Source organism: Littorina saxatilis, linkage group LG11 (assembly GCF_037325665.1).
Source record: "Littorina saxatilis isolate snail1 linkage group LG11, US_GU_Lsax_2.0, whole genome shotgun sequence".
In the NCBI taxonomy this organism is placed as follows: domain Eukaryota; kingdom Metazoa; phylum Mollusca; class Gastropoda; order Littorinimorpha; family Littorinidae; genus Littorina; species Littorina saxatilis.
In genome coordinates, this window is record NC_090255.1 from 34143043 (window position 1) to 34215131 (window position 72089).

Consider the following 72089-nt stretch of genomic DNA (forward strand, 5'->3'; position numbering starts at 1 on the left):
TCACACGGGTATAGGTAGACAATTATTAACTGTGCCTAAGCAATTTTTGCCAGGAAAGACCGGCTTTTGTCAATCGTGGGATCTTTAACGTGCACACCCAATGTAGTGTACACGGGGGGGAGTTCGGACACCGAAGAGAGTCTGCACACAAATTTGACTCTGAAATAAATTTCCGCTGTGTGATGTTTATGTTGTCACTTTCATCCTTATATTTGCAATAAAATGATGATTTTCAAAGTGAGTGAATGCTAAAAATCTGGATACTTGGTGAAAAATGGATGTTTTCAAGGCAGAGCAGCAGCACTTTTTCTTTAAATTTGTCGGATTTATATTATGCAAACGAACTCAGCGGGAATTCCCGTTTTTCGATGATGTCCTAATCACAAAAATAGAGTCCGTTTTTCTGCCCAACGGCCAAAACACAGACCCAAGCAAAGGCTACTGTCACATGTGAATGTTCCATATTTGGAAGAGTGACCTTGAACTTTTGAAAATGTATTCTCTGATTGGTCATTGCCAACTTCTTTATGCCGGAAAACAGGCTAAAGTCGTTATGCGCATGCGTACACACGTGATCCGGTTGTAAACGAGAAAACACGGTCTCGACCGACTCAACGCCTTTTGCACCGATGTTTCCTCAACTCTACCTTTAATAATAAGTTCTGCGGGAATCCATGACGCAAGGGGCAGAGGAAGAAACGACTTGCGGCAGATCGAACAGCGAAGAAGAATAAGCGAGCAGATACCGTTGTGCGGTCTGCGATACTCCGACAGTTGTTTGGGAAAGATGTGGGTAGGTAGGACGTCGGACGGCCTGTGTTGATCCCACATAAACTCCATACTGACTATCCCACCTCCCCTCTGTCTAACTTTAGACCCCGTTTCCCCCTCATTGAGTCTAATTCGTGATGAAAATATTATTTTGACTTAGACATTAGCGAGGGCCCCAAAGGGTTTAAAATCGTGATCGTGATTGGCGTTTTTTGACCTTTCTGTGACCGTGATTGCCGAAATTTCCATTTCTGTGATCGTGATGGGACTTTGCCCGTGATCCGTGATGACAAAAAAATCAAGTCTCGTGATCGTGATCGTCATTTGTTTTCGTGATCGTGATGGGCATTATTGCAAAGCATTTTATTTTTAACGTACATTTTTCACAGCTGTATCACTCTATGATCCTCTATTCATCAAGGTGTTTGTGATCGTGAAAACAAAAATCAAGGTAACTGTGATCGTGAAAGCTAAAATTTCCCTTCCCGTGATCGTGATGATACCCCCCCTTTGGGGCCCTCATTTGCGTCAACGCAAATCTTTAATTTCACATTCAAGGGACGTAACCACATGGTGCGTTTCGAATAAATCCAATTTAGGGGTAAAATCTATGGACTTTCATCACAGATCTGCTTCGTTTGGAACATCTTGACATGCTGGCTTTCCCTCCGAATAATTGTTCCTCTTGAAAATGGCAGGGAACTTAGTATTCAGTCTGGAGTTTTGGCTGACGTCCTGCCTGTAGTCGCATGTGTTTTGAAAGTTGGTGCCGCTTAACTTACTCCAAAGCGAACTCGGATGGAATCTCAGCCAGTTCTGTGTGTTGGGAACACAAATTGGTCAGTAACCATCGATGTGTCTGCATCTGTGATGAATCTGAGAACATTGAGAGTTGCCAGTAAAAATTAATGTTAAACGCCTTATTGTCAGCTGATCGGAATAACTGTACTTGATGTTTCATCGAGTGATCAATGTACTTCATGTTTCATCGAGTGTATCATCAGTCTGATCACTGTACTTCATGTTTCATCGAGTGTAGCATCAGTCTGATCACTGTACTTCATGTTTCATCGAGTGTAGCATCAGTCTGATCAATGTACTTCATGTTTCATCGAGTGTAGCATCAGTCTGATCACTGTACTTCATGTTTCATCGAGTGTAGCATCAGTCTGATCACTGTACTTCATGTTTCATCGAGTGTAGCATCAGTCTGATCACTGTACTTCATGTTTCATCGAGTGTAGCATCAGTCTGGTGTCAATCTGTGCAACGCTGGACTGATTGGGGATAGTGGAGAGTAATTGAAGTATTCGAAAATGTCAGAGAAAAGTACCAGTACACACACAAACTCTTGGTTAGGCAATCTGTTTTCATTTTGCATATAGAGAAACACTTCACAAACTTTCAACTGCAATTTTCTCAGACTTTGTTTTTTCAAATACAGTAACAGCGCGGGAATGGACTTTTCTTCAGATCTGCATGTGGTAGAGTTATCATTTAACTTTTACAGGAGTAAGTTTTGATTTTTCCTGATTCCTTCAACACCGTTTTTTTAAACCCATCAATTGTTTATTTTTATTTTTATAGAATATAATGCAAGCCTGATTGGGTTTTTTGTGTGTACAAAAATGTATATATATATATCTCTCATTTCATGCTTCTGAATTGGAACTGGTGTAATGTGGTGAAAATGGCGTTTTATAAGTCTACAATACTTGTCATAAAAAAGTACACACATAGCTGTATATCTTTGTGATGCGGCGGGTTATATTAAAACCATATTGCCAGAAAGGTAATTCATTCCCCTACCGTATGAAATAAAGAGTTTTATTTTTCATGAATTCGTGTTTATATACAGTGTACCGAAGATATAGGACACCCACCAAAATCAAATTTAAAATCAAGTGTCTGTCTGTTTAAAGTATAGCATCTGTGATGTGTCTGTTTGTTTAGAGTTTAACAGCTTTGAGGTGTCTGTCTGTTTAGAGTATAATATCTTTGAGGTGTCTGTTTATCTGGAGTTCAACACCTTTGATGTGTCTGCCTGTCTAAGAGTTCAACGTTTTTGAGGTGACTGTCTGCTTGGCTGTCTGTCAATGTGCCTCTGCCGTTGTCTGTCCTGTCTAGGTCTTTAGTTCTATTACTGGCGTACTACTGTGCGAAGCAGTGAAGCTGTAACCAAGTGACCATGTGTGATGTTATTGTTTACTGTTCATGTTGTTTTATGTGTGTCATTCACTCACGCTCACTGCAGACTCAGGAGAAGTAGTTCAGTTTCAACATTGTATTGAGGTATCCATCTTGCAGGAAGTACAGCCATCAGGAAAGGGAATATATACTCTTAGTAAGCACAATATAACAGTATCCGCTATAGCTCAGAGGTACTGGATTCCTGGTGTTTCACAGGTACCATGGATATCATTACACCATGTCTACACGAAAAACTCAATTTCCATTCCAAGATCCCCCTCGCAACGTGAACAGGGATCGAGTTCCTCAGTTTCACATATCGAACACAACCTATGTTGAACTTGGGCGGGGATGTAGCTCAGTCGGTAGCGCGCTGGATTTGTATCCAGTTGGCCGCTGTCCGAGCGTGAGTTCGTCCCCACGTTCGGCGAGAGATTTATTTCTCAGATAGAGTCAACTTTGTGTGCAGACTCTCCTCGGTGTCCGAACACCCCCGTGTGTACACGCAAGCACAAGACCAAGTGCGCACGAAAAAGATCCTGTAATCCATGTCAGAGTTCGGTGGGTTATAGAAACACGAAAATACCCAGCATGCTTCCTCCGAAAACGGCGTATGGCTGCCTAAATGGCGGGGTTAAAAAACGGTCATACACGTAAAATTCCACTCGTGCAAAAAACACGAGTGTACGTGGGACTTTCAGCCCACGAACGCAGAAGAAGAAGAAGAAGAACTTGTTTTCATCGTTTTCGTTCATCTTTGATATGTTTCAGTTTTCTCTTCCATTTCAGCGACAACGCAGAGACAGCCACAGCGTTAGAAGTTTCTGTACGCGACAGCATGGCACGTCTGAATGGATTCTGCGTTCTCCTGGCGGCATGTTGTTATCTCCTTGTCCCATTCCTCTGTAAACCCTCTGCCGCTGTTACAAGAAAGTTCTTTTCCTGCGAGATACCCGGCTCCAAGGGAGGTAAGCCTTACGACTGTTACCATGGAAAGTGCTGGTGCACCAAGACCAGGGCAAACTGCTCGCACAACAATGGCCGACTGTTGTTTGTCCCCAAGTTGCCACGTGGCATTCAGTTCTTGGATCTCTCCTACAACAACCTTTCAAACATCCCGGAGGATTTTTTCGCCAATGTCACCAACATCACATCGCTTTCGCTCAGCACCAATAGCATCGCAAACATTAGTGATGGAGCGTTTAGACAGCTAAAATGGTTGGAAGTTGTGGTTTTTGATAACAATTTCTACCTACACAATATGATCAAGCCTGTCTTCGAAGCAAAAACGTTGAAGTGCGTTGATTTTAGACACGGTGAACTGTACACTCTTCCACAAAATATCTACGATTCTGTAAACTTGGAAGAAATGTATTTTCATGGCAACTACCTCGGTGATCTGAACCTATCACGCTTTGAAAACCTGCCAAAACTTCGGGTATTGGACTGGGCAGGCAACTACGCACACACTTTGTTTGTTGGACATATGGAGAACTTACAAAACCTGGACCTTTCCTACAATCAGCTTACATTTTTCCCGGACGCTTGCAGAGCCTCGGGTTCGGAATCACTTCTTCCTCGCCTTAAATGGCTCAACCTCAAGAACAATGCAATTAACACCATTCTCGAAGGCGCACCAGCTTGCATGCCGTGGCTTCAGCACTTGGAGCTAAGTGGTAACTCTTTTGCAAAGCTACGGTCAAACATGTTTCACACCGATCGCTTTCCCTTCTTGACAAACTTGTACCTGGAGAATATGCAACAACGTTTGGCTCACGTCAACAATTTCACTTTCAACAACACTCATTTGCAGACGATCTCTCTCATGGGCGGTCGTCTCAAGTTTGCTGATGAGGACACCATTCAACCGGACAGTTTCGCCGGGTGCCCCGGTCTCCTTTCTCTCCAGCTCAGTGACAATGTGTTCAGCGGGTTGTCCGACGATAGATTTCTTCGTCTCTTTGGAAACTTGACGAACACCGACACCATTTACATGGGTAGCACTTCCTTTGAAAGAATCACACCCAAAACCTTTGCCAACTTCCCTCGTTTAAAAAAGCTGTATCTCTACATGAACAAAATCAACCAGATTCCCGATGCAGCTTTTGCCAACAATCCCATTCTTCAAGAGTTAAACATGAACGATAATCAACTCACGACTGTTAAGGAAACAGCATTCACCAAAGCAAACCACGAAAAACTGAGATTTGTGGACCTGAGTGGGAACCCGTTTTTCTGTGACTGTGACCTGCGATGGTTCAGTGACTGGCTGAGGAGCAACAAAACACTCTTCAAACACTCCCGCTCATCCTACACGTGTTCCAACCTTCACCAGGAGGTGGCTTCCTTCAGCATGCCTGACCAGGCCTGTCTGCTGTCTCCGGCCACGAGCGAGTTTATTGTGGTCAGCTTTTCTATCTTGCTGGTGACGATGACTGCAGTATCTGCCGTTTTTCGCTATCGCTGGCACCTCCGTTTGGTACTGTACGAAGTCTTCCGAGGAAGAAATGACAACAGGAGACGTCGCCTGGAGGAAGGCAACTTTGACTACGACGTGTTCGTGTCCTACGCCTCTGAAGATCTGCCCTGGGTCCGTGAGCACCTCATGCCGGAGCTGGAGGACCGCCTGGGGCTGAGGCTGTGTGTCCACGAGAGAGACTTCATCCCCGGCAAGAACATCGTGGAGAACATCGCGGACTGTGTGGAAAGCAGCAAGAAGATCCTGATGGTCTTTTCCAACGACTTCGTTCGCAGCCAGTGGTGTCAGTTCGAGCTGGCCTTCTGTCTACGTCACGCTATGGACACTGACGATGTTCTGGTCGTAGTGTGTGTGGATGACGTGGCCTCACGTGACCTGACGTCATCCATGATGGCGGTGATGAAGACCACGACCTACATCCAGTGGGTGGAGGATCGCGATGCCATGGCTTCCTTCTGGGGAAGGATGAGGATGGCTTTTGAGGAAATTGTGCTGGACGGACATCAGCAAAGAGATCTTGCTTGAGCAACGACTACTCGTATATATGTCTGTACCTAAGCAAAAAGCGCGCTGGCGTTGTAACCAGTTCGTCGCTATTGGCGTTTTCTCGAGCCCAGGTACGGCCGGCATATTTCTGCATTTCCTTGAGTCGACGTTCAGTGAGGCAGAAGGAATCGTACTACCCTCGTGTAGTGATGCAGTGTGTGTGTGTGTGTGTGTGTGTGTGTGTGTGTGTGTGTGTGTGTGTGTGTGTGTGTGTGTGTGTGTGTGTGTGTGTGTGTGTGTGTGTGTTTCTGTAACAGTATACATTAGTGTATTTATGTCATTTTTGTGTGTATATTATTTTGTGCTTTTAACTGTAAAAGAAAAATATATTGTGTATATTCTAATTATATTATTCTGTTTATAAGTCATATTTTTCAAAGTTTACTTTTCGTATCAGATTTAGAACTGTAGAAGGTGAGCATGAAAAAAATGATGGATGGACCTTGACGTGGTGGACTGGAGGAGCTCTTGTAATAGACAACTTTCGAAAATAACTCTTTCATGATTTTTAGCGGTTTGAAAGAGTAAGAGCCCCTTTACCTCAGCCAAGCTTTTCACAACATCTGGAGCATGTTCCACGCTTCCGGTCGGCTATATCCTGCGATCGGGACGAACAACTAAGTCTGTTGTGCGAGCGTGCGCACAATACGCTACCCTTTTCTTTCAAAAATCAGCGTTCACGAGTTCATCGGAGTTTGCAATTTGTTGCGGAAATGCATGATCGCTGGCACGTAGTGATCGCTCACAATTTGTTTTGATCGAGGTCTGTCACGATCGGGTGACAGAGACCAAGAAAGCGTCACTCAGTGGAGTGCCTGTTCTGGGTCAATGTATGATAGAAAGCGCCTGTGCGTGATATTGGACACAGCAGAGTTTTTGCTGACAGTGCTCCCGAGCACGGATGTTTTGAAACGCACGAGCTTCACAGTGCAGGTTTCTGCTGTCATAGGGCTGACGGTTTTTCTTGCTGACAGCGCGCACGGGATTTTCAGGGATTGAGTTTCTCGTGTCTTTTTCCTGTTTGGGGAGGCAAAACTGTGTATAGCTGGACTGGTTTGGTGACAAGGTCAGTCACGTGTATTTGGCTAGGTGGTCTGTCAGAGACTCAAGGACGACACACTTGACACCCAGCGGCAGAAGGGGAAGGACCTAACACACAGTTACTAGAGTATGATGGTTTTTCACCGAGTATCATATTCGGCACTCTAGGGGAACTTCCACAAGTTATTCCTTTCCTCTGCCACGTATTTTGCTGAGGACAAGTCGTCACATTTCCTTCGTCGGCGATGGCTTTCGCATAAGGATTCGACAAGGGGTTCTGGACGTTTTGGGTCACTGTTGACGAACAGAGACTGTTCCAGGGAGGAGGCGGACTTTGCTTCCATTGAGAGTTACAATCATAGGCTTTTGAGGTAATAAATCATTATTTAACGCTGTTGATGAGTCTGTGTTGTGGAATGAAATACTCTCTGTTGTTCTTTCCAGGTTAGCGCATAATTTACTCTCTGTGACGCTAAAATACTAATCTGTATATGGTTTTTGCAGATAGGGAGAGAAGGACGGAAAATGGCTGTTTTGTTGTTGTAAAAAGTCAGTTTGTGCAGGCCCACGTGCTCGATGAGATATTTAAAGATGACATGTTTTAAGGTGGTGGGTGAGGGGTAGCTGATATGTTTAGTGCACCGATGCTTTCTGTTTGCAGCCTTCCTTCGTTTCGTTCGTTCGTTTCGTTCGTTCGTTACGTACCTGTAACATCTGCACGGCTGACTCTGGCGGGAACTGTTGAGGCTACGCTAACCAGGAGACCGGCTAACCAGCGGACCGGCTAACCAGCGAACCGGCTAACCAGCGGACCGGCTAACCAGCGGACCGGCTAACCAGCGGACCGGCTAACCAGCGAACCGACTAACCAGCATACCGGCTAAGCAGCAGCAGCAGAGATAAAGCTAAGTGCACCATGTCGTACGCACCCCGTTGACCACCGTTGTCTTTTCGTATCTATGATTTCATTGGAGTAGGGACAACGTGGGGTGTGTGACACCTGCACGAACTAGAGCTTTTCGAACAGAACATTCTCATTTGACTGTATTTACACGGGTTCAGCGTGTTACTATAATTTTCTACATACTACTGGCATTTTGTCAGTGAACACTGGTTTTTTACGTGTTGAGAACGTAAAAGGAACATATTTTGAGTGAAGGCTCGAGGGAGGTGGAGAGTTTATATATAAACAGGCGTCTGAAACTTATACTTTTGTTGACTCTATTTAATTGTATGCCTGCGAGAGTGGATCGTGGTGTGGTTAGTTAATTAGTAGTAATTAACCGGTTCATAATCACCTTGAGTGATATATTGAAACGTGACACGTGGGGGCCAAGCCGGGATTTACTCAGTTAATTTCCAACTGATAAAGACCCACCAATTAAGGAGAACTAAGAGCAGATAATCTCGTCAGTGCTCGACTTATTTTCTGCTTGGTGCTACCCTTTTTTGTATAGTTTTGATCATATACCACACCTTAAGCGATTCACATCTTGCAGGAAATGTAAATTGTAATTTGTGAGTTATTGTATGCGCTAACTGTGATTACTTCCCTTTCCTTTGTTTGTGAATCTTTGTTGTTGTACGTTCAGAGTTTTCCGTTGCAGAGAGCTGAGCGGGGTTAGCGGATTTGTTATTCGTTTTACTCAGTTTTCTCTACATTGTTGTTTCGCATTCCGTAACAGGTTACATTTTCTACCGTCTTGTTTTACTTGGATTTTTCTCCATATTTTGACTTTGTTGGAATTTTGGGGGGGAAGGGTCCGAGGACTTCTGTCCTAACCAAGGCTGTGGGAGACACTCTGTTTCACCGCAAAAAGCAGCCGATAAAGTAGGCCACGGCTGTGGGAAACACTTTGTTTCACCGCAGAAAGCAGCCATAAAGTAGGCTACGCGATTTGTTCTACACCGTTTGGATTTTTCTTCTGCATTTTCCGGTTGCTGGATTTTTGTATCCACCGCTTTCGTCACCGCGTATTCTAGCTATAGCTGCGTTAGACTTACTTTTGTGATAAAGCTTTGCTAAAACTAACCATGGCTACAGGGGGATCTCCGACGAGGAGAATAACTTTCGAGACTCCTGGCAGTGAGCAACCGACTGAGCGAGACGCACGCGTTAGAGCCCGAAGCGTTCTAAAACGCTTAGAAGTGGAACGGAAGGAAGAATTTGAGCGACTGACAAGAAAAGAAGAACGTGACAGACAGGACAAGAAGGACGAACTTGACAGACAAGAAAGAGAACGACAGGCCGAACGACAGGCAGAACGAGACAGACAGGAAAGGAAAGACGAACGTGACAGACAGGACAAGAAAGAGAAAGACGAACTTGACAGACAAGAAAGAGAACGACAGGCCGAACGTGACAGACAAGAAAAGAAAGACGAACGTGACAGACTAGACCGGAAGGAACAGGCGGATCGCGATCTCCAGCTAGAACTAGCTAGGCTACAGGCCGAGAAGGGTACGCTTACTCAGGCTAGCGCGCCGACGTTTGTTGCCGACCGTACGAGACTGCCGACGTTCGACGATGACAAGGACGAGCTCGACGACTTTTTACGCCGGTTTGAGCGCATTGCATCCGACCAGAAGTGGGAAGAGGCCACGTGGGCTAGCCGCCTTAGCACCTGCTTAAAAGGACGCGCATTGCAGCTCTACAACGCTTTGGACGACGACGAGGCGAGAGACTATCAGGCACTAAAGAAGGCGTTACTCCAGCGCTTCAACCTGACTGCGGAAGCCTACAGACGACGTCTGCGTAACAGCAAGAGACTGAGCGGCGAGCTGAGTCATCAGTTTGTGGCACGCCTTAACCTCTACCTGCGGCGCTGGGTGGAGATGGCCGAAAAGGACTGGACCGTCAACGACCTTGCCGACCTCATAGTCATGGAACAACTGATGTCCAGCCTGCGACCTGAGGTGGTGACCTTCGTGCAGGAGCACCAGCCCAAGACTACTCAGGAGGCAGCCGACTGGATCAGAGTGCACGAGGACGCCCAGGCGATCTCCGGCAAATCTTCAGGCTCACGGCCAGGAAAAACGGGAAATTCGGGTTCTTCAGGACCCAAGGACGGGAAGGACGATCAGGGACACAAGGGATCGAGTTCCAGAACTGACATCCAGTGTTACTACTGCAACAAGCGGGGCCACGTGAAGAAGGACTGCCACAAGAGACAGGCTGACCAGAAGGGCGTACACTTCGTTGGCAGTGAGGAGTTCAGGGACGTCACGAGCTCATGCACCATCCCACAACTCTGCGTTCCGTGCTCCAGGAAACATTTCCAGCCCCACTGCAACGTCTACGTTAACGGAGTGAAGGGCGAAGGTCTGCGGGACACAGGGGCAGACATGATAGTGGTTCGGGCGAGTCTAGTTCCAGCCATGGCCTACACAGGAGACAGCATCAGGGTGAGAATGGCCGAGGCATCTCACGCTTACGACTTGAACACGGCAGTGATCAAGGTCGTAACCCCGTTGTTCACGGGGACCATTGTGGCCGTCGTCATGGACGATCCTCCATGCGACCTGCTCATTGGAAACCGGGTTCAGTTTGTGGACGGCGTCACCAGGGAGGTTCCCGTTTATCGGTCTCCCGACGTCATTTCAGTGCTCACGCGGGCACAGGCGGAGCGAGAGGACAAACCTCTCAAACCCCTACCTGCTGCACGAGCTGCCCTGGGGAACGTGACCCCCGCGCTTCTCGCGAAGGCTCAGGATTCTGACCCGACCTTAGCTACTCCTCGGGAGCACGCGAAGTCGGGGAAGGTGAAGCTGAGCGGGAAGCATGGGAGGTCAAAGTTCCTCAGGGACAAGAAGTTGCTCTACCGTGAGTTCAGCAACCAAGAAGGTACATTCAAACAGGTTGTCGTGCCTCGCGAGTTTCGCGAGGGTGTCATGGCAACGGCACACGACTCGATTCTGGGAGGTCATCTTGGTACCAAGAAGACCACGGATCGTGTCTGGCGCCACTTTTACTGGCCAGGCATCTGCACGGATGTCCGACGTTTCTGTGCGTCCTGCGATAAGTGCCAGAAGGTGGTTGCCAAAGGAAGGGTGAGGAAGGTCCCCTTAGAGAAGATGCCGCTCATCGACGAACCCTTTCGTCGGGTGGCAGTGGACATCATCGGGCCCATCTTGCCTGCGTCTGAGGACGGAAACAGATACATTTTGACCATGGTGGACTACGCTACTCGATACCCAGAGGCGATCCCTCTGAAATCGATTGAAGCCACGCGAGTAGCTGAGGCTCTGGTTACTATGTGGTCCCGGCTGGGAATTCCATCAGAGGTACTCACCGACAGAGGCACGCAGTTCACGGGAGGAGTGATGGCGGAGGCAGCACGACTGCTATCACTGGAGCAGCACTTCACCACTCCTTACCATGCTCAGTGCAACGGACTGGTGGAAAGGTTCAATGGCACCTTGAAGACCATGCTGAGGAAACTAGCTCAGGAGAAACCACGCACGTGGGACAGGTACATCCCAGCATTGCTTTTTGCATACCGCGAGGTTCCTCAGGAGAGCTTGGGTTTTTCCCCATTTGAGTTGTTGTACGGCAGACAGGTACGCGGTCCCATGGCTATCCTGCGTCAGGCTTGGACAGACGAAGAAGCTGACGAGGAGGTGCAGACGACAGCGACCTACATCGTAGAACTCAGGAACAGGATTGAAGAGACCTGCAAACTGGCTCAAGAGAACCTGGGAAGAGCAGCACAGCGTTACGCGCGAGGATTCGACCGCAAGGCACGGCCGCGCAGCTTCAAGATTGGAGAACGGGTGTTACTACTTCTACCTGTCAAACACAACAAGCTACAACTGCAGTGGCAAGGACCTTTTGAGGTGACAGCGAAAGTGGGCCAGAACGACTACAGGATCATGATGCACGGGAAAGCACGCCTGTACCACGCCAACCTGCTGCGCGCCTACATAGAGAGGACAGCCTACGGGGAGAAGAACAAAGACCAGAAGAACAAAGACAAGAAGACAGAGAAGGTTGCAGTCATCAGGGGTGAAACGAGGGGTTGCTCGTTCTTGAGGACGACCTTTCTGTCTGGAAACAGACCATCAACCTCTGCAATATCTTCGGGTTGCAAGGTTGGCAAACGCCAGACTTATGCGCTGGGCGTTGATTCTCCAACCGTACCAATTCACGGTACGCGTCATTCCGGGCGCCAACAATGTTGGAGCTGACTTTCTCTCTCGGGCTGTAGAGGAGAACATGACTGTGAGCGAAACCGAGGTTTCGTCTTGAAGAGGGGAGGTGTGTCACGATCGGGTGACAGAGACCAAGAAAGCGTCACTCAGTGGAGTGCCTGTTCTGGGTCAATGTATGATAGAAAGCGCCTGTGCGTGATATTGGACACAGCAGAGTTTTTGCTGACAGTGCTCCCGAGCACGGATGTTTTGAAACGCACGAGCTTCACAGTGCAGGTTTCTGCTGTCATAGGGCTGACGGTTTTTCTCGCTGACAGCGCGCACGGGATTTTCAGGGATTGAGTTTCTCGTGTCTTTTTCCTGTTTGGGGAGGCAAAACTGTGTATAGCTGGACTGGTTTGGTGACAAGGTCAGTCACGTGTATTTGGCTAGGTGGTCTGTCAGAGACTCAAGGACGACACACTTGACACCCAGCGGCAGAAGGGGAAGGACCTAACACACAGTTACTAGAGTATGATGGTTTTTCACCGAGTATCATATTCGGCACTCTAGGGGAACTTCCACAAGTTATTCCTTTCCTCTGCCACGTATTTTGCTGAGGACAAGTCGTCACATTTCCTTCGTCGGCGATGGCTTTCGCATAAGGATTCGACAAGGGGTTCTGGACGTTTTGGGTCACTGTTGACGAACAGAGACTGTTCCAGGGAGGAGGCGGACTTTGCTTCCATTGAGAGTTACAATCATAGGCTTTTGAGGTAATAAATCATTATTTAACGCTGTTGATGAGTCTGTGTTGTGGAATGAAATACTCTCTGTTGTTCTTTCCAGGTTAGCGCATAATTTACTCTCTGTGACGCTAAAATACTAATCTGTATATGGTTTTTGCAGATAGGGAGAGAAGGACGGAAAATGGCTGTTTTGTTGTTGTAAAAAGTCAGTTTGTGCAGGCCCACGTGCTCGATGAGATATTTAAAGATGACATGTTTTAAGGTGGTGGGTGAGGGGTAGCTGACATGTTTAGTGCACCGATGCTTTCTGTTTGCAGCCTTCCTTCGTTTCGTTCGTTCGTTTCGTTCGTTCGTTACGTACCTGTAACATCTGCACGGCTGACTCTGGCGGGAACTGTTGAGGCCACGCTAACCAGGAGACCGGCTAACCAGCGGACCGGCTAACCAGCGAACCGGCTAACCAGCGGACCGGCTAACCAGCGGACCGGCTAACCAGCGGACCGGCTAACCAGCGAACCGACTAACCAGCATACCGGCTAAGCAGCAGCAGCAGAGATAAAGCTAAGTGCACCATGTCGTACGCACCCCGTTGACCACCGTTGTCTTTTCGTATCTATGATTTCATTGGAGTAGGGACAACGTGGGGTGTGTGACACCTGCACGAACTAGAGCTTTTCGAACAGAACATTCTCATTTGACTGTATTTACACGGGTTCAGCGTGTTACTATAATTTTCTACATACTACTGGCATTTTGTCAGTGAACACTGGTTTTTTACGTGTTGAGAACGTAAAAGGAACATATTTTGAGTGAAGGCTCGAGGGAGGTGGAGAGTTTATATATAAACAGGCGTCTGAAACTTATACTTTTGTTGACTCTATTTAATTGTATGCCTGCGAGAGTGGATCGTGGTGTGGTTAGTTAATTAGTAGTAATTAACCGGTTCATAATCACCTTGAGTGATATATTGAAACGTGACAAGGTCACGTGGGTTTGGCGTATGGTCACGTGAGTTTAGGAAAACACTCTTGCTTAGCGAACACTTCCAGTGATCAGCAAGCCATCGAAGGCGATAACTAGCTCCAATGGTTATATTTTCGAAAGAAAACATATCAAACCGAGCGTTAACCAGAAGGGAAAGTAAAAAAAAAAAAAACGGTCTGCATAACATGACAAAAGGGCAATAGATCTAGAAATATCACTTAAACAGCTTCCCAAAATGCATGATGTGAGGCCAAACAAACATATATGTTGGTTAAGGGTAACCCGACCGACCCTATTTTTTCATTTCTCAAAACAATTTTTTTTTTAAACCTCTGGCACATTTTGCGAACCATACCGAGACTAAAAATAAATTTAAAGATTAAAAAAAAAAGCCGACCTACCGACCCTTTTTTTGGGGGGGGGTGATGCTACCCTAAACCAACATATAGCTTAGATGTGTTTCGCCTTACTAAAGTTGGTATATTTTTTTCTTTTTGTTGAATAAAAGCGATGAAAAAATAGCTCATTTTGCCCGTATTCAAAGCTAAGGCCTAAAAAAAAAAATAGGTGTGGTTCCGGTAACCCGACCTACCCTATTTTTAGGGGCCGACCCTATAACTTGTTTTTACATTTGTCAAAAAAAAGAAAACCCAACAACAAGAAAACGAGTGCAGAAAACGCAATGAAAGCGAAAGAGCTCGAGTCTCACACTTATTTCCCTGTCAAGTAGGTTTATTTTGTACACATTAGAAAAAAAAGTTTAAAAAAAATAGTGATTGCCTACCTTCCTACCCTATGTTTTTTGGCTATGTTACCTTAACCACACCTATTTTTTTTTTTTTTTTTTGGCCTAAGACTTCTTGTAACATTTTGCTTTCAGAAACCAAAACCTTGTATTCAAAGCTGTTTTATTAATAATTATGATGTGCATCTAAGAACACGCTTCGTGTAATAGAAACGTGGACTAGTTAATGATTTTTTAATTTTTTTTATTCTCTTTTCGTGGATTTTTTGTTTTTTACATGTATATTCTGTACATTACAGGACATCACCTAAACAAGGGGACAAAAACATAAAACAGAAACACACCTGGACAATTACAACACACATGGGTGAGGGGGGAGGGGGGATTAGGGCTTGGTGGTCGCAGTATATCAAAAATATGTTAAAAAAAAAGAACCAAAGGGTTACATCAAAACATGCATATGCAAGCGCCAATCCTTGTAAAATGTATCTAATGTATTACTCATTACTGCGTTATACTTTTCACAAATAAATCTTTGCTTAAAATGTCAACTAAATGTCTGAAAATGAGGGATCTTTTTGTTCATTTTGGAAATATATACATGGTGTTTGGCACAAATTACTAACACATCAAAAACTTTATCCGTGACTGCATTGTTCGCAACTCCAAAAAGAACCAGTTCTTTAGAAACTTTTAAATTGTCACAATGGGTGCAGTTCGCCCTTAATGATTAGTGCACATTGTGATTTTGGAAACTCTGCTTTCACAAAACGTTGCATGTTTTTTCCTCGCACTTACCACAGGGGCGGACGAGGGGGGGGGGGTGCACAGGGTGCAGGTGCACCCCCCCTCCAGCAAAAAAAGAATAATAATAAAAATTTGGAAAGCTGATTCTATGACCAGTTCTAAGTTCAAATGGCACCAGATGGCACCATTTTGCTTCTTTGGGCCAAAACAAATTCCGGGGGGGCATGCCCCCGGACCCCCTTAGCAAATTCGGGCGCTTCGCGCCCATCACATTCACTTTAGATTCAAAGTGCACCCCCCCCCTTACAAAGCAACTGATCAGCCCCTGTAGTACCACACTATCATTAATCCTCTGATGTCCCTTTTGTCACTGAATTTTGAGTCTCTCCCTTACTTGCCTCGGAAGACCGTTCCCTTGACTAGCACTACGGTTCTATCAATCTAATGGAGGCCGTCTTATATCCCCAATTTATTCTACTGTAATATAGACTGAGAAAAAAAGATGTTTGTGACAAATGTTGCACCCATTTCAAAGCACTGATTCCCGTGTCATGTAATTTAAACGTTGCATGCCATTTAAGGCAGTAAACTTGACTATATGGCGCAACTTTCGGATCACATATATATATTAACAGCTATTGTGTTTTCAGCGTAGCAATAGGGCCCGATATTTAGACGAGACAAGTATAATGCCGACGAGTCGAAGACGAGTCGCATTATACTTGTTCGAGTCTAAATATCGGGCCCTATTGCTACGATGAAAACACAATAGCGTTTATATAGCTATTCTGACATTAAATTCTGTGTTAAAATCATGTTTTTGTCAGCAACAAGGACCAGAATGGTCCATGTCGTTGATTGCAGACGACGGTTCCCTTTCTGCATGAAGCCACGGAAATAACCGAACATTGAAAAACCCACGGACATGTATTACGGAGAAAACTCAAGATAACCGGATGCTTAGCATTACGTCAATATCTTAGGAATCATATGACGTTATGACGTATCATGCTTGCCTACGTAGATTGTATGTTCGAAAGTCTGACTTCTGTTGGGAATTGCGCGTGGTGAAGACTGCGGTAAATCTGTAGATGATAAGAGAACAAGGATTGTCTCAGAAGAAACGACGAAATGTTTCAGACCAGTAACTTCATTTCAACATTGCACTACACAATGGACGTTCTATGTGACAGGAGAGTTTGCTGATTTTGTGTTAAACATTGGTGATTGGAGAGATCGTCTGCAAAAATCAGAGATAGGTCGCTTCAGATTGCAGCTTCTGGAAATTTGCAAGGTTTGCTGCCAGTTAAAGAACTGGATTTTACACGTAATGTATGTCATGTACAGTAAGCAACAACAAAAACACACACAAAGCAAATTGCATCGTCTGTCGACTAGCCACAGACACAAGCCTGGCGAGGTATGCGTGTACTTTATACACGTGGAAGAAACCGGAACCATGCGTCTTTGTTATTGCCGATATCGTTTGGATATCGGCAAAAATGGCCAACTTTCGTAGCGTTATGCTTTGATGATCGGAAAAGGGATGTGTGAGACCATCCAATCACAGCCCCCGAATCCCCCCACGTGTCCATCAGAATAGCTATATACAGGGATCACGTGACCATCTCTGAAATAAAGCTACCCCAATATCGACCACACACAAAGGTATGGTACCAATTAAGAAATCGACAAATAATAATATGCATTAAGTGCACAACTTGGTAACTTTTACATAATTATGAGAACAAATCAAATCAATTATCTACCTAAAATAGGTTGTTATCATTATGTCTAGCAGGCTTGCATACGTGATTCTTTTGTAATATATATGACATTCCTGCTGATACAAGTGTCAATTGCATGAGCGGCCCAAATCAAGGGTGTGCTGGTGTCAATTGCATGAGCGGCCCAAATCAAGGGTGTGCTGGTGTCAATTGCATGAGCGGCCCAAATCAAGGGTGTGCTGGTGTCAATTGCATGAGCGGCCCAAATCAAGGGTGTGCTGGTGTCAATTGCATGAGCGGCCCAAATCAAGGGTGTGCTGGTGTCAATTGCATGAGCGGCCCAAATCAAGGGTGTGCTGGTGTCAATTGCATGAGCGGCCCAAATCAAGGGTGTGCTGGTGTCAATTATAAGGGATACCATGACAAGAATCGCTGTATTCCAGTAAGAACCCTGTGAATTGCTTTGCAACTGTTAGGATATGATAATTCCTACACACAAGAAGTTCTTTGGATTGTTGCAAGTATTTGTTGAGATGTTGTGCAATGTTCCGGAAAGAGTTTTAAATCTTGCCATAGGTTTGTTGGATTAGATCCCAACAAAATCATGAAATCACATGCTTTAATAATAATAATAATAACGATTACTTATATAGCGCGTAAACCTCGTGGTGACGTGCCCAGAGCGCTTTACACTTACACAATCATAATACAAACAAGGAAAGAGAACTAAATCCGAATAAATTCAAACATGGTCACACACACCCACACACGCACGCACACACACACGCACACACACACACACACACACACACACACACACACACACATACACACACACGCGCACACACACGCACACACACAATCTTTGTTTCGTCATTGTCAATGTTCAGGTAACCCGCAATGTCATTCCATGTACGCATACGTTATTCTAGTACAACACACACAGGCACATACACATCCTTTCAGATAAATGATTAATACATATACTGCCAATTAATTATCGATGAACATCAGAAATCTACTCATTGAAAACATTCTAGTAAGAGACGAATAGATACACATTCAAATAGTTTCTGTTTGCCATTGTGGCCATTTACATTTAGGACATATAGACAGAGAAAAACGAAACACGATAAACATAATATATGCGAAGAGATGGTGCCGATTGCATGACGTATTAATCTGTCTGAACACCATCAGTCAATTTTAAACACTGTCTTTCAGAGAAGACACATGATAGCGCTAGTCAACGCCAGACAACAGTCTTGTGGAGCTATGTAAAAGGTATTGGGCATTAAAAGTCAACATCCCACACGAACACATGTCAGGTTTTGTACACATCACTGTTTATACAGTATTAAAAAAACCCAGCACTTACATAAAGGTGTAACGATCTAAACAGAATAAGGATTTTACAAAGGCTTTTGGGCGAAAAATCAAACAGCAAACAAACAGGCAAACATCATTAAAGTACAAGCACTTTAAAATGCTTTACACAAAAGCACCTCGAATTCAACCCATAGTAACAATGATATACGAGCATACAAAGATAAGATTCTATAACCAACAAAATGTAGGTGTAGAAGTGTTAAAAAACAAACAAACAAACAAAAGCTTAGAAACAAGAGCAGTAAGCAAACAACCAACCGACAATAAACAAACTTATCTCAAGGCACTTTTTCTCACGAATCACATACACGCATCACTTTACAGCTTGATTGTTATAAGTGCTTTGCTCATTTCAGTTCACACATGGGTAAAGGGCAGATACGTCCGGGCAAGACTTGAGTTCCAGATTGTTGGGACTTCGACAATCTGATTTGAGTTAAATTATATGAACTGTAAGGAGCAGCTAGGATGAGAATCTCGATCAATCGCCAATTCGTTATATTGATGTTGATGGGTTCATTTGTCAAACGTTTTATTTAATTGTTTAACTTTTTCTTTATTTTCTAAACTCTTACTTCTTGTATTTTATTAATTTGTCTTCATTCCGAAGGTTTTGAGTAATGTATTGAAGATCGAATTAATGAAAGGGTTACATAATTTTGAGTGCCTCCAGTCAACGATTTCCAAGAATTACCAATCCTTTTATGATGTTTTTATTGTTGTAAAATTTACCTTTTGGAAAAACCCGATGGGTGATTGTTTCGCCGCGCATCGACTGCATGTATAGGTCGTCAACCACTTCTAATTTCTGTACATATAGGTAACACACCTCCGAGTCCTAGATAGCTGACATATTTTCCCGAGGGTAGATTTCTCCCGACAGTTTCATAAATTAAATAAATGTCCAAGTCAAACCTGCTTCCGTGGACGGAAGCCATGTCACTGAATGCAATCACAAAGCTAGTTCTCTTTCGCCTTTATGACGTACGACGTTATTCAACTTGTGTTTTTTACATTCAGTCATCCATATTGCTTATGAAAAAAATGACTTTTTTTTTTAGTTTTTGAATCATCTTAAAATCTCTCTGCGCATGTTTGCCTTCTGACTTTCGCTATTCCCGACTCGTTATACCAGTTGGTACGTTTACCATAGGTGCGCACGATGGTTGTTTGATCGGTGATCCAAGTAAGTTAGCGATGTCGATCACAGGAGAGTCTATGATGAAACAAAGGACGATTATAAGAGCTAAATTTGTGGTTATTCCAACTGTCCTGTTTCGGTTTTCACATTCGGATTACTTACATATTCATTCGTCATGTTTAAGGTTAGCTTAACTTCGATAGTTAACTGGAGACGTTAAACCTGTGCATTTTCTGTCTGGAGAGCGCGGCACATCGCTGTCGACCTTGAGCTTGACCCTGTCTTGAGTTTGAACACCTAATGATGGTTACATCTAACGCGGTAGGCATACTTTTGGTTGCAGTTGCATAAACATTACGATCACACCTTGATCTTCACCAGTCTCCAACTTCTTTTCGTCTTGTTCTTTTCGTGTCTCCAACTTTAAAAGTGGAAATTTCCGTTTTACTGGTGTCACATGACTGATGTGAACCAGTTGATTGGCTAATGGCGATGCGCTTAAATCTGTTAGTGCACTCTTGGAGTGCGATAACTTTTCCACAGAGCGTATTCTTACGCCCTTTGCCAAAGCGAGACAGTACTCTCATCCTCAGAATTAATTAATGACAAGCCGAAAGGCCTCAAAAAGCCATTTTGCTTTCGAACTCGTTAATCTAACCCGGCGCATCGTGTTCAGCGCGATCCGTTCCTTCGGGATAACCGAGGGACAGGGGCCAAATCGGCGGGGTTTGGTAGGAGATACGTCCACAGGGCGAAAAAGCCCACGCGTATTATAATATAGATAGAACATGTCTATAGCACTTCTCCACAGCTCGAAGCGCTTTACAATGGCTCAAAAGGAAAGGGGGGGGGGCGGGGTTTGAGAGATATAATACAAATTATTACGATTCGCAATAAATGACGACTTGCAAATTATTGGAAAATGTAGGTACATCAGTAAGCAACATACGTGGAAAAGTACTGGGAAAAAACAAATAAAACTGTGCACTACTGTATGCACCATGAAAATACAAGCAGGTTGACACGCTAACAGAAAACACGAGTTAGATTATACACATACGCACACGCACACACACGCAAGCACGCCACAGGTTGACAAGCGCACAGCACGCATACACACACACACGCACACACACACACACACACACACACACACACACACACACACACACACACACACACACAGCTGCTCACGTGCCGGACAATGATGTTTGGGACAAAGCTAATTATGTTGTTTGAAGAGATGGGTCTTGATGTTTTTGAAGAGATGGGTCTTGATGTTTTTGAAGGACTGGTTGTTTCTGTCGCCTGGCTCCTCTTGTTTTGTACCGTAAAGCGGCGCGTAATATTACCTGCTATTCCGACTTGGTCGTGTGACAGACGTTTTCTTCCACACGAGATTACGTTGATTGTCTAACGAAGCCGTCAGGCTGAGTTAGACATCAGCTAATCGAGTGTGGAAGAAAACTCTGTCACACGACCAAGTCGGAATAGCATTTATGTCTCACAGCTTCAACAGAGGAGAGAACAAACACGTTTTGTGTACTCAAGCTTGACAAACCTAAACACAGGAGCAGCCATTGTGGAGAGATCTACTTTTTGACGGAAGTGACCGAACAACTGTGAATGACGTCTCGGTGTATGTGAATGACGTCACAGTCATCGTCACAGTCTGTATCTTTTGAAGCATCGCATTCTTCATGACGTCTTTCTGTGTCTGCATCCGCGAAATGTTTGTTCATTCCGGGATCTTTGTCATCTATGTTACTCTGTCCCTATAGTTTCAGACTAACAGGCCTCCTGAGCTAGCCACTTTCCAAGGGCAGCTGAATTCGCGTATGGAAACAGTACTGTCGTCTGGGATGCCGTTTTCAGTATTCTGAGCGTTGAAGAATGTGTAAAGAGAAGAAACAATAACAGCAGGAGAAATAAAAGTCGTGTTTACATTTTTTTGGCTTTTGGAGGGACGATTTTGAGCTTAAATCCGTTCTTGCCATGCTTCTAAAGCGTGTAACATACAATCTTGCACACGTTTGCTTTAGCAGTGGCAAAGAAGGAAAGCGTGTGACATTATAAGATGTCCACACAAAGTAGACTACCCTACACAGAAAGATGTCTAATGAGCAGTTGTGATCTTTTGTTTTATAATACATTTATTTGTATTTGTCAAAAAGTACACGTTTGTTTCAGTTACTCCTTCTTTTGCAGACAAAGGGCGATACTTGTTCCCTGGCAAAATGAAGAATAGATAGACCAATAGTCGACCATGTTGTTAGATAGAGCACTTGATAACCTCTCTCTGATCTTGTCTGTGCGTCACATTTTACAGGGGAGGGGGGAGAGGGTAAGGGTGGCAGCGTTGTCAAGCAAGTCAAATGGCACCTGTTATACCAACGTTTCTTTTACCAAGGACGTGCAGTTTTCTTCAGAAACTGGCAGCCCTAAACGAAAAGTGCAAGTATCATTCCATGCATTTTCTTCAATCTGTTCTACGGTACTTGGGTTAGACTCCGAACTGTCTGTTTGCCTTTCAACATCAACAGATACCGCCCCAGAACATCCGGGTGCAACGTCGCTTTCATCGCGGTATCTGTGGATGGAGCCCTCAGAAGGACTTTGTGTCAGATGCAGTCCCATGTTTTCTCTGGAACTTTCAACTGCCGTGTTCAGATATCCACTGTGTGATTGCAAGTATTCCGTAGAAATGTTACTGGGAGGGTTTTGTGATACTGCTGCATCCCTCCTCGTCCCAACTGCGGCTGTGTCAAAATCCCTGTGACGGTACATTTGTTCTCCCATGACAGAACTCGTCAAACCCGTTTCTGCAGGGACATTCAAGTAACTAACACCTGCGTCAGCAGTACTCGGTCTTCGCGATGGCAGGGCGAAGTTTTCTCCCACGCTGGTAATGTACAGGTTTTTGCAAGACCCAACACTCAAGGTTCGCTGTAAGCCCGCAGTTTCTGCCGTTCGACTATCAGCCTCGCCAACAGCTCTGTAATCTTCGCGGCTCATCAAGTGTGGAGGCGGGGTGAAAGAAGAAAATACCTGTTTTGGGTAGGTTAAAGCTGGGTTTTCACCAGCTGCTGACAAGTTGTTATAGGTTCTCCCTCTGAAAATAGAATTCAAAATAATGGCATGCAAATTGACTGTTGCCGTACTGTGGTGGATTATACATTGATTAGTCATCTAAACGCATGACGTACCAAATTCTTATTTGTGTTAAAAGGCTTAAAACGAGTATGAACCAACAAAGCTCGCAAGTGCGTTGCTCCTGGAAACAGCAAAATGTTCATTTTCATATCGATAGTGCTTACATTCAGGCCCTTCAATCAGGGGTGGGCTTATGATATGCTGGGTGATCTTAGAATAACCCTTTTTAGCGGATGAGCGTATGATACGAAGAGCGGGGCACGAGGTGAGTGTCTGCAGAAAAAATGTAATAACTCCTAAAATACTAATTATCCTGCAACCATTTTACAGTTGTCAAAACCCGAAATGTAGCGCTACTTATTCACGTTGCTCTTTTTACAAAAAAATTCGTATCTATTGAATAACTATCCAAAACACAAGGCAGGTCGCTGATTTGTGGTCGGGTGCTCTTATGAAATACCCCCTGTGCGCTTATGATAGCTTGATTTTTCGGATCGGATGCGCTTATGACTGGTTTTTCGCTGCGCTGCCTAGTCTTTTGCTTGATGACCTGAATGATCTTAATTAAATGTTCTCATTTTACAGATCATGGATTATAGATGTTACCATTGTGGAGAAGGGTTCTCCATCTTCAAAGAAATCATAACCCACACAGTTGATAAACATGAAGCACATAAGCTCCGGTATTGTTTTGTTCAGCTTAACACGGAGTGCCTAGAACTTCCGAAAAGAGGCTGAAACGGAAATCTTCCCGGCTGTCAGGACCTACTGAACCGAGCAGGGGAGACCGCGGTGTTCGCCAGTACTTCCGTGTTGACGAAACCAAAGTGTTTTCCCATGTCAGACATGGGATTGAGCTGGAGTAGCTGATTAAGTGTGTGTGTGTGTGTGTGTGTGTGTGTGTGTGTGTGTGTGTGTGTGTGTGTGTGTGTGTGTGTGTGTGTGTGTGTGTGTGTGTAGGACATGCAAATGTGTAACATGCGAATGTACTGACTAAACAGTATGTCTTTTTTATGCTGTGAGACAATGTTAATGATAACCGGGATATATTATGACCTGACAAGGCTTCAATGACTGTACATGCAATTTAATTACAGTTAATTAATAATGTGTGTGTATGCGTGTGTGTGTAGGACATGCAAATGTGTAACATGCGAATGTACTGACTAAACAGTATGATGTCTTTTTTATGTTGTGAGACAATGTTCATGATAACCGGGACATATTATGACCAGACAAGGCTTCAATGACTGTACATGCAATTTAATTACAGTTAATTAATATTAGAAAGTATAGAAAGTAAACTTATGAGAGAGAGAGAGAGAGAGAGAGAGAGAGAGAGAGAGAGAGAGAGAGAGAGAGAGAGAGAGAGAGAGAGAGAGAGAGAGATTGAAATTAATATTTTGCAGTTTTCTATGCTTTTATTAAAACCAATGATATGAAACTAATCTTGCGTCTTCATAAAACCAAAAGGAGTAAAATCAAGTTAAAACTCTAACAAACAAGTGTTTATTTCCTTTTCACAAAGTTCATGATAACCGGGACATATTATGACCAGACAAGGCTTCAATGACTGTACATACAATTTAATTACAGTTAATTAATATTAGAAAGTATAGAAAGTAAACTTATGAGAGAGAAAGAGAGAGAGATTGAAATTAATATTTTGCAGTTTTCTATGCTTTTATTAAAATCAATAATATGAAACTAATCTTGCGTCTTCATAAAACCAAAAGGAGTAAAATTAAACTCTAACAAACAAGTGTTTGTTTCCTTTTCACAAAGTTCTGAACAGTAACTTTAAAGCGGTTGCAACATCAAAGGTGGATAAGAATCCTTAGATGTTTTTGTTTCCTGGGCAACCCTGCATCTGCTTTTGACATGACGATCTCTTCCCTGTCTGAACTTGAACTCCACGCCACAAAACTGGCACCGAAACTCTGGCATTGGTGCATGCTTCAGCCTGTGCTGAATTAAAGCCTTCTTCGATGGGCACACTTTGGGGCATTCATCCCACGGAAAGCTCTGTGACGGTTTGCTGCTGCAGGAGTGCTGTGCAAGACTGGTCCTGCTCTGGTAAGTCTTCTTACAGGCAGCACAGCTGAATGGCTTCTTCTTTTCATGGCCGTTCAAGTGAGACTCCAGCGCGACTTGACTAACCAGCGCCTTTTTACAGATGAAACACTGGAAACCCTCTTCGTGAGTAGCCCTGATATGTCGCCTGAGATTTGGCAAGTGCTTGTAGGTGTTTCCACAAGCGGACGGTACACAGGTGAGTCTTCCCCCTGTCCTTCTTCGCAGGCTTCGCAGGCGTGCTGCTGGCTGGGGGTGGTCCTGGGTCAGCCTGGGTAGTTTCCACTTGAATCTCCTGAGATATGTCCAGGTCAATACCACTGCCGTCCATGATCCCAGAATACTCCATCTACAAACAGAACGCATCTCAAACCCTATTAGTGTTTTTGTTTTCAAATCAACATTCCTTTATGAAAGTGGTGTGTGTTTTAGCTAGGATAATGAGCGTGAAATAATTGAGAGATGTCATTGAGGCTGCATTTTTGTCTAACCCTTTTTCTGTCTAGGCGCAATAGTGCAATTCTGGCTAGTTTGTCGGCAGTATTAGTAGGAAAAAAGACACAAAACATCTCACTATTGGTCGTACATTTGGTGAAGCAGAGAACTATATTATCTCTATACCTTCCTGTCACTGGAAGCAGCAACACTTGAAAGCATAAGTTCCCTTGACAAAAGTCATTTATGATTGGCGTCATCTATGAATGACGTCACTGTCTAGACAAGTGCCGGTATTGGCAAACCTTGTCGCGGCAAAGGGCTAAATAAAATAATGTGTATACGTTTTAGTAGCAACAAGGTAGCAAGAAAGTGGGAACTAAGCAGCGCAGCGAAACCAATCATAAGCGCATCCGATCCGAAAATCACTGAAGCTATCATAAGCGCACAGGGGGGTATTTCATAAGAGCACCCGACCACAAATCAGCGACCTGCCTTGTGTTTTGGATAGTTATTCAATAGATACGCATTTTTTTGTAAAAAGAGCAACGTGAATAAGTAGCGCTACATTTCGGGTTTTGACAACTGTAATATGGTTGCAGGATAATTAGTATTTTAGGAGTTATTACATTTTTTTCTGCAGACACTCACCTCGTGCCCCGCTCTTCGTATCATACGCTCATCCGCTAAAAAGGGTTATTCTAAGATCACCCAGCATATCATAAGCCCACTCCTGATTGAAGGGCCTGACATTGTAATAATACGGTCGGACCCGCTTATTAGAAAGTCGAGGGGGCATGATTTCTTGCTTTGTTATAAATTAACTGGCTTGTATCCCAGCCCGGAGAAAGTATGTTCAGTGTGTTTTAACAAGTCAAATTTAAAACTTGACTAAATTACAAAGGGTGAACAGAGACTGAAGTTAATCAGATGAATTTTTTCTCAGAAATGTTTACTACTCGTTATTCAGCAGGCTCATTATTCCACAGTAGAATTGTTACCTGTTCTTTTCCTTGTGTTTGAGAACACTTCATGTATACACTTTGACTTCAATGTATGTACCTTATATTGTCAAACGCGTCATTTTTAATTACCATATAAGGTTAAAGGTGGTTTATGGCTTTTGAAACAAACGGGGAAAACATGTAGAAATGTTCGGAGCATGCACATGCGCTTGGAAAAGCTACAGCATTGTGTTATCATCTGAGCGTGGCCACTTCTTGTCAAAATTCATGATAATTCACTTTCGTGTGTAATTGCGCAGAAATCTTCAATTACAAACAACTTTGATAAGCAAAATACTATGCCAATGGCGTTATAATTGTTATTATTATTATTATTGGTAGTAGTAGTATCCGTCTGTTATACTACTACTACCAATAAAAATAATAATAACAGTTATAATGCCATTGGCATAGTATTTTGCTTGTCAAAGTGGTTTGTGGATTGTGTTTCCCTTATTAAAAACAAAGGCATGATTGCAGTACCTAGGGCTTGTTAGAATAGTAAACAGTCATGAACCAAATACAAAGAATGTGTTCCATTTGTAATCAAAATGTACATGCACAGCAAGGTTTTGCACACCTAATTTAGCTGCGTATCATTGTGTACAAAATTTACCTGCTCAAAAAATCTGATGATCTGAATCTATTAATGAAAATCGCAAAGTAACGACAGACTGTGAATGATGGTTCCAGGGCATGCATTGCTTACTGTTACGTGTTTTTTATAAAGGGTTCATCCTCAGATTACTGTCCTAGAGGTGGGCGACCTACTTCATGAAAGGTTTACAACCATATGTTTCATCAAATAAACTACATGCTGTATCTGTATTGTGTATCAAGAAAATACATGTATATGTTTTCAACACACATTTTTCTTAGAAAATTCGTTTGACATTTAAGTTTGCTAAAAATCGGCGGATTAAAAGCCGCCATTTTGTGACATTCCTCTCTTGACGAAAAACAGACGTTTATCTCCAGTAAAGTAAGAGAGAAAACAAAGTGTACAGGTGCAAAGAGATTTGACTGGGCCCAAAATGCTGTTCGGTCGAGGCATCGTGTCCCGAATTATCCGGCACAGATAACCACTCATGGGCACACAATAGCAATGTGTTGGATCTACACTTTATTTGTACACATTACTGCTACACAAACACAGCTTTTGTTACTAAATATATAGTTTTGTTTGCAACATGAATCTCAGAGGAGGTCTTGGTGTCACACATTTTGGCCTTGACCGAACAAGACGTTTTTGCATTTAATTAAATAATGAACAATTTTTTTAAACTACTTGAACACAATGTCATCCTGTCATGAGCCTGGAACCAGAAATGCTCACAACAGTAGAAATGGTTGGTTATTGAGCGCGAGACTTGCAGTTTAACTTCCGTGTCTGTCAAATTGTCAATGCCTCGACCGAACATGGTTTTGGACGGATACGTACTTTGTCGCTCCATATAAGGGAAACCAACAAGTTTCTTTGAGCTTTTTGTCCACTCATAGTTTTATCACACCCTATTATATTGCACATGAAGTTTGAAACGATTTTCTTTGAACTATATTTGTCAATGCCTATGTCACGCTTTTGGACCATGACACTGAGAATGACCCAAAGCCTACATTAAAAGTACCTAATGTCAGCTTGACGTGGCAATCCTTGGCCGTGTTGTGACTTCTGATCTTCTTCCTGCAGAAAAAAAAACACCACTTATTAGATTTTGATATTTATCTATTCCTTTGTAAATCACAGTGTGAACAGATATTTCGAGAATGTTACATGGAATAAAGGTATTTAATTTCTAGCTTGGAAATTGTCAACAATCGTAAAAGTTTATTTCGCAGATTGACAATAGTAAATGAAATATTTCAGCAAAAGATTCCTATTTCACACAGAAAACAAACAGGCTGTAGATTGTCCAGGTCAGTGGCCAAATCATATGACCCCATGTACAATCCCGGGCCTGATTCACAAGGTCGTTGCATTTGTATCAATTATTTCTAGACCCCACGGCTAGATCAAAACAGAACATGTATTTCTTTTTTAGTTCTAAGATTTGCACACCCACACTCACACACACACACACACACACACACACACACACACACACACACACACACAAAGCGAAAGCGTACCGGTTTTCTTGAAACGCTGACGAAAATGGTGACTTTTCGAGGGTTATCCACAACGCGTCCATCTATGACGTAATGGGCATCCACATAGCACTCACAGGGGTCACTTGGCCTTCTGTCCGGTGTGCTGACCACTTGCCAGTCTATCCGCTGTGGCACCCGACCTCGCCGGCATGCACAGTGAACAAACTCCTCCAGATCCAGGTGCTGCAATCCAACAGGTGAGCATATTGTAGTTAAGATGTTTTGTGGGGATAAGAAACACAGACAGGCTGTCATGTGCCTCCCTCACTAAACCTATATTCCCACCATCCAGAGTCTATCTTCCCTGCTCCTGTCTTTTGCAAATTTTGTTTGTCACGTAAACTCCAATATGTTACCTTCTTCTGTGTATCGTGTCTCTAATATCCCTTAATTTCATGGGTCTCACTCGATGTCGCTTCATTCTAAGTCTTCTGAGCAGATTATTGTTTTGTTTTGTTTGTGCATAATGTTCGCAGCCGGTAATTTCCGCGCATATGTAAATTCCGCGCTTGTAAAATACATGTATGCTCCGCGCAATATCGGGTTGTAACTTCCGCGCACGAATTACTGGTTCGGCTCATACAACTTGCGCGCGTACTCACAGTCCCTACGGTTAGCACTTTTCACTGACTGCTCATTGACTGTTCACTAACCACTCACAATGCAATGACCACTGTGACACATTTTTTTACCCCTCTCACAGACACACAGACTCACACTGTCACTGTCGGCCGGTCACTGTCACTGCCATGGATTTAAAACAGTCTGAGACCATAAGAAAAAAAGATGCCATCGTAATTGACGGTTACCTCTATCGTGTTGATAGAGTTGCCAAAATTGCAGACTGTGATACCAGACACCCGAAATTTCTGTAATTTCTGTTATATAATAAGTGAACAAAATATTCTTATACGCATGGTTTAAGTCTTCATTCGTTTTTATCGACTTGTCTGTGTAATAAAGACGTGTTCAATATATAGATATACAAGTGTCAGTTTTCATGGATATACAAGTGTCAGTTGTTAATGTCTCAATGTCTCACATTTGACCGAGCAAAGACACGCGCGCTAGTTTCACATCACATTTTGCTAAAACACGCGCGCATCTTACATATACACCACGCGCGGGAGTTTCACATGCGCGGAAGCTTCAAAATTGGGAAAGTGCGCGGAGTGTTCATGCACCCATAATGTTTGCGTTCTGTGTACACTTCATACAATTTTCTGATCAAAATCTGATAACACCATTATCGACAAAACACATAGCAAGATTACATCTACTGTATTGTAAAGGACTAGCCAGAGGACCTGCCCTTTTTCAGCTTCCAGGTTTAGAAGTTCGCGGATACTTTCATCCTAAATGAATATATATATGATGTTAAAACTTAGTCTCGTGCTCACTTACCTGTTCTGATGGAAAAACAACACTACCCCTTCGAGAAGCGTGCATCCATTCCTCGGGATTCTTGAGATCGAGGAATGCTCTGACCTGGACATGGGGAAAGCCTAGGTCAGTATGGGTGAGAGCGCCAAGTTTTTTGGTGTCGATCAGGTTCATTCCTCGGTAGTTCTCTGAACCCCTGTCTTTTAAATCCTGGGAACAGAGAGGAATCTCAATATCACTGGCTGATTACTTTCGGGTGATAATGGTATATAATCTTAAAAGTTTATATAATTCTGCATTTGCTATGTCAACATTGGTTTATACCGCTTGCTTCCGTTTAAATAATAAACCGACCATAGGACGTCATCGTCCCGAACAAAATCTACGGAATCTCCAAATCCGTTTGGAATTCTGGGAAGGGAAATCCTTTTTGGAAATGACATCAGCGCCTTTCGAAGATTGGTCGATGCATTTCGGACCTGGAGTGCCAACATCATGTCAGTCACACTAAAAATTAATGCTACTTGAGTTTGCTATCCTAACTTATACAAAGTGAACGAGAGCCTAGGGGCAGTTATCAACTTAACTAACCTCGAACAGTGAGATTGACAGAATGTACATAACACATATACTAACTGAGAGGATCGGAGACCGACGAGTCGATACTGTTCTCCATGCTCGAGAACTCGCGTGTAATACTCGAAGTCAACATTTCTCTTTTTACCCATAAAAACAATCAGCCCGGTAAGCTCAGTCGGTAGAGGGCTCGATCGCACAATCTTTACGTCGCCGGTCACGGGTTCGAATCTCCTAGCAAGCAAGCGTATTTTTCAAACTTTTCTCTTAATTGTTAAACTTTCTCCGAATTTTAAAAACTCTTACTTCTTGTATTTGTTTCATTTGTCTTCATTCAAAAGGTTTGATTTGATGTATTAAATCGAATTAATCAAAGGGTTGCATAATTAGTGAGTGCTTCCAGTGAATGAATTCCTAGAATTACCAAACTGTTGGTGTGTTTTTCAGTAAGATCGGCTTTTGGGGAACACACATTCGGCGGTTGTATCACCGCGAGTCGACTGCAGGTAATGCTCATCAACCATTTCTTGTTAATGTACGTCTGAGTAAAGTAAATAGCAAACATGTTCCTGGTTTTTTTTCTGTTTGGCTGGTAGGTGTGTGGAAAGCAACAAACATTTGTTAACAGTATGTATGTTACCATTAGGTTTGTGCTGTGAGTAGGCTATGCTGTGTTTCCCGCATTTAAATGTGCAAAAACAAATATGGAAATAGATTTGCACAGATAGTTTTCAGCCTTTATTATCAATACAAAAATGATTAGTTCAGCCTTTTTATTCAATGTCAGGTCCGATGTTTTCTTCTTTTGCATCAACATTGCAAAATAAGGAAAATGCAATGTGGTAGAGTACCAATTGTATGTATTTGAGGTCAAGACATCAAAAGAGTAAAGTTTATCGTAAATATCAAGGGTTATTTAAACATACTACACAAACCAAAATAATAGATAATTGCTTCACATTTGAGAATAGCAGTGTGGGTTAAGCTTCCCTTGCCTTTACTAACCTTTCTAAAGTCCTCGATGTTAAGACGAGAATCCCAAATGTAGAGACGCATGTCCACCTGTTGATGTGAGTGTCTTCCGTGGACCTCCAGGAAAAGTTCTGGGGGAGGGTAGTCGGTGCCACAGTCGGTGCAAAAGTACACGCTGAAGTGTGTCGTCAGAATATGGATCTCGTTCTTCTCAGCAAAGTAAAACACCGCCTCTCTTTGAAGTTGTTCGTTTTTGAGCGACGATCGGCGGGCGTTATCCTTCTCCTCCAACGGTAAAATCTGCTGGACCCAGTCCCCGGACGCCGTCACGTAGCACTGGTACACCTTCACCTTCTCTTTGCAGAATGTAGGCGGAAGAAAATGGGGCAGGACAATTCGAACATGTTTCTGGAATTGAAACCCATCTCCGGCAAAATATTCAGCCACAACGCTGGCAATATATTCATTCTCTGGAAGGCGGAAGCTTCTGTGCACATGTTCCAGGTCCGTGCATACAGCGCCTTTTATGAGAACGTGTAAATTGTCTTCAACTGCGCCTGCAGGGATTTCAAGCCTCACGTCGGATTCTGGGCCTCGGAAGAAGCCACCTGAGGAGTTAAACTCTTCGCGCACCTGCCACGTGTCACTGAACATAGGTGCGACGTTGACACTGCTGTCGAGATATTCTGTCTGTGTAGACGCGATGGATTCAAATGATCCGATAGTATTCGGAAAAGATGTTCTGTTGTTCTCCTGGAGTTTGTCCAAGTTTAAACTGTATCCCGTCTGGGACGTCTTATCTGTGCCGAATGAATTTGTCGAAAGGGAAACAGAGTTGAAGCTAGAGTCGTACAGTCCAGACACACTCGAAGGGTTGTTTACAGCGAGAGAATGCGAGCTGGCTCTGTTTACATCTGCATTTACTGTGAACCGTCTGAAGTGGGCGTCAGGGCGTGTTTGCATCATAGTTTCTGCATCGCTGCCGTCGTCAAACAATATGCTTGGGATGCTTGCAGATTCGGTTTCACCTTTAAACATAACGTGGTTATTTCAAAACAAATGGAAACAAGTAATGACGCGACGCAGAAAAATGGCATCCAGACAAAAACACAGAATGTCCGACCAAACACCTTAAAGGTTTAGTCCTTCACCTGTAAACAATTCGGCTCAATAAGAGCTGTCCAGGTTTTTACATGGCATAAATCCATCCCTCCATATGGACACAAACTGCTTACCTTGCAGAGTGGACGTTTTTTAATAAATTATTGCCACATCAAAAAATGATCTTTCTGTACAGGATTAGGTTATGATCTTGAGGTTTATAAGGTGGAGGGATGTTCATATTCCATCTAAAAAGCTGGGTGAGCGAGCCGAACTGTTTTTACTTTGTTCTAAAAACTGACCAGACAGATACATACTCGGACAGCAGGACAGACGCATAGACCGACTGACAGAGAGGGAAAGACTGAGTAAGACCGAAGAGACAAACAGTCAAAAATAAGAGCAGGAGAAAAGAGGTAAAAGGAAACCGGAGATGCTGGCGAGAGATTGCATTGATCCTTAATTGCAAAAATGCACTTGCATACAAAGAAATGTAGGCGAGTTTCTTACAGGTGGGTTCGACTGTATACATATTGCGAGAAATGGAGAGAGAGAGAGAGAGAGAGAGAGAGAGAGAGAGAGAGAGAGAGAGAGAGAGAGAAAAAAAACCTTCGTGGAATTGTGGTCTATCCACACTGCAAGACGGACAGACATTCTCCGATGCAGTGAATGGCAAATCGTCTCTGACAGCAACTGTTAATGAGCCTTGGGAGCTTATAGTGGTTGTCCGAGATTCCGAGTAGATATCTGTGGAATTGCTGCTTTGTAATAACGCTTTTGGCTCACGTGCAACACAACGTGCATACTTCTTGTAAAAACGCAGCTGAAAAGATAGAAGCAATGCATGTTATGATCAGAAAGTGAGAAGGCAATAAAGTTGATACTGTTTCTACTTCAAAAAGCAGCCAAACTGAACTTCACAAAATTAAATGGCTATCCACATGGCATTTTGTTGTTGTTGTTGTTGTTGTTGTTGTTGTTGTTGTTGTTGTTGTTGTTGTTGTTATTAGATGAGTTATAACCGTGAAATGAAGTCGTTATTTCGCCCAGTTTCTAAAATGTGCAAGATCTGACACATAGCAAGGACTATATGCAAAAACAGTTCTCTTCAACATCCTAAAGCTGTGTTGTTGAACCTTCACCAGATCGCGCTTTGGATACACAGTCCGGTTAATGTGGGTTGTGCACGACCCATACTTTCCAAAAATGGATTAAAGGTAAACATACATATGGGTCACACGCGACCCACTGCATCCCAATAGGCATACACTTTTTCCTGCCTCTTTGCAGAGAATGGATCGTACAGCACCCGATCCATCTGAATAGGGATACACCCCGTGAAATGCCTTCTTTATTTCCATATGTTTCGACCATGACCCACAACATCCTGACTGTGTCGTTAAAATGACGTGATCATTCATTGGTTCATGTGAAGGGACTGTGATACTTCAGAATAACACATCGAATACTCCAAATGGTTTTAGAGATACATACACCTTTGGAGGGTACTGGGTCGTTAACCATTACTTGCAGTTCACGCACGGTGATACATATGATATCAGATGTTACTAAGTAGAGAATGGTTAGTTCTGAGAAACCGTTCTCAAAAAATACTCTACAACTGTGTATCATTTCGATTAATTTAATCGTCCATACATCCCTCAAAAGATTTGGAAGCAAGAAAACGGAAGGAAGTAAAAGAAATGAACGTTTAGAAGAATGAAAATAAAAATGAAAGACATATCAAACAAGATGTTGTAACAAATGGTTTACTTGTGTTTCGATTCGAAAACGGAACTACCAAATGTGCGGTAACGAGGCTAACTGTCAAAAGTTAGATTTTTTTTATTTGAGCGATACTCGTAAGTTCTAGAGCACGGGGATCCATTATTATCGACTCGTCAGATAACCGAGCCGCTCCCTTCATAGTTGTTGTTGTTGTTGTTGTTGTTGTTGTTGTTGTTGTTGTTGTTGTTGTTGTTGTTGTTGTTGTTGTTGTTGTTGTAGCTCTTGGCTCCGTCGATCTCACTGTTCGAGTTTCCTTACCTTGACGGCTTTTCTTCCGTTCAATTTTTATTTTTATTTTATATTCATGAGAGTATGTTTCCATTTTCTTGTGAAACTCTAAAATGACGTCGTCGAATGAAGCTTTCCACACAAAAAATGAGGTACTTTTAATTGTTCTATTCTGTATATATATGTTTCTTTGTAGAGGGCCTAGAGCCATAGGTTAGGCACTTAAAAATGTCCAGTTATTATTAGTATTATAAGAAGATGCAAGTAAGTGTTTCAAAGATTTCTGGCCTTAGTGTTGAATCAAAAGTTCAATATTTCAGCTCGGTTTTTTTAATAACGGTTCCCGTTATTTTAATCGCAATTTCAATCAAACACTAAAATAAACTATGAAAAATTTCGTATACAGCAGTTTATGAGTAATAGAACTTTGTAAAACTTTTGAAGAAATAACTTTAGAAATGCGGAAACGAACAAATGAAGCGGGAGACAAACTTCACCTCCAACCTCCTTAAAACTTACAGTCAACACTTGACTGAATAGAAAGACAAGTCTTACGCAATATGCGAAGGAGAGCAGGGAAGCAGCAAGGGATAGTACAACTCCAGCTGTGAGTCCGATAAGCAGATTTGCATCAGATGACACACTTGCATCAGCCTGTGGACGTTCAACGCATGGTCCAGTTGGAGATGACTGCCGTTCATGTCCCTCAGCGCAAGCATAGCAGTTGTCTTCACCAGCAGAGGAACAATTGATGCAAGCCTGATGACAATGACAACAGGATGTGTTGAAGTTGTCGATGCTCATAGCAAAAGTGTTGTTTTTGTCGTAGGATGGAGATGTAGTTGAGTTTGCCAAATTAGGAGAGCTCGTTTTGATGTCTGCAAAGAATCAGGCATGAAATACAGAATACTTCAGATTTTATTCTAAACGCACAAACAGTCTATCATCTATCAACACTTTGAATATCAATATCTGGATACATTTGACAGTAAAATAATATCTTTTAGATAATAATCACCACGAACCTGCCTACTTTATACATTATGCCAGTTTTTTTTTTTAGTTTTTTTTTTTTTTTAAGGAGGTATATAAAAAAACTCTTGGAGTTCGATCAGCACTGCTGAAGTGCTTGAACAGTGCCATAAACTACCTTGCAGGCGCCCACCACCCTCATGCACGAATTCCGATCGAAAGTAAGGGTTGGGAGTTTACTTGGTACTGTACACGATTAGTTCCTCGTGCGAAATAGCAGTATTCGATCACTTGGAATATGTCATGTGAAAATGTTAATAGGATATGTTTCAGTGCCAAAATGTCTACCCTCTTTTTCAGTGACACACACGCGTTTGGGTGTGTTCCAGCGCCTTGCCAGAATGGAACATTGAAACAAGATACAAAAATCCCTATGCGTCATCTTTTTAGAAGAAATTCACATATCTCAAATGAGAACCGAATATGATCACTCAGTATCTGCTTGACTTTTACCGGCATTAGAAGCGCGTGTGTGTACACAGAAATCACAAAATGAAATTGAAATTCATGCATTTAGTTCTTTTGCTCTGATCAAAGACATCTAGGGAGAGTTCGGTGCATGTCAAACACAGCGTATTCTAAGAACAGTTCGTTTACTCGATCTTTTGTAAATTCCTCATGAGCTCAAGATCGAGCACTGAATTATCAAATTAGTCTCCACAATCTTCGTCACGTTTTGGCATGGCTATCCAGAGACTGCCAAGGCAAAGTTTGAAATCAACGGTCGCAGCATCCTGTCATTATTCACCCAAACAGTATGTAGGTAATGCGTGCGGGTTTTAAGAACATCATGAAAAACACTTTTTGGGGGGCACAGTTGGTCTAAATTTGGTGGATGTGCGTTTACAAGGTACAGTACCCTTCCATACACCGTTTTTGACCCAAAGTAGGGGGTGGGCGTTACTCGATACTGGGCGCTTACAAGGTAGTTTACTGTACTGGCATTTGAATCAACAACCTTCAAGGTCAAAGAAGCATCCACTTTGTCCTTCAGGGTAGTAACCGTCCGGACAGACGTCAATACAGTAGATTGACCCGTTGTCCAGTTGACAGCACCGGGCTGTCTCAGGAGGCAGGTCCAGGCACGCTGGGAAGCGAGAACACTGCAAATGGAGAGTGAATGAACATCAGCACAACTGTACTTTACAGTGGGCTGTTAAAATTTATTAATATAAGATTTTTTAAGGCTTGTTGTCAGACTAGCTTTTTTCTGTCCGAGGGGAACAGAATGTACAGAATACAGAATACAGAATACAGAATCTATAATTGCCCAAAGTTGGGAATTTGTGATGATATTGCGGTTAAGAAACATTTCAATCCAGCCATTTACACCAACACACGCATCAACAAACTGATCAACAGCATTAATTTAAAACAACACTGGACAGCATAAGTATAAAAATACATTCACTAAAACTAGCAGTATACGCTCAAGCTTGCTCGCCTCAAGTCACACACACACACACACACACACACACACACACACACACACACACACACACACACACACACACACACACACACACACACACACACACACACACACACGCCTTTTTATAGATAAGTATCACATTACTGTAAGCTGGCTTAGTGTAAAGTTGTCATCGTTCTAAATCTTTTATGTGACCATCAGCTGAAAAGAGAAACGTTTGTAATCAAATGTTTCACATTCTAGTATCATGACTCACAGATAGGAATGGCATAGGAGAATGCTATCCATGGAATCTTTGTTTGGGACTACGTAATACTTTTTTTTTTTTTACCGTTTTGACTCGACTCGAAGAACAGTAAACGAAATTGCTTGGCTTCCTTCTTTCTTTCTATTTGTATGGCTTTCCTATCGGCAATCTACTCATATCTCATACTTCTTCGTCTGTGTTGGTGGTTTGCAATTCTCAAATACGCTAAAGAGAGGGGGGAGAGGGGGATTAGTATGTTTGTTATATATATGCAACCCACTGGACTGACATAGATGACAGAATCTTTTCTTTTGCTTGTGTGTACAGACTAAAAGGGACAAAGAGGTCTGCACATAAGTTGACCTGGGAGATCGCACATTTTTATCTCCACACTTATCGTCAACAAACATACGGATTTTACATTAGGTAGTGTCTATACAGTGGAACCTTCAACGCAGACACCCCAAAATATCGACATTTTCTAACCTCGACCTTTTTTTACTCCTCGACCTGTTTTAATCCTCGACCTTTTGTCCCCTCGACGTTTTGCTATTGACCTTTTGTCACCTTCGATCTCTTGTCGCACTCGACATTTTGATCCTCGACCAAATATGGTCCTCGACCTTTTGGTTCTCATCCTTTATTAGCCAGCCCTTTAACCGGGGGCAAAGAAGTACCCTCACATTCCAATCATGCACACCATGCACATGTAGTGTCATGTCGGAGTACAAAAACTCGCCTAATTACAATATTCCAGTATCAAACACATCCCAGTACCTTAAGCGTGTCCACTTTGTTAACAAGAACTTAATTTATCATCAAGTCAAGGGGTTCTCAATATTCGTCGGAGGATCTAACTTTAAAATCATTCATGAAAATTATAATACATTTAATGTCAAGGCTTTATTTTAAGATATACGCCGTATATAATATACGTGTTCTGTGCTACCTTGTACGAACATGGGGCGTGTTCTTCAGTACACTGCACAACAATCGCAGTCTGTGTCAAACAACTCAGTGACACACTCACCGTCACATCTTTGGTGGCCCATGTCAGCAGTACAGTTGTAAGAAGCAGACCCCAAGTTCCTCCCCAGCTGATCGCTTTCATCGATGTCTTGAAGTGAAGAAAACACTTATTTCTACGTTTTACCATACACTACATGTTCACACAAGATAGATATCCAACGTTGAATGTTGTATGAATGTTTCACAGGAAAAATACTCGCTGTCAATGGCGGGGTGTCGGGGGACGCGGGTGACGAATCTATATTGAGAACTACGTAAAACGGGTGCATGGGTATGATATCACGCGATGGCCCTGACCTACTCTCTCTCTCTCTCTCTCTCTCTCTCTCTCTCTCTCTCTCTCTCTCTCTCTCTCTCTCTCTCTCTCTCTCTCTCTCTCTCTCTCTCTCTTCATTGATTTTATGGCATTTTTTAAAGTAAATGTGCTAAATTGTTATTACTGGCTACGTGGTTGTTACTTTTATACTATTCCTCAATTCGCGAAGATTTTTTTTTTCTCTCTCGACTTTTTACGTACTTTTGCTTGTTCGAAACTTGTGTTCATTATGCACTTGATAATAATGTTTTATGTTTGTTTGTGTGAATGTTTTTGTTCATTTGTTTGTTTGTTTGTTTATTTGTTTGTTTGTTTTGTTTGTTTGTGTTTTAATGGTGTTTTTTTTTTTTTTTTAGTTATCTTAACTTTTCTAAAACGTATTATCATTAGATTAGTCCCACTCATGGGCGAGGGCTGGGTGTAAAAAAACACCTGTTTGCTTATGCTATTAGCCTCGTAAATAAAGAAGTTGTCTTGTCTTATCTTTTCTTGTCTTGTCTCTCTGTCTCTGTTGTCTCTCTGTCTCTCTGTCTCTCTCTCTCTCTCTCTCTCTCTCAAACACACACACACACACACACACACACACACACACACACACACACCATAAATCATGCACACCGTCGAAAGCACACATAGCATTCTCTCTCTCTCTCTCTCTCTCTCTCTCTCTCTCTCTCTCTCTCTCTCTCTCTCTCTCTCTCTCTCTCTCTCTCTCTCTCTCTCAGTCTCTCTCTCTCGCAGACACAGCGTGTCACAAGACAGCCGGTACAAGAGCTACTTTTGTTGAGCATTCCACTGAACTATTATGTTGTCTATGGCTGGAAATTGAACTACATTCCATCGTTATGAATCATGTGTAAACATTAAACCAAAGCGATGATCAGTTTGGACTCTTGAGGAGCAGCGATCTACTCAGAGCTAGTCAGCAGAGCAGAAACACATTTGTTTGCATTCAAGTTATTTTTGTACTTCCTGGTTCCCATTTTGAAAGAATTAATGTGTGTACATACCCGAGAAACCGCATACTATAGATAGTTCATATCAGACAAAAAGACATGTTTGGATAGCTCATATGCAAGTAAAGAAAAGCTCGAAAGATATGCAGTCTCTTTTATTGCCGAGATGTTTCCGAAATGAATACAATTATTGCGGGAGAAAAGTACTACACGACATTTCTTTTCAGAGTAAAGTATTTTTAACAATCATAATGAAAATTATAACTATAATGATAATAGAATGTTCATAGCCTGTTTCCGCGTGCCTCTCCCAGCCTAACAGCGGCTGCGGCATTCCGTCTGCTGTTCTTTTCCCCAGAACTCGCCCGTTTTTCCAACTGGCGATGTACAGTTTGCTGGCAGGATCAGCGTTGACCTGGAGCTGTGGATGGGTCATCGTGTCGGTCATCTCGCCTGTGGTTCGGTCCACACAGTACACGCAGTCACTGCTAAAGTCAGAGATAAGAAAAGTGGTTGATTAAAATCAACAATGGCCGAAGCTGTGTTTTCATAAAAGAAGCGGTATTGTTCGGACACATGTTATATTTGGGTTGCATGTGTTGCGGAGTGTTTGAAAATACGTAGACCTGTATAAAAACATGCGAAGAAGATCGATAAGTCCGTGTTGTGAATATAGTCAAGTGGAAGATGGACTATCAATGCATCACACAAGTTTTGCTGCTATTGTGTTGGGTTTGTTTTTGGCGTGAATTTTGTTAATTATAAGAATAAGAATAAGAATAAAAATACTTTATTATCTCATAGAGTAATTCAGGCGTGGTATATAACAATAATACAAACAGGACATTGTTTTTACATAAGACATATAGCACTATATAACAGGGCAGGTTATAAACACACCTCCCACATACCTTTCTGGCCATTCCTTGCATTGTGCTTACGCATTCAGTCATGAACACATCCATGTCTCACTTACACATCGCACACATGGACATTCTTATACGCTCAACTTACCCATTCACACATGGACATTCGACCACGCTCCACTTACACCTTCTTATATGCTCCACTTACACATCGTATTATCGTATTATCTGTATTGTCATCATATGTTAACTTTTTTTAAATTCAACCCACATGCAAAATACATTAGTTCCAAGGCAGTGGCAGACAATGCGAGTCAGGTTTTAGCAGTGTAAAAATCCACTGAAATTTGTCTTTTCGCCATCAATAACAAAACAAGAAAATTCAGACCGGGGGGAGGGGGGGGGCGGTGTAGGGAGAGCAAGATTCTGTGTTGGTCTCATTTTGTTTAATTTGGCCAGTTATTCTTAAAAATTCCTGAACAGTTTTAAATATATGAATGTTTTCACGCTTACTTACATGATTCTTATCCCCCTCTAATAATAAAACAGTTTTAATAAAACGACTCTGAAGGGTATAAATGGTATCCTGACGTTCTTGCAAATAAATTGGGTATTCGAAGAAATAATGGTCGACTGTTTCTGCACCAGTGCCGTATTCACATACACTATCGTAACTTAAATGTCGATTAACTAAATGACAAAATGTTGCTTCGTACGGTTCTATTATATCATTGATAGAAAGTGATGTACACGTAATGTACATTACGATTGTATTTGTCATGTGGATATTTGGTCTTGTGCTGTTTTCAGGACGAGACATGAACAGGAAATTAAAAAGACACGTATGCGAACGAGCAGTCATGGTTTTGAAGAGTTTGCATGCAATGATACATCGGTTTGTGCTAGTGAAATTTTGTTTATTTTTGTATAGAGTGTATCAGATGCACGGAAAATTGGTGGGTTTTGTCCATGTTCATTTCAGTGAGTACTGCATTTTGTCAACCGATGCTGCTGCCGCCTCGGGGCCAATTCCGGTGTCAGAATAATGTGACTGGGTGAGACATGAAGCCTGTGCTGCGACTTCTGTCATATGTGTGGCGCACGTTATATGTCAAAGCAGCACCGCCCTTCGTGGTCGGCTGGGCGTTAAGCAAACAAACAAACAAACAAACAAACTCGGGGCCAATACGTCGACATTGCGGCTTGGTTTCCGGACGAACTGCAGTGACTCGTGACTCACTAGCTTTGTTGTTGCAATCTCAGTTCGATCATCATAATGCTTTTGAATAAGCAGAATTCTAAATAGAGTAAATCAAATGAAAAGCGAGTTAAGAAGGAAAAGAAAGAAGTTAAACAGATTTTTTTTTTTAAGAAAAGAAAAAAAGACGATGGCAGGGCTACCAACTGAGCTAACACGGATAACTACATATTTTGTATTTCGGCAACAGCGCGATCACAGATGAGCGACTGGCCGTAGCAATAGGTGTCGAAGATTCTGTCGAAGCAGAGACATGCATGATATGGGTTGAACTCGATGCGAAGCAGACTTATGTTTTGCCTTAACTGAAGCAAATTGTTGTGTTTTTGGCTCACGTAAGTGTAGCCTATGCGATCGTAACTTTGTCTGTCTGTGCGTGCGTGCGTGCGTGCGTGCGTGCGTGCGTCTGTGCGTGTGTATGTCTGTGGTAGAAACTCTAACATTTGAAGACGTCACATTACATTGACGTCACATTATGACGTAAGAGGGTTAGACGTCACGCGAAGGAAGTACTGACAGTCTCGGTCATTATTATTTCGAGCGCGCCGAGACTAGTTGGCAGTCGTGTCCTTGTAAGTAGGCGCAGACAGACAGATCTAGATCTAGTGTCTCGCTTTCTTGCACAGCTTCACCTATGCTCTTTCTGTGTGTGTGTGTGTGTGTGTGTGTGTGTGTGTGTGTGTGTGTGTGTGTGTGTGTGTGTGTGTGTGTGTGTGTGTGTGTGTGTGTGTGTGTGTGTGTGTGTGATTGAGTTTGTGTTACTGTTTGTCGATTTCTTACGTGAGCCTTGATGGCTTCGCCTCTTGTTTTTTTTAATTCATTTTAATTTTTCTTTTTTTCTTTTTTTTTCAATTCTTTTAATTTTTGGCTCACGTAAGTGTAGCCTATGCGATCGTAACTTTGTCTGTCTGTGCGTGCGTGCGTATGTGCGTGCGTATGTGCGTATGTGCGTGCGTGCGTGCGTGCGTGTGTATGTCTGTGGTAGAAACTCTAACATTTGAAGACGTCACATGACATTGACGTCACATTATGACGTAAGAGGGTTAGACGTCACGCGAAGGAAGTACTGAAAGTCTCGGTCATTATTATTTTGAGCGGGCCGAGACTAGTTGGCAGTCGTGTCCCTGTAAGTAGGCTACATGCAGACACATGCAGACAGACAGATCTAGATCTAGTGTCTCGCTTTCTTGCACAGTTTCACCTATGCTCTTTCTGTGTGTGTGTGTGTGTGTGTGTGTGTGTGTGTGTGTGTGTGTGTGTGTGTGTGTGTGTGTGTGTGTGTGTGTGTGTGTGTGTGCAGGGCCGGACTACCGGGGGGGTTATGGGGGTTGCGCAACCCCTCCCCCCCTAGCCTAAACATGTACCTCACTTATTTAAAACATTTTTTATTATTGTTTATTTTATGCCGTTTCATGCAAGGAGCGACCATTTTGTTATCTCAGAATATGACCTACCCATCAGCTTCAGGGGGCTTCGCCCCCTGACCCCCACTGGCAACCCCCCCCTTCTCTTAGCCTAGTCCGGCCCTGGTGTGTGTGTGTGTGTGTGTGTGTGTGTGTGTGTGTGTGTGTGTGTGTGTGTGTGTGAGTGTGTGTGTGCGTGTGTGTGTGACGGAGTGATTGAGTTTGTGTTACTGTTTGTCGATTTCTTGCGTGAGCCTTGATGGCTTCGCCTCTTGTTGTTCTTTGTTTGTTGTTGTCATGTTCATTCCAGTGTGTACTGAATGTTGTCAACTAATGCTGCTTCGCGGCTTGGTTTGAGGACGCGGAACTGCAGAGACCCGTGACTCCCTAGCTTTGTCAAAGTTGTTGCAATCTCAGTTCAATCATCAAAACGCTTTTAATTAAAGTAGAATTCTAAATATAGCAAACAAAATGAGAGGCGAGAGAAGAAAAAGAAAGAAGTTAAAAACAATAAATCATTGGCCGGGCTCGAACCGACGTCCTCACGATCTGCAAGGCTCTTATCGTTGAACTCACGATCTGCAGCGCTCATCGCTATTATCTGAGCTAACACGCACAGATGCAAGTAAAAGGAAAGATCAGGAAAAGTAAGCGATGTATTTCTTGGGTGATATCGGTGACTGCCGGTTTGTTTGTTTGCTTAACGCCCAGCCGACCACGAAGGGCCATATCAGGGCGGTGCTGCTTTAACATATAACGTGCGCCACACACAAGACAGAAGTCGCAGCACAGGCTTCATGTCTCACCCAGTCACATTATTCTGACACCGGACCAACCAGTCCTAGCACTAACCCCATAATGCCAGACGCCAGGCGGAGCAGCCACTAGATTGCCAATGTTAAAGTCTTAGGTATGACCCGGCTGGGGTTCGAACCAATGACCTCCCGATCACGGGGCGGACGCCTTACCACTAGGCTAACCGTTCCGGTAAGGTGACTGCCGGTTCCCGAGCCTGACCATAGTACCTGTAACGGACAGAAATACGACTGTCTGTTATCTGCCATTTCGCAATATATATTAGCGAAAGAAAGAGCTCAAGCCATCGCAAGAGGGAACAAGTCGCGTAAAGCGAAAATACAACATTTAGTCAAGCTCAGTCGAACTCAAAGAATGAAACTGAACGCATTGCATTTTTTCCGCAAAACCGTACACTCGTGGCATCGTCTGTCCATCGCTCGTGGCAAAGGCAGTGAAATTAACAATCCAGAAAAGCGCAGTAGCGGTTGCGCTGAGGAGGATAGCACGCTTTTCTATATCTCTATTCTTTTTAACTCTCTGAACGTCTTTTTAATCCAAACATATCATATCTATATGTTTTTGGAATCAGGAACCGACAAGGAATAAGATGAAATTGTTTTTAAAACGATTTCGGAAATTTAATTTTAATCATAAGTTTAATATTTTTTAATTTTCAGAGCTTGTTTTTAATCCAAATATAACATATTTCTATGTTTTTGGAATCAGAAAATGATGAAAAATACGATAAACGTAATTTTGAATCGTTTTAAAAAAAAAATTTTAATTACAATTTTCATATTTTTAATGACCAAAGTCATTAATTAATTTTTAAGCCTCCAAGTTGAAATGCAATACCAAAGTCCGGCCTTCGTCAAAGACTGCTTGACCAAAATTTCAATCAATTTCATCGAAAAATAAGGACGTGACAGTGCCGCCTCAACTTTTACAAAATACCGGATATGACGTCATCAAAGACATTTATTAAAAAAAAAAAAAAAATCTTCTGGGGATATCATACCCAGGAACTCAACTGAAAAATGTCATAAAGATCGGTCCAGTAGTTTACTCTGAATCGCTCTACACACACACACACACACACACACACACACACACACACACACACACACACACACACACACACACACATACACATACACCACGACCCTCGTCTCGATTCCCCCCTCTACGTTAAAACATTTAGTAAAAACTTTACTAAATGTAAAAAAAAGACGCAATTGATCTCATGAAAACGACAAAAAACACTTATACCCTCGTTCTTACAAATTGTATCAAAGTTGATTAAAGGCACAGTGCAGCTCACAGCCTTCGTTTTGCGTTTTTGTTGCAGCTGAGTGCATTTACAGTTCAAAAATCCTCCTATGGTAGTAAAACAAACCCAAAACTACCCAACGACGACATCTGTGAAGCTCGACAGTTTCTTGTTCACGCGAGTGCATAAATTAACCTAGTTATTACGTGGTGTTTGGTCGGAGTTCGATTCAACTGAGTGATTCCGGCCTCCATTTTGTTTTACACAAACTCATGATGACGTCTGACATAGTTTGCTTGTGACGTGTCTTTTTGTGCATGATGTGGTGATTTAACTCTTTGGATGCAAGTCAATGAAACTTGGTAGTTCTTCTAACGGATAGCTGCCTGAGGTATGACTAAAAGCCCCAGGGGCTCCGTGCACCTGGATTTGACAAGTTCAGTACCTTTAAAGGCACAGTAAGCCTCCCGTAAACCATCACAGAGCTCCCCGAGCGTCTACATATAGTACAAGCATACTTCCATTTGAACGCTCAGCCTCACCGAACGGGAACATCCTGGCTGCTTTCTGTCGATCGTGAGAAATTTTCAAAGAATTTATTTTCGTGGACTTGGTCTTCAACAACAATAGCGCCTCGTTTTGGTGCTGGACGGGTGTTATGAATACCGGAATTCACGCCCGGACAGTAAGCCTCCCGTAAACCATCACAGATACTGTCAGGCTTTTACACACAGTACAAACACCCTTCCATTTGAACGCTCACCAAACGGGAACATCCTAGGTGCCCTACGTAAAGAGCGAGCAATTTTAAAAGAATTAATTTTGCAGATTGTCTCGAACACTTTTTGGACCCATCCTGAACTCAGGTCAAACATGAGTTACTTCCCTTCGGATCTCATTCTATCGATGTAAACTGGCGATAGCCGTGAATCGATGATTATCAAAATGTTTTTGGACCGTGGTGCGTTTTTGCGCTAGACCTAACTTTTAAAATCTAAATAATAAATTGACAGCTTGTTACACAAACATTCTTTAATCATAAAAGAATTCTTTTTTCATCAAGACAAGATCAGTACAATTCGAAGTTGTGAAAGTTTGAAAAAAGAAAAGCCCGGAAGCAGGGTCACGCAAGGGTCGTAGCAGACGACGGTTTATCAGTGCATATCGCCGTTCCTCTCAACAGTCAAAAGCCATCGCTAGAGTTCTTGTGAACCACAGCCGTTTGTTTCGTGCATAAAAACGTGTTATCTATATATATATACGACTAGTGTCTGTGTGTGTGTGTGTCTGTGTGTCTGTGTGTCTGTGTGTCTGTGCGCGATGCGCGGCCAAGGTTCTCGATGGATCTGTTTCAAATTTGGTGATCATATTCAGGTACACCCTGGACACAACCTGGTCGATGAGATATTTCAACACGTGCTCTCAGCGCGCTGCGCGGAACCGATTTTGGTTCCACCTCAGCTATTTTGGTTCCACCTCAGCTTACCCGGGCCCCCATACCGACACACCATAGCCGCTACACCACATCACAACGCCAAAGTTCTCGGTGGTTCTTTTTCAAATTTGGACACCGTATTCAGCTACACCCCGGACACAATATCATCGATGAGATATTTCAACACGTGCTCTCAGCGCGCAGCGCTAAACTCATGTTCGTTTTTGTGTTCATTTCACCATTATAAGTAACTCTTCCTTATCTTCTCCAGTGTTTGGCGTTTATCTCCCTTCCTTCGTGTGGCTTTCCCGTTCAGTTGTAAGTTACTATTTATTTTTAGAATGTCACTGCGCTGTCCAGAACGCTTCCCTTGCACCCGTAAGTTGTTCTTACTGTCAAAGTGAAAAGGTCGAATCAATTTATAGCCACGCGAAAAATACACTCTCACCTATCTCTATATATTTATAGATACAGATATGCATATATATATACGGCTTCTCTGTGTGTGTGTGTGTTTGTGTGTGTGTGTGTAGGCAAAAACCTATGTATTATAGAGTTCTGTTTGTGATGGGGTCTAGCGGCTTTTGTCTGTCTGTATGTTCTGGCATGTGAGAAGCCACAGTAGATAATATAGGGCTAAGAAATAAGCTCTAAAATTCTCAATCCCGTTTGACAGGACTTCGCCTTTCAAAGGTGATTGTGGTGAACCGCCACGCTGTCTGTCTCTGTTGCGCCGTTCACCCCAAATTCCCGTTTCTGAGAGTGACTATTTTTAGAATGTCACTGCGCTGTCCAGAACGCTTCCCTTGCACCCGTAAGTTGTTCTTACTGTCAAAGTGAAAAGGTCGAATCAATTTATAGCCACGCGAAAAATACACTCTCACCTATCTCTATATATTTATAGATACAGATATGCATATATATATACGGCTTCTCTGTGTGTGTGTTTGTGTGTGTGTGTGGGGGAAAAAACCTGTTGATTGTAGAGTTCTGTTTGTGATGGGGTCTAGCGGCTTTTGTCTGTCTGTATGTTCTGGCATTTGAGCGATTCACCCCGGCGAAGCCGGGTATTCCTCTAGTTGTAAATAAGCTCACATCGAGTCGCATTCAAATGACTAACTGACGACTACATTGTGAAAAAGGGAAACTGGATCACACGGGTTCACGATGGCTCAGGGGTAAGATAAACCACGCAAAAATAAATTCTTTGAAAATTGTTCGCTCTTTACGGAGGGCACCTAGGATGTTCTCAATCGGTGAGTGGTGTTTTGGGATTGTTGTTGTTGTGTTTTTTGCCAAGCACATCATTGTGGGGCTTTTAATGAATAACATGCATCCGTCCACTCACAATATATTTTCTTTCATCCTTCAACATTTACCACTCAAAAAGTCTAGTATTACAATTCATGAAACAAATGAAAGGCATATACGGATGTATAGATACATAATTGACCACACTCATTTGGAATACATTCTGACAATTCATTATAAAGACATCTTTCTGTACTGACAGAGCGACAGAGAGAGAGAGAGAGAGAGGAGAGAGAGAGAGAAAGAGAGAGAGAGCACCTTATTGAGCTTTGTATGGAGCATTTAACTGAGTATACGGGCCAAGGCTATCACGTTCAGAGCTCAACTTATATAGCCTATGATTACAGCCCGTATAGCTCTAAGCAGAGATCTGCTACAGTGACGGAAAGAATGCTATCACACCATTGAAATGACATTCTTTCCGTCCCCTATAGGCGACGAAATAGGTCACACTTTTTAGTGCAAAATGCTTCGACGCCGGAGCGGGTACTGGACCCAGTGCGGTTCTAGTGCAAGCGCACTACAAAGTGCAAGCGCACTACAACGGCACTGGGTCCAGTACCCGCTCCGGCGTCGAAGCATTTTCCACTAAAAAGTGCACAAAATTTGACCTATTTCGTCGCCTATAGGGGACGGAAAGAATGTCATTTCAATGGTGTGATAGCATTCTTTCCGTCACGTGACATCATAGGCTATATAAGTTGAGCTGTGAACGTGATAGCCTTGGCCCGTATACTCAGTTAAATGCTCCATACTAAAGCTCAATAAGGTGGACAAAGAGAGAGATAGAGAGAGAGAGACAAAGAGAGAGATAGAGAGAGAGACAAAGAGAGAGACTTAGACTTAGACTTAGACTTAGACTTAGACTTAGCACATTTTATTGACATAAAGGGTAAACATTTTAAGCCAAGGGCCTAATCTTACAACGTGCCCTTTACATTCACACTAACACATCCGCACGCATATAAACAACATAATATAATGAATTCATATAGGCATAACATGTAAATGTACAGTAAATAAGCATAAGCACCACACGAAACACAAAATCTAATATACGAAGTAAAACAATATGAATACTATATGCAATGAATATGTAATATGACGTGAATATAATTATATAGTAATATTAATATAGTATACATTAGACAGAACTGTAAGATTCACATGATTATGTCACCGCGGGTGTGTACTTACAGAGAACAGTTTAGATGGTTTTTTTAAAGAAGATTTTAAAATATTTACAGATTTGCTAGTTTTAACACAGAGAGAGAGAGAGAGAGAGAGAGAGAGAGAGAGAGAGTGAAAAGGGGGGGGGGTCAGGGGGGTGGAGGTAAAATTTACAATTGTTTTTATTAAAAAAAAAATGTACTAAATATTTGTCTTGGAACTTTTTAATCAGAAATAAATATTTCTGATGTGCAGTTGCCTTTCGAAGATAACAAGTCGCGTAAGGCGAAAATACAACATTTAGTCAAGTAGCTGTCGAACTCACAGAATGAAACTGAACGCAACGCAACGCAGCAAGACCGTATACTCGTAGCATCGTCACTCCACCGCCCGTGGCAAAGGCAGTGCCAGTGGAATTGACAAGAAGAGCGGGGTATTCGTTGCGCTGAGAAGGATAGCACGCTTTTCTGTACCTCTCTTCGTTTTAACTTTCTGAGCGTGTTTTTAATCCAAACATATCATATCTATATGTTTTTGGAATCAGGAACCGACAAGGAATAAGATGAAATAGTTTTTAAATCAATTTCGAAAATTTAATTTTGATCATAATTTTTATATTTTTAATTTTCAGAGCTTGTACCCGGTGAAGCGGGTATTCATCTAGTATATATCTATATACGGCTTGTGTGTGTCTGTCTGTCTGTCTGTGTGTTCGCGATTCACGGCCAAAGTTCTCGATGGATCTGCTTCAAATTCGGTGGGCATATTCAGGTAGACCTCGGACACAAACGTGGAAAATTTTGAACACGTGCGAGCTCTCAGCGCGCAGCGCTAAACCGATTTTGGTTTTTCTGTACATCCATTCCCAGTAACTCTTCCTTATCTTCTCCAGTGTTTTGCGTGTTTATCTCCCTTCCTTCGTACGGTATTCGGCTCTACTTCTTCCCGGCGAAGCCGTACCCGGCGAAGCGGGTATTCATCTAGTAACACATATACTAACTGAGAGGATCGGAGACCGACGAGTCCATACTGATCCCCATGCTCGAGAACTCGCGTGTAAAATTCAAAGTCAAGATTTTTCTTTTTACCCATAAAAACAATCAGCCCGGTAAGCTCAGTCGGTAGAGGGCTCGATCGCACAATCTTTACGTCGCCGGTCACGGGTTCGAATCTCCTAGCAAGCAAGCGTATTTTTCAAACTTTTCTCTTAATTGTTAAACTTTCTCCGAATTTTAAAAACTCTTACTTCTTGTATTTGTTTCATTTGTCTTCATTCAAAAGGTTTGATTTGATGTATTAAATCGAATTAATCAAAGGGTTGCATAATTAGTGAGTGCTTCCAGTGAATGAATTCCTAGAATTACCAAACTGTTGGTGTGTTTTATAGTAAGATCGGCTTTTGGGGAACACACATTCGGCGGTTGTATCACCGCGAGTCGACTGCAGGTAATGCTCATCAACCATTTCTTGTTAATGTACGTCTGAGTAAAGTAAATAGCAAACATGTTCCTGTTTTTTTTCTTTCTGTTTGGCTGTTAGGTGTGTGGAAAGCAACAAACATTTGTTAACAGTATGTATGTTACCATTAGGTTTGTGCCGTGAGTAGGCTATGCTGTGTTTCCCGCATTTAAATGTGCAAAAACAAATATGGAAATAGATTTGCACAGATAGTTTTCAGCCTTTATTATCAATACAAAAATGATTAGTTCAGCCTTTTTAATCAATGTCAGGTCCGATGTTTTCTTCTTTTGCATCAACATTGCAAAATAAGAAAAATGCAATGTGGTAGAGTACCAATTGTATGTATTTGAGGTCAAGACATCAAAAGAGTAAAGTTTATCGTAAATATCAAGGGTTATTTAAACATACTACACAAACCAAAATAATAGATAATTGCTTCACATTTGAGAATAGCAGTGTGGGTTAAGCTTCCCTTGCCTTTACTAACCTTTCTAAAGTCCTCGATGTTAAGACGAGAATCCCAAATGTAGAGACGCATGTCCACCTGTTGATGTGAGTGTCTTCCGTGGACCTCCAGGAAAAGTTCTGGGGGAGGGTAGTCGGTGCCACAGTCGGTGCAAAAGTACACGCTGAAGTGTGTCGTCAGAATATGGATCTCGTTCTTCTCAGCAAAGTAAAACACCGCCTCTCTTTGAAGTTGTTCGTTTTTGAGCGACGATCGGCGGGCGTTATCCTTCTCCTCCAACGGTAAAATCTGCTGGACCCAGTCCCCGGACGCCGTCACGTAGCACTGGTACACCTTCACCTTCTCTTTGCAGAATGTAGGCGGAAGAAAATGGGGCAGGACAATTCGAACATGTTTCTGGAATTGAAACCCATCTCCGGCAAAATATTCAGCCACAACGCTGGCAATGTATTCATTCTCTGGAAGGCGGAAGCTTCTGTGCACATGTTCCAGGTCCGTGCATACAGCGCCTTTTATGAGAACGTGTAAATTGTCTTCAACTGCGCCTGCAGGGATTTCAAGCCTCACGTCGGATTCTGGGCCTCGGAAGAAGCCACCTGAGGAGTTAAACTCTTCGCGCACCTGCCACGTGTCACTGAACATAGGTGCGACGTTGACACTGCTGTCGAGATATTCTGTCTGTGTAGACGCGATGGATTCAAATGATCCGATAGTATTCGGAAAAGATGTTCTGTTGTTCTCCTGGAGTTTGTCCAAGTTTAAACTGTATCCCGTCTGGGACGTCTTATCTGTGCCGAATGAATTTGTCGAAAGGGAAACAGAGTTGAAGCTAGAGTCGTACAGTCCAGACACACTCGAAGGGTTGTTTACAGCGAGAGAATGCGAGCTGGCTCTGTTTACATCTGCATTTACTGTGAACCGTCTGAAGTGGGCGTCAGGGCGTGTTTGCATCATAGTTTCTGCATCGCTGCCGTCGTCAAACAGTATGCTTGGGATGCTTGCAGATTCGGTTTCACCTTTAAACATATCGTGGTTATTTCAAAACAAATGGAAACACTCGCCAAGTAATGACGCGACGCAGAAAAATGGCATCCAGACAAAAACACAGAATGTCCGACCAAACACCTTAAAGGTTTAGTCCTTCACCTGTAAACAATTCGGCTCAATAAGAGCTGTCCAGGTTTTTACATGGCATAAAACCATCCCTCCATTTGGACACATTCCAACAATCAACAGCAAAACTGCTTACCTTGCAGAGTCAGTGGACGTTTTTTTAATAAATTATTGCCACATCAAAAAATGATCTTTCTGTACAGGATTAGGTTATGATCTTGAGGTTTATAAGGTGGAGGGATGTTCATATTCCATCTAAAAGTCTGGGTGAGCGAGCCGAACTGTTTTTACTTTGTTCTAAAAACTGACCAGACAGATACATAGACAGCAGGACAGACGCATAGACCGACTGACAGAGAGGGAAAGACTGAGTAAGACCGAAGAGACAAACAGTCAAAAATAAGAGCAGGAGAAAAGAGGTACAAGGAAACCGGAGATGCTGGCGAGAGATTGCATTGATCTTTAATTGCAAAAATGCACTTGCACACAAAGAAATGTAGGCGAGTTTCTTACAGGTGGGTTCGACTGTATACATATTGCGAGAAATGGAGAGAGAGAGAGAGAGAGAGAGAGAGAGAGAGAGAGAGAGAGAGAGAGAGAGAGAGAGAGAGAGAGAGAGAGAGAGAGAGACCTTCGTGGAATTGTGGTCCAGCCACACTGCAAGACGGACAGACATTCTCCGATGCAGTGAATGGCAAATCGTCTCTGACAGCAACTGTTAATGAGCCTTGGGAGCTTATAGTGGTTGTCCGAGATTCCGAGTAGATATCTGTGGAATTGCTGCTTTGTAATAACGCTTTTGGCTCACGTGCAACACAACGTGCATACTTCTTGTAAAAACGCAGCTGAAAAGATAGAAGCAATGCATAATATGATCAGAAAGTGAGAAGGCAATAAAGTTGATACTGTTTCTACTTCAAAAAGCAGCTAAACTGAACTTCACAAAATTAAATGGCTATCCACATGGCATTTTGTTGTTGTTGTTGTTGTTGTTGTTGTTGTTGTTGTTGTTGTTGTTGTTGTTGTTGTTGTTGTTATTAGATTAGTTATAACCGTGAAATGAAGTCGTTATTTCGCCCAGTTTCTAAAATGTGCAAGATCTGACACATAGCAAGGACTATATGCAAAAACAGTTCTCTTCAACATCCTAAAGCTGTGTTGTTGAACCTTCACCAGATCGCGCTTTGGATACACAGTCCGGATAGTGTGGGTTGTGCACGACCCATACTTTCCAAAAATGGATTAAAGGTAAACATACATATGGGTCACACGCGACCCACTGCATCCCAATATCCATACACTTTTTCCTGCCTCTTTGCAGAGAATGGATCGTACAGCACCCGAGCCATCTGAATAGGGATACACCCCGTGAAATGCCTTCTTCATTTCCATATGTTTCGACCATGACCCACAACATCCTGACTGTGTCGTTAAAATGACGTGATCATTCATTGGTTCATGTGAAGGGACTGTGATACTTCAGAATAACACATCGAATACTCCAAATGGTTTTAGAGATACATACACCTTTGGAGGGTACTGGGTCGTTAACCATTACTTGCAGTTCACGCACGGTGATACATATGATATCAGATGTTACTAAGTAGAGAATGGTTAGTTCTGAGAAACCGTTCTCAAAAAATACTCTACAACTGTGTATCATTTCGATTAATTTAATCGTCCATACATCCCTCAAAAGATTTGGAAGCAAGAAAACGGAAGGAAGTAAAAGAAATGAACGTTTAGAAGAATGAAAATAAAAATGAAAGACATATCAAACAAGATGTTGTAACAAATGGTTTACTTGTGTTTCGATTCGAAAACGGAACTACCAAATGTGCGGTAACGAGGCTAACTGTCAAAAGTTAGATTTTTTTTATTTGAGCGATACTCGTAAGTTCTAGAGCACGGGGATCCATTATTATCGACTCGTCAGATAACCGAGCCGCTCCCTTCATAGTTGTTGTTGTTGTTGTTGTTGTTGTTGTTGTTGTTGTTGTTGTTGTAGCTCTTGGCTCCGTCGATCTCACTGTTCGAGTTTCCTTACCTTGACGGCTTTTCTTCCGTTCAATTTTTATTTTTATTTTATATTCATGAGAGTATGTTTCCATTTTCTTGTGAAACTCTAAAATGACGTCGTCGAATGAAGCTTTCCACACAAAAAATGAGGTACTTTTAATTGTTCTATTCTGTATATATATGTTTCTTTGTAGAGGGCCTAGAGCCATAGGTTAGGCACTTAAAAATGTCCAGTTATTATTAGTATTATAAGAAGATGCAAGTAAGTGTTTCAAAGATTTCTGGCCTTAATGTTGAATCAAAAGTTCAATATTTCAGCTCGGTTTTTTTAATAACGGTTCCCCTTATTTTAATCGCAATTTCAATCAAACACTAAAATAAACTATGAAAAATTTCGTATACAGCAGTTTATGAGTAATAGAACTTTGTAAAACTTTTGAAGAAATAACTTTAGAAATGCGGAAACGAACAAATGAAGCGGGAGACAAACTTCACCTCCAACCTCCTTAAAACTTACAGTCAACACTTGACTGAATAGAAAGACAAGTCTTACGCAATATGCGAAGGAGAGCAGGGAAGCAGCAAGGGATAGTACAACTCCAGCTGTGAGTCCGATAAGCAGATTTGCATCAGATGACACACTTGCATCAGCCTGTGGACGTTCAACGCATGGTCCAGTTGGAGATGACTGCCGTTCATGTCCCTCAGCGCAAGCATAGCAGTTGTCTTCACCAGCAGAGGAACAATTGATGCAAGCCTGATGACAATGACAACAGGATGTGTTGAAGTTGTCGATGCTCATAGCAAAAGTGTTGTTTTTGTCGTAGGATGGAGATGTAGTTGAGTTTGCCAAATTAGGAGAGCTCGTTTTGATGTCTGCAAAGAATCAGGCATGAAATACAGAATACTTCAGATTTTATTCTAAACGCACAAACAGTCTATCATCTATCAACACTTTGAATATCAATATCTGGATACATTTGACAGTAAAATAATATCTTTTAGATAATAATCACCACGAACCTGCCTACTTTATACATTATGCCAGTTTTTTTTTTTTGTTTTTTTTTTTTTTTAAGGAGGTATATAAAAAAACTCTTGGAGTTCGATCAGCACTGCTGAAGTGCTTGAACAGTGCCATAAACTACCTTGCAGGCGCCCACCACCCTCATGCACGAATTCCGATCGAAAGTAAGGGTTGGGAGTTTACTTGGTACTGTACACGATTAGTTCCTCGTGCGAAATAGCAGTATTCGATCACTTGGAATATGTCATGTGAAAATGTTAATAGGATATGTTTCAGTGCCAAAATGTCTACCCTCTTTTTCAGTGACACACACGCGTTTGGGTGTGTTCCAGCGCCTTGCCAGAATGGAACATTGAAACAAGATACAAAAATCCCTATGCGTCATCTTTTTAGAAGAAATTCACATATCTCAAATGAGAACCGAATATGATCACTCAGTATCTGCTTGACTTTTACCGGCATTAGAAGCGCGTGTGTGTACACAGAAATCACAAAATGAAATTGAAATTCATGCATTTAGTTCTTTTGCTCTGATCAAAGACATCTAGGGAGAGTTCGGTGCATGTCAAACACAGCGTATTCTAAGAACAGTTCGTTTACTCGATCTTTTGTAAATTCCTCATGAGCTCAAGATCGAGCACTGAATTATCAAATTAGTCTCCACAATCTTCGTCACGTTTTGGCATGGCTATCCAGAGACTGCCAAGGCAAAGTTTGAAATCAACGGTCGCAGCATCCTGTCATTATTCACCCAAACAGTATGTAGGTAATGCGTGCGGGTTTTAAGAACATCATGAAAAACACTTTTTGGGGGGCACAGTTGGTCTAAATTTGGTGGATGTGCGTTTACAAGGTACAGTACCCTTCCATACACCGTTTTTGACCCAAAGTAGGGGGTGGGCGTTACTCGATACTGGGCGCTTACAAGGTAGTTTACTGTACTGGTATTTGAATCAACAACCTTCAAGGTCAAAGAAGCATCCACTTTGTCCTTCAGGGTAGTAACCGTCCGGACAGACGTCAATACAGTAGATTGACCCGTTGTCCAGTTGACAGCACCGGGCTGTCTCAGGAGGCAGGTCCAGGCACGCTGGGAAGCGAGAACACTGCAAATGGAGAGTGAATGAACATCAGCACAACTGTACTTTACAGTGGGCTGTTAAAATTTATTAATATAAGATTTTTTAAGGCTTGTTGTCAGACTAGCTTTTTTCTGTCCGAGGGGAACAGAACGTACAGAATACAGAATACAGAATACAGAATCTTTAATTGCCCAAGGTTGGGAATTTGTGATGATATTGCGGTTAAGAAACATTTCAATCCAGTCATTTACACCAACACACGCATCAACAAATTGATCAACAGCATTAATTTAAAACAACACTGGACAGCATAAGTATAAAAATACATTCACTAAAACTAGCAGTATACGCTCAAGCTTGCTCGCCTCAAGTCACACACACACACACACACACACACACACACACACACACACACACACACACACACACACATACACACACACACACGCGCGCGCGCGCGTGCGCGCGCGCACACACACGTCACTGCCTCATGCATTTTTAGATCTGAAGGTCAGCGAATTATATCACACACACACACACACACACACACACACACACACACACACACACACACACACACACACACACACACACACACACGCCTTTTTATAGATAAGTATCACATTATAAAGTTGTCATCGTTCTAAATCTTTTATGTGACCATCAGCTGAAAAGAGAAACGTTTGTAATCAAATGTTTCACATTCTAGTATCATGACTCACAGATAGGAATGGCATAGGAGAATGCTATCCATGGAATCTTTGTTTGGGACTACGTAATACTTTTTTTTTTTAACCGTTTTGACTCGACTCGAAGAACAGTAAACGAAATTGCTTGGCTTCCTTCTTTCTTTCTATTTGTATGGCTTTCCTATCGGCAATCTACTCATATCTCATACTTCTTCGTCTGTGTTGGTGGTTTGCAATTCTCAAATACGCTAAAGAGAGGGGGGAGAGGGGGATTAGTATGTTTGTTATATATATGCAACCCACTGGACTGACATAGATGACAGAATCTTTTCTTTTGCTTGTGTGTACAGACTAAAAGGGACAAAGAGGTCTGCACATAAGTTGACCTGGGAGATCGCACATTTTTATCTCCACACTTATCGTCAACAAACATACGGATTTTACATTAGGTAGTGTCTATACAGTGGAACCTTCAACGCAGACACCCCAAAATATCGACATTTTCTAACCTCGACCTTTTTTTACTCCTCGACCTGTTTTAATCCTCGACCTTTTGTCCCCTCGACGTTTTGCTGTTGACATTGTGTCACCCTCGACCTTTTGTCGCACTCGACATTTTGACCCTCGACCAAATGTCCTCGACCTGTTGTGCCTCGACCTTTTGGTTCTCATCCTTTATTAGCCAGCCCTTTAACCGGGGGCAAAGAAGTACCCTCACATTCCAATCATGCACACCATGCACATGTAGTGTCATGTCGGAGTACAAAAACTCGCCTAATTACAATATTCCAGTATCAAACACATCCCAGTACCTTAAGCGTGTCCACTTTGTTAACAAGAACTTAATTTATCATCAAGTCAAGGGGTTCTCAATATTCGTCGGAGGATCTAACTTTAAAATCATTCATGAAAATTATAATACATTTAATGTCAAGGCTTTATTTTAAGATATACGCCGTATATAATATACGTGTTCTGTGCTACCTTGTACGAACATGGGGCGTGTTCTTCAGTACACTGCACAACAATCGCAGTCTGTGTCAAACAACTCAGTGACACACTCACCGTCACATCTTTGGTGGCCCATGTCAGCAGTACAGTTGCAAGAAGCAGACCCCAAGTTCCTCCCCAGCTGATCGCTTTCATCGATGTCTTGAAGTGAAGAAAACACTTATTTCTACGTTTTACCATACACTACATGTTCACACAAGATAGATATCCAACGTTGAATGTTGTATGAATGTTTCACAGGAAAAATACTCGCTGTCAATGGCGGGGTGTCGGGGGACGCGGGTGACGAATCTATATTGAGAACTACGTAAAACGGGTGCATGGGTATGATATCACGCGATGGCCCTGACCTACTCTCTCTCTCTCTCTCTCTCTCTCTCTCTCTCTCTCTCTCTCTCTCTCTCTCTCTCTCTCTCTCTCTCTCTCTCTCTCTCTCTCATTGATTTTATGGCATTTTTTAAAGTAAATGTGCTAAATTGTTATTACTGGCTACGTGGTTGTTACTTTTATACTATTCCTCAATTCGCGAAGATTTTTTTTTTCTCTCTCGACTTTTTACGTGCTTTTTTGCATGTTCGAAACTTGTTTTCATTATGCATTTTATAATAATGTGTTATGTTTGTTTGTGTGAATATTTGTGTTCGTTTGTTTGTTTGTTTTTTTGTTTGTGTTTTAATGGTGGTTTTGTTTTTTTTAGTTATCTTAACTTTTCTAAAACGTATTATCATTAGATTAGTCCCACTCATGGGCGAGGGCTGGGTGTAAAAAAGCACCTGTTTGCTTATGCTATTAGCCTCGTAAATAAAGAAGTTGTCTTGTCTTATCTTTTCTTGTCTTGTCTCTCTGTCTCTCTCTGTCTCTCTTTCTCTCTGTCTCTGTCTCTGTCTCTCTCTCTCTCTCTCTCTCTCTCTCACACACACACACACACACACACACACACACACACACACACACACACACACCATAAATCATGCACACGAAAGCACACATAGCATTCTCTCTCTCTCTCTCTCTCTCTCTCTCTCTCTCTCTCTCTCTCTCTCTCTCTCTCTCTCTCTCTCTCTCTCTCTCTCTCTCTCAGTCTCTCTCTCTCGCAGACACAGCGTGTCACAAGACAGCCGGTACAAGAGCTACTTTTGTTGAGCATTCCACTGAACTATTATGTTGTCTATGGCTGGAAATTGAACTACATTCCATCGTTATGAATCATGTGTAAACATTAAACCAAAGCGATGATCAGTTTGGACTCTTGAGGAGCAGCGATCTACTCAGAGCTAGTCAGCAGAGCAGAAACACATTATTTTGTTTGCATTCAAGTTATTTTTGTACTTCCTGGTTCCCATTTTGAAAGAATTAATGTGTGTACATACCCGAGAAACCGCATACTATAGATAGTTCATATCAGACAGAAAGACATGTTTGGATAGCTCATATGCAAGTAAAGAAAAGCTCGAAAGATATGCAGTCTCTTTTATTGCCGAGACGTTTCCGAAATGAATACAATTATTGCGGGAGAAAAGTACTACACGACATTTCTTTTCAGAGTAAAGTATTTTTAACAATCATAATGAAAATTATAACTATAATGATAATAGAATGTTTATAGCCTGTTTCCGCGTGCCTCTCCCAGCCTAACAGCGGCTGCGGCATTCCGTGTGCCGTTCTTTTCCCCAGAACTCGCCCGTTTTTCCAACTGGCGATGTACAGTTTGCTGGCAGGATCAACGTTGACCTGGAGCTGTGGATGGGTCATCGTGTCGGTCATCTCGCCTGTGGTTCGGTCCACACGGTACACGCAGTCACTGCTAAAGTCAGATACAAGAAAATTGGTTGATTATAATCAACAATGGCCGAAGCAGTGTTTTCATAAAAGAAGCGGTATTGTACGGACACATGTTATATTTGGGTTACATGTGTTGCAGAGGATTTGAAAATACGTAGACCTGTATAAAAACATGCGAAGAAGATCGATAAGTCCGTGTTGTGAATATAGTCAAGTGGAAGATTGACTACTAATGCATCACACTAGTTTTGCTGCTATTGTGTTGGGTTTGTTTTTGGCGTGAATTTTGTTAATTATAAGAATAAGAATAAGAATACTTTATTATCTCATAGAGAAATTCAGGCGTGGTACATAACAATAATACAAACAGGACATTGTTTTTACATAAGACATATAGCACCATATAACGGCAGGTTATAAACACACCTCCCACATACCTTTCTGGCCATTCCTTGCATTGTGCTTACGCATTCAGACATGAACACATCCATGTCTCACTTACACATCGCACACATGGACATTCTTATACGCTCAACTCAGTACCCATTCACACATGGACATTCGACCACGCTCCACTTACACCTTCTTATACGCTCCACTTACACATCGTATTATCGTATTATCTGTATTGTCATCATATGTTAACTTTTTTAAAATTCAACCCACATGCAAAATACATTAGTTCCAAGGCAGTGGCAGACAATGCGAGTCAGGTTTTAGCAGTGTAAAAATCCACTGAAATTTGTCTTTTCGCCATCAATAACAAAACAAGAAAATTCAGACCGGGGGGAGGGGGGGGCAGTGTAGAGAGAGCGAGATTCTGTGTTGGTCTAATTTTGTCCAATTTGGCCAGTTAGTCTTACAAATTCCTGAACGGTTTTAAATATATTAATGTTTTCAAGCTGACTTATATTCATTTCCCCCTCCAATAATAAAACTGTTGTAATAAAACGACTCTGAAGGGTATAAATGGTATCCTGACGTTCTTGCAAATAAATTGGGTATTCGAAGAAATAATGGTCGACTGTTTCTGCACCAGTGCCGTATTCACATACACTATCGTAACTTAAATGTCGATTAACTAAATGACAAAATGTTGCTTCGTACGGTTCTATTATATCATTGATAGAAAGTGATGTACACGTAATGTACATTACGATTGTATTTGTCATGTGGATATTTGGTCTTGTGCTGTTTTCAGGACGAGACATGAACAGGAAATTAAAAAGACACGTATGCGAACGAGCAGTCATGGTTTTGAAGAGTTTGCATGCAATGATACATCGGTTTGTGCTAGTGAAATTTTGTTTATTTTTGTATAGAGTGTATCAGATGCACGGAAAATTGGTGGGTTTTGTCTATGTTCATTTCAGTGAGTACTGCATTTTGTCAACCGATGCTGCTGCCGCCTTGGGGCCAATTCCGGTGTCAAAATAATGTGACTGGGTCAGACATGAAGCCTGTGCTGCGACTTCTGTCTTGTGTGGCGCACGTTATATGTCAAAGCAGCAGCGCCCTTCGTGGTCGGCTGGGCGTTAAACAAACAAACAAACAAACTCGGGGCCAATACGTCGACATTGCGGTTTGGTTTCCGGACGAACTGCAGTGACTCGTGACTCACTAGCTTTGTTGTTGCAATCTCAGTTCGATCATCATAATGCTTTTGAATAAGCAGAATTCTAAATAGAGTAAATCAAATGAAAAGCGAGTTAAGAAGAAAAAGAAAGAAGGTAAACAGATATTTTTTTTAAGAAAAGAAAAAAAGACGATGGCAGGGCTACCAACTGAGCCAACACGGATAACTACATATTTTGTATTTCGGCAACAGCGCGATCACAGATGAGCGACTGGCCGTAGCAATAGGTGTCGAAGATTCTGTCGAAGCAGAGACATACATGATGCGGGTTGAACTCGATGCGAAGCAGACTTATGGTTTGCTTTAAATAAAACAAATTGTTGTGTTTTTGTTCTTTGTTTGTTGTTGTCATGTTCATTCCAGTGTGTCCTGAATGTTGTCAACTAATGCTGCTTCGCGGCTTGGTTTGAGGACGCGGAACTGCAGAGACCCGTGACTCCCTAGCTTTGTCAAAGTTGTTGCAATCTCAGTTCAATCATCAAAACGCTTTTAATTAAAGTAGAATTCTAAATATAGCAAACAAAATGAGAGGCGAGAGAAGAAAAAGAAAGAAGTTAAAAACAATAAATCATTGGCCGGGCTCGAACCGACGTCCTCACGATCTGCAAGGCTCTTATCGTCGGACTCACGATCTGCAGCGCTCATCGCTACTATCTGAGCTAACACGCACAGATGCAAGTAAAAGGAAAAGTAAGCGATGTATTTTTTGGGTGATATCGGTGACTGCCGGTTTGTTTGTTTGCTTAACGCCCAGCCGACCACGAAGCCCAGCCGACTGGGTGGCCGAGTGGTAACGCACTTGCGCTCGGAAGCGAGAGGTTGCGTGTTCAGGCCTGGGTCAGGCCGCAATTTTCTCCCCCTTTTCCTAACCTAGGTGGTGGGTTCAAGTGCTAGTCTTTCGGATGAGACGAAAAACCGAGGTCCCTTCGTGTACACTACATTGGGGTGTGCACGTTAAAGATCCCACGATTGACAAAAGGGTCTTTCCTGGCAAAATTGTATAGGCATAGATAAAAATGTCCATCAAATACCCGTGGGACTTGGAATAAAAAAAAATTCCATCTCACACGGCATTAAGTCTCAGGAAACATGAATACACGCATGCAGGGAAAAAAAAGGGTAGCGCCGTATGTATGGCAGCTCGCTTTCCCCGGGGAGAAAGCAGCCCGAATTTCCATGAGGGTAACCTCACTGGACTGTAAATCTTATCCAATCCAATCCAATCCGAAGGGCCATATCAGGGCGGTGCTGCTTTAACATACACAAGACAGAAGTCGCAGCACAGGCTTCATGTCTCACCCAGTCACATTATTCTGACACCGGACCAACCAGTCCTAGCACTAACCCCATAATGCCAGACGCCAGGCGGAGCAGCCACTAGATTGCCAATTTTAAAGTCTTAGGTATGACCGGCCGGGGTTCGAACCCACGACCTCCCGATCACGGGGCGGACGCCTTACTACTAGGCCAACCGTGCCGATAAGGTGACTGCCGGTTCCCGAGCCTGACCATAGTACCTGTAACGGACAGAAATACGACTGTCTGTTATCTGCTATTTCGCAATATATATTAGCGAAAGAAAGAGCTCAAGCCATCGCAAGAGGGAACAAGTCGCGTAAGGCGAAAATACAACATTTAGTCAAGCTCAGTCGAACTCAGAGAATGAAACTAAACACATTGCATTTTTTCCGCAAAACCGTACACTCGTGGCATCGTCTGTCCATCGCTCGTGGCAAAGGCAGTGAAATTAACAATCCAGAAAAGCGCAGTAGCGGTTGCGCTGAGGAGGATAGCACGCTTTTCTTTATATCTATTCTTTTTAACTTTCTGAGCGTGTTTTTAATCCAAACATAATTATCATATTTATATGTTTTTGGAATCAGGAACCGACAAGGAATACGATTAAATTGTTTTTAAATAGATTTCGGAAATTTAATTTTAATCATAATTTTTATATTTTCTAATTTTCAGAGCTTGTTTTTAATCAGAATATAACATATTTATATGTGTTTGGAATCAGAAAATGATGAAGAATACGATAAACGTACTTTTGAATCGTTTAAAAAAAAAATTTTAATTACAATTTTCAGATTTTTAATAACCAAAGTCATTAATTAATTTTTAAGCCTCCAAAGCTGAAAAAGTCCGGCCTTCGTCGAAGACTGCTTGACCAAAATTTCAATCAATTTGATTGAAAAATGAGGGTGTGACAGTGCCGCCCCAACTTTTACAAAATGCCGGATATTACGTCATCAAAGACATTTATACAAAAAAATGAAAAAAATCTTCTGGGGATATCATACCCAGGAACTCTCATGAAAAATTTCATAAAGATCGGTCCAGTAGTTTAGTCTGAATCGCTCTACACACACACACAGACAGACAGACACACACACACACACACACACACATACACCACGACCCTCGTCTCGATTCCCCCCTCTACGTTAAAACATTTAGTCAAAACTTGACTAAATGTAAAACAAGTCGCGTAAGGCGAAAATACAATATTTAGTCAAGTAGCTGTCGAACTCACAGAATGAAACTGAACGCAATGCCATTTTTCAGCAAGACCGTATACTCGTAGCATCGTCAGTCCACCGCTCATGGCAAAGGCAGTGAAATTGACAAGAAGAGCGGGGTAGTAGTTGCGCTAAGAAGGATAGCACGCTTTTCTGTACCTCTCTTTGTTTTAACTTTCTGAGCGTGTTTTTAATCCAAACATATCATATCTATATGTTTTTGGAATCAGGAACCGACAAGGAATAAGATGCAAGTGTTTTTAAATTGATTTGGACAATTTAATTTTGATAATAATTTTTATATATTTAATTTTCAGAGCTTGTTTTTAATCCAAATATAACATATTTATATGTTTTTGGAATCAGCAAATGATGGAGAATAAGATAAACGTAAATTTGGATCGTTTTATAAATTTTTATTTTTTTTTACAATTTTCAGATTTTTAATGACCAAAGTCATTAATTAATTTTTAAGCCACCAAGCTGAAATGCAATACCGAAGTCCGGGCTTCGTCGAAGATTACTTGACCAAAATTTCAACCAATTTGGTTGAAAAATGAGGGCGTGACAGTGCCGCCTCAACTTTCACGAAAAGCCGGATATGACGTCATCAAAGACATTTATCAAAAAAATGAAAAAAACGTTCGGGGATTTCATACCCAGGAACTCTCATGTCAAATTTCATAAAGATCGGTCCAGTAGTTTAGTCTGAATCGCTCTACACACACACAGAGACACACACACACACGCACGCACATACACCACGACCCTCGTTTCGATTCCCCCTCGATGTTAAAATATTTAGTCAAAACTTGACTAAATATAAAAAGACGCAACTGATCTCATGAAAACGACAAAAAACACTTACAGTTCAAAAATCCTCCTATGGTAGTAAAACAAACCCAAAACTACCCAACGACGACATCTGTGAAGCTCGACAGTTTCTTGTTCACGCGAGTGCATAAATTAACCTAGTTATTACGTAGTGTTTGGTCGGAGTTCGATTCAACTGAGTGATTCCGGCCTCCATTTTGTTTTACACAAACTCATGATGACGTCTGACATAGTTTGCTAGTGACGTGTCTTTTTGTGCATGATATGGTAATCTACCTGATCTAAATTTAGATCCAAATATAGGTCAAGACCAGCCGGGTGGGAGTTCGAAATTAATTCGTAAAAAAATCGCAGTTCTTAACTCTTTGGGTGCAAGTCAATGAAACTTGGTAATTCTTCTAACGGATAGCTGCCTGAGGTATGACTAAAAGCTCCAGGGGCTCCGTGCACCTGGATTTGACAAGTTCAGTACCTTTAAAGGCACAGTAAGCCTCCCGTAAACCATCACAGAGCTCCCCGAGCGTCTACATATAGTACAAGCATACTTCCATTTGAACGCTCACCGAACGGGAACATCCTGGCTGCTTTCTGTTGAGCGTGAGAAATTTTCAAAGAATTTATTTTCGTGGACTTGGTCTTCAACAACAATAGCGCCTCGTTTTGGTGCTGGACGGCTGTTATGAATACCGGAATTCACGCCCGGACAGTAAGCCTCCCGTAAACCATCACAGATACTGTCAGGCTTTTACACACAGTACAAACACCCTTCCATTTGAACGCTCACCAAACGGGAACATCCTAGGTGCCCTACGTAAAGAGCGAGCAATTTTTAAAGAATTAATTTTGCAGATTGTCTCGAACACTTTTTGGACCCATCCTGAACTCAGGTCAAACATGAGTTACTTCCCTTCGGATCTCATTCTATCGATGTAAACTGGCGATAGCCGTGAATCGATGATTATCAAAATGTTTTTGGACCGTGGTGCGTTTTTGCGCTAGACCTAACTTTTAAAATCTAAATAATAAATTGACAGCTTGTTACACAAACATTCTTTAATCATAAAATAATTCTTTTTTCATCAAGACAAGATCAGTACAATTCGAAGTTGTGAAAGTTTGAAAAAAGAAAAGCCCGGAAGCAGGGTCACGCAAGGGTCGTAGCAGGCGACGGTTTATCAGTGTATATCGCCGTTCCTCTCAACAGTCAAAAGCCATCGCTAGAGTTCTTGTGAACCACAGCCGTTTGTTTCGTGCATAAAAACGTGCTATTGTAAATAAGCTCACATCGAGTCGCATTCAAATGACTAACTGACGACTACATTGTGAAAAAGGGAAAATGGATCACACGGGTTCACGCAAAAAAAATTCTTTTGAAAATTGTTCGCTCTTTACGGAGGGCACCTAGGATGTTCTCAATCGGTGAGTGGTTTTTTTGGTTTTTTGTGGGTTTTTTTTGCCAAGCACATCATTGTGGGGCTTTTAATGAATAACATGCATCCGTCCACTCACAATATATTTTCTTTCATCCTTCAACATTTACCACTCAAAAAGTCTATAGTATTAACATTCATGAAACAAATGAAAGGCATCTACGGATGTATAGATACATAATTGACCACACTCATTTGGAATACATTCTGACAATTCATTATAAAGACATCTTTCTGTACTGATAGAGCGACAGAGAGAGAGAGAGGAGAGAAAGAGACAAAGACAGAGAGAGAGAGAGAGAGAGAGAGAGAGACTTTTTAGACTTAGACTTAGACTTAGAACATTTTATTGACATAAAGGGTAAACATTTTAAGCCAAGGGCCTAATCTTACAACGTGCCTACATTCACACTAACACATCCGCACGCATATAAACAACATAATATAATGAATTCATATAGGCATAACATGTAAATGTACAGTAAATAAGCATAAGCACCACGGCCACACAAAACACAAAATCTAATATACGAAGTAAAACAATATGAATACTATATGCTATGAATATGTAATATGACGTGAATATAATTATATAGTAATATTAATATAGTATACATTTGACAGAACTGTAAGATTCACATGATTATGTCACCGCGGGTGTGTACTTACAAAGAACAGTTTAGATGTTTTTTTAAAGAAGATTTAAAAAATATTTACAGATTTGCTAGTTTTAACATTCGAGAGAGAGAGAGAGAGGGAAAGAGAGAGAGTGAAAAGGAGGGGGGGTCAGGGGGGTGGAGGTAACATTTACACTTGTTTTTATTAAAAAAAAATGCACTAAATATTTGTCTTGGAACTTTTTAATCAGAAATAAATATTTCTGATTTGCAGTTGCCTTTCCAAGATAACAAAAAGAGGTATTGAAGCCTTGGTTTTCTTATAAATGCTTATGCACATTTTAGCAACCAGAATTATGCAGTTTAGTTCTTTCAACAGCGTTGCATGCATTTTTCGATCTTTAACTCCAAACATTATTTCATGCACAGTTAACTTTATCTTTTTATCCAAGTGTACCCAAATATATAATTCAATTTGTTTCCAAAACGCAAGCACCACTGAGCAAAAGAAAAAAAAGTGTTCTATATAGTCAATGCTATTACTACAGTGTGAACAAATATTGTCTTCCGCAACTTTCATTTTACATAACATAATATTTGTGGGGTAAATATTGTGAAGTAATTTCCATTGTAATACTCGTAGCCTTGTCTCTTTAACCGATTCAAAACTCATCATCCAATCTTTCTTGTCAATTTCATAATGAAATTTCCTCCTCCAAAATCCAATTGCACACGGTTCAACAAGTTTCATGCTTACTAATTCTTTTCTGAACTGTTGTGCGTTGTGTACTTTCTTACCACGATAAGAGGGGATATCCATCAAATCAATTTCTTCCTTCCGTGCATAATCTTATTTATAACATTTACAACAACAGTACGAACCATGTTATATTCCAAACTTCTCTGTGGGGATTTTCCTAAAACATCACAAATGAACTGATAGGAAACAAACTCTTTTCTATGTAAAACATCATATACGCTAACAATACCCTTTCTTGCCCAATCTTCAAAATACAGTACATTTCCAGCATAAACAAAACATTGGTTATTCCATAAAAGTGGATTAAATAAATTGTCATCAATACATACATTGCAATCAAGCCAGGTTTTCAAGACAGTTTTCCAAAATTTGGATTTGACAAGTTCACTCCCTTTTAATCTTCGAAAATCAACATTTGAATAAAAACATTCACAATTTGAGCCGTACATTGATAACACTGACTTTGGCACATATTTCCACTTATCTGTGACTTCGCGGGATGTCAGTCTGACAGCCCATTGTAATAACCACTTTAATTCCAGTTGCCTGGGCACCAACAGCCTGGTTGTGTTAACCACTTTAATTCCAGTTGCCTGAGCATCAACAGCCTGGTTGTGTTAACCACTTTAATTCCAGTTGCCTGAGCACCTACAGCCTGGTTGTTTTAACCATTTTTATTCCAGTTGCCTGAGCACCAACAGCCTGGTTGTGTTAACCACTTTAATTCCAGTTGCCTGAGCACCAACAGCCTGGCAGGTTGTTTTAACCATTTTTATTCCAGTTGCCTGAGCACCAACAGCCTGGTTGTTTTAACCACTTTAATTCCAGTTGCCTGAGCACCAACAGCCTGGTTGTTTTAACCACGTTAATTCCAGTTGCCTGAGCACCAACAGCCTGGTTGTGTTAACCACGTTAATTCCAGTTGCCTGAGCACCAACAGCCTGGTTGTGTTAACCACTTTAATTCCAGTTGCCTGAGCACCAACAGCCTGGTTGTTTTAACCACGTTAATTCCAGTTGCCTGAGCACCAACAGCCTGGTTGTGTTAACCACGTTAATTCCAGTTGCCTGAGCACCAACAGCCTGGTTGTGTTAACCACTTTAACTCCAGTTGCCTGAGGGTTATGGGCTGTTAAGCCAGTCCTTACGATCAAAGATGCTCTCTCCTCAGTCGGTTAGATGCCAAAACACAAGCCTACCCGCCCTGGACCTGCAGCCCAGAATAGGCAGACGCGGCCGGCAAATAAGAGGGCCACAAAGACGACGACAGGGGATCCTCCAGCCCAACCTCAGCACAGACAGTGGCCACAGAGGCACAAGGGACACCACCTCCTTGGATGGCCCAGGCGTTGGATGGAAAAATAGAAGCAGCGGTGCAGGCGGCAGTGGCGGCAGGTCAGGGTCACCTGCCAGACGCCCCATCCCAATCAAATGGCAGGACCGGCCAACACTGACGCCCCAACAACCAGCCAGACGCCCCAACCCCAACAGTCGGCAGACCTTGGCGAGGACCTGGCCGCCCAAGCCTGCACTGCAGCCACGTTTGCAGTCACCGAACGCATAGCAGGTACGTCTGGAGGGTTTACATCAGCCGCGCTGGGCCTACCATCACTGGTACCATTAAAAATCAAACAGAAGATTTGGGGCGGGCCCAACACCGGTTCAAAATGAGCCATTGCAAAAGTGGCTCGAAGGCTACAGGCCGCATCTTGCCAACAGATTAGTTTCAGGTTTTTAGGGATGGTTTCGGCATTGGCTACAAGGGTTTTTTAGCCTATGTCAAACCCAAACAATTTGAAGTCAGCTTTAGACGATCCCACAGTGGTGGACGAATGGAGATCAGACTCCCGCTAGACAAGTTAGCCAGACAAGTTAGCCAAATGTCAAACTGCTATTCAGGCTTGCCTGCGAAAACAAAAAAGTACAGTTAAGAGATCTGCAGTCCATCGTTGGTACACTGAACTTTACGTTACTGGATATGCAATACACAAGCTTTTCTCTGCCGCGGTGTTTTTTATATTTAGTCAAGTTTTGACTAAATATTTTAACATCGAGGGGGAATCGAAACGAGGGTCGTGGTGTATGTGCGTGTGTGTTGAAATTGCTATGATTTTTCACAAAAGTTAAAATCATAAAAAGCTTTAATTCAATAACATTTCACTTTATGTGGACTTAACTGCAAACAGCTGGTGTGGACAATTAATTTGTGGGAGTGACTGATAAGAATGGAATGAGCGGATGAGTGCGCGTTCAGTACAGCTCTGATGGACAGTAACCAGCTGTAATTCAGTTTGTTAGCACATGCACTTACACAAAGATATTTGTATTTACATTCAAACTTTGTACAACAACAATGACATAATTATCTCTTGCTTAACTTAGATGCAAAATTAAGTCAGGTAAGATGTCGTAGCTTTTTTTATTGTGGTTTTATGAAAGAAAAGTCTGTGCCGATAGCACACAGTCATTGTACTAGCAAGCAAAAATGGTAAAGGTATTATGCATGCAATCAAACTGATTACAACACCAATAACAATAACAAAATAACCAAACAACAACAACAACAACAACAACAACAACAACAACAACAACTAAACAAACAAGAAACATGCAAGGTGACAAAAACATCGAAAAAATCAAATAACTGATGGATTTCTAACGTTCTATAATTTAGAATCAAAAATTAAAAACGGTTAGTTTATGTTTAGTTTTGACATAAATTTAATGTTCCAAAAACTTACTATGTATACTCGTGTGTTTTGATGCAGGGTGAAATGCTTGCATGTTCAAACTTAAATCGTCTGCATTGTTGCAATGTTTTCAGAGGTTGTCTTTCAAGAAGCTGTCTTGATTATACACACACACGTTTCGACATCATGTGAACAAATAGTCTTGAAACATAAATATAAATGTCAATGGAATGTGACCGACAAGACGTATAATCTATTCCTATATGTCAAGTTTTTAGCATGTTTTGAACATGGGGTCAGTGGAGTCATTTTGGGTCGGTAATTCCCCTCATAAACGTTTCGGTTTGAATTAGCTTCAATCTGATATAGAATTTATCAGATCGTATTTTGATCAGCTGCCGAATAACTATTGTTTCAATGCACTGAGAGTCTTTTCATTGAAAAGTAGTTTACCTTTTGAAAACCATTCAGAGCCATCAGATCAAAAGTTGTATGTTCCTGCAATCGTTGCTCACGCATGACTCCTTTACTGTTCTCCGTCCGGCACAATTTCTTGGAGAGCCATTCGCATCCTCCCCCAGAACGATGCTATGGCGTCACGGTCATCAACCCATTGGATGTAGGTCGTGGTCTTCATCACCGCCATCATGGATGGCGTCAGGTCACGTGACGCCACGTCATCCACACACACTAAAATCAAAGTGTCATCGGTGTCCATAGCGTGACGCAGACAGAAGGCCAGCTCGAACTGACACCACTGGCTCTGAACGAAGTCGTTGGAAAATACCATCAGGATCTTCTTGCTGCTCTCCACACAGTCTGCGATATTCTCCACGATGTTCTTGCCGGGGATGAAGTCTCTCTCGTGGACACACAGCCTCAGCCCCAGGCGGTCCTCCAGCTCCGGCATGAGGTGCTCACGGACCCAGGGCAGATCTTCAGAGGCGTAGGACACGAAGACGTCATAGTCAAAGTTGCCTTCCTCCAGGCGACGTCTTCTGTCGTCATTTCTCCCTCTAAATACTTCGTACAGTACCAAACGGAGATGCCAGCGATATCGAAAGACAGTGGACACAGCAGTCATAGTCATCAGCAATAGAGAGACACTGACCACAATAAACTCGCTCGTGTCGCGAGACAGCAGACAAGCCTGGTCAGGCACGCTGAAGGAAGCCACCTCCTGGTGAAGGTTGGAACACGTGTAGGATGAGCGGGAGTGTTTGAAGAGTGTTTTGTTGCTCCTCAGCCAGTCACTGAACCATCGCAGGTCACAGTCACAGGAAAACGGGTTCCCACTAAGGTCTAAAATTCTCAACTTTTCGCGGTTTGCTTTGGTGAATGTTGTTTCCGTCACAATTTTGAGTTGATTGTCGTTCAAGTTTAACTCGCGGAGCTTTGGATTGCTGGCAAACGTTGCATCGGGAATCTCATGGATTTTGTTCATATAAAGATACAGCTTTTTTAATCGAGGGAAGTTAGCAAAGGTTTTGGGCGTGATTTTTTCAAGTGAAGTCCTTCCCAGAAAAATGGTATCGGTTTCTGTCAGGTGTCCAAACAAACGAAGAAATCTATCGTCGGATAGCCCGCTGAACACATTGCCACTGAGCTGAAGAGAAAGGAGACCGGGGCACCCGGCAAAACTGTCCAAGTCAACGGTGTTTTCATCAGCAAACTTGAGGCCACTGTACATGAGAGAGATCTTCTGCAGATGCGTATTGTTGAAAGTGAAATTGTTGACGTGAGCCAAATGTTGTTGCATACTCTCCAGGTACAAGTTTGTCAAGACAGGAAAGCGATCAGTGTGAAACAAGTTGGACCGTAGCTTAGCAAAATGGTTTCCGGTAAGCTCTAAGTCCTGCAGCAATGGCAGACACACTTGTTCGTCGGGGAGAATGGAGTCGATTCCATTGTTCTTGAGGTTGAGC

The 72089-nt window shown here is 42.2% G+C and overlaps 4 protein-coding genes across 4 annotated transcripts in view; 2 read left to right on the plus strand and 2 right to left on the minus strand.

The window, feature by feature from the left end:
• Window positions 1–2898: 2898 nt before the first annotated feature.
• On the plus strand, window positions 2899–6145 carry LOC138980303 (toll-like receptor 13). Its single transcript, XM_070353165.1, has one exon. The coding sequence runs from the start codon at window positions 3587–3589 to the stop codon at window positions 5963–5965; it is 2379 nt and encodes a 792-aa protein (XP_070209266.1). The 5' UTR covers window positions 2899–3586; the 3' UTR covers window positions 5966–6145.
• Window positions 6146–6754: 609 nt separating this feature from the next.
• On the plus strand, window positions 6755–13894 carry LOC138980708 (uncharacterized). The gene is made up of 4 exons (XM_070353617.1): window positions 6755–7398; window positions 7689–10696; window positions 10796–12933; window positions 13224–13894. The coding sequence occupies exons 2-3, from the start codon at window positions 9062–9064 to the stop codon at window positions 12212–12214; spliced, it is 3054 nt and encodes a 1017-aa protein (XP_070209718.1). The 5' UTR covers window positions 6755–7398; window positions 7689–9061; the 3' UTR covers window positions 12215–12933; window positions 13224–13894.
• A 7811-nt stretch (window positions 13895–21705) lies between these two features.
• On the minus strand, window positions 21706–36640 carry LOC138980304 (uncharacterized). The gene is made up of 8 exons (XM_070353166.1): window positions 36494–36640; window positions 35059–35381; window positions 33097–33310; window positions 31420–32414; window positions 29860–30048; window positions 28435–28638; window positions 27933–27988; window positions 21706–22751 (listed from the first exon to the last, which is right to left on the minus strand). Exons 2-8 carry the CDS (start codon window positions 35305–35307, stop codon window positions 22025–22027), a joined length of 2634 nt encoding a protein of 877 aa, XP_070209267.1. The 5' UTR covers window positions 35308–35381; window positions 36494–36640; the 3' UTR covers window positions 21706–22024.
• A 33741-nt stretch (window positions 36641–70381) lies between these two features.
• The window catches only part of LOC138980305 (toll-like receptor 13), a 15112-nt gene continuing 13404 nt past the window's right edge, over window positions 70382–72089 (minus strand). Inside the window, exon 2 of the mRNA XM_070353167.1 lies at window positions 70382–72089. This exon is cut by the window's right edge and continues 790 nt beyond it. Coding sequence (XP_070209268.1) covers window positions 70691–72089 — 1399 coding nt within the window. The 3' untranslated portion in view covers window positions 70382–70690.

Coding starts and splice junctions, on each gene's coding strand:
- LOC138980304 (XM_070353166.1), bottom strand. CDS start 35,307: ATGAGCATCGACAACTTCAACACATCCTGTTGTCATTGTCATCAGGCT. Junction 33,311..35,058: donor TGCTCTCCTTCGCATATTGC/GTAAGACTTGTC, acceptor CTATCTTTTCAG/CTGCGTTTTTACAAGAAGTA. Junction 27,989..28,434: donor TCAGCGTTTCAAGAAAACCG/GTACGCTTTCGC, acceptor TTTTTTCTGCAG/GAAGAAGATCAGAAGTCACA.
- LOC138980708 (XM_070353617.1), top strand. CDS start 9,062: ATGGCTACAGGGGGATCTCCGACGAGGAGAATAACTTTCGAGACTCCT. Junction 10,697..10,795: donor CCCTACCTGCTGCACGAGCT/GCCCTGGGGAAC, acceptor GGGAAGGTGAAG/CTGAGCGGGAAGCATGGGAG.
- LOC138980303 (XM_070353165.1), top strand. CDS start 3,587: ATGGCGGGGTTAAAAAACGGTCATACACGTAAAATTCCACTCGTGCAA.